The 72089-nt window shown below is 44.2% G+C and overlaps 1 long non-coding RNA gene across 1 annotated transcript; it reads right to left on the reverse strand.

Moving 5' to 3' along the window:
• Nucleotides 1-24833: 24833 nt before the first annotated feature.
• LOC309396458 lies at nt 24834-28169 on the reverse strand. The gene is made up of 3 exons (XR_014176119.1): nt 28068-28169; nt 27020-27343; nt 24834-25801 (listed from the first exon to the last, which is right to left on the reverse strand). It is a non-coding gene; the product is annotated as an uncharacterized lncRNA (long non-coding RNA).
• Between the last annotated feature and the right edge of the window lie 43920 nt (nt 28170-72089).

The following is a 72089-nucleotide window of genomic DNA, read 5'->3' on the forward strand; positions in this document are numbered from 1 at the left end:
AGCAGCCAAGCAGGTGAATTTGTTTGCAAAAGCAATAGGTGTACCACTGCAGGATCAGGCTGGGGTCAGATCATCCTGGAAGTCTATCTATGCTAAGGATCAGTATTGACTTGGTGGCACATATTCAAAAAAATATTTCCTCTTCTTTCCCTGGATTCTGCTTGGCTGGGTTAGTAATAATGCAACTTGTCATGGCGGCCGCAAAGCATTTTGCAAATTACTCAGAGGGAATTCCTCTAATTCAATTAGAAGCACCCGCACATCATCTCACCTTTGCATTCCTGCAGCAAGAGTTCAAGCAATTCTCAGGAAGCATGGTGCTCCATGCTCTTTTCCAGAGGAGAATGGGGCTTTTCTCCAAGGAGTTCCCCTCCCCTGTGACTTACAAGCGTGAAGAATCCACTGGCAAGGCGAGCACAGCTTCGGGATGATTAAAAGGTGGGTTATGAACAACAGGGACTGAAACGGTGTTAAATAATGATGTACCACATTAGGTTAATCTAATTTGTTCCCCTGCTACTAGGGCATGTACATGGTAATGAGCAATATCGCACGTGGTGCTGAACGGCTGCCACTGATAGAGAGCCGCTGAAACCTGCTTGTTCAGCCTTGCAAATTCGTACGCGAGGCCAGGCAGACCCCTGGCTGGGATTGCATAATGTGTCGACAAGGCTCAAATGGGGCGGAGAAACCTATGTTTCAGCATGTTGTGGGAACCGGGCATTGTCTTAAGCCACAGTGTGAGACAAAAATGAGAGAATGTCTCGAAGCCTGGGTTCAAGCCAAGCTAAAGTGGATGTTATCATTCATCAAATTATGGGAAGGAGACAATCCTCTTAAGCCAGCGGTGTCCAAACTTGAGAACTTTAAGACTTTTGGCTTCAACTTCCAGGATTCCCCATGCTGGCTGGGGGAATTCTGTGGGAGTTGACATCCACAAGTCTAATACCCAAGTTTGGACACCCCTGTCTTAAGCCACAATAGGGTGGTCTATTTCGACATGTTACATGAACCCAGCAATTGTACATTGTTACCTGAGTGCACGAGGTGTCCATCGTGTGAATCACGTGATTGATTATTATTGTTGATGGTGCTGGCCTTGGGCATGGCATTCTGAAGGACAGGACATCAACCCGAAGATGCTGGGAGACCTCCTACCTGTTCCACCATTCCTTCTATCAAAATGTCCTGCAGAAAGAGAATCTGGCACAGGCAGCCTTGAGAACTGTTCAAGGGACAAGTGGCGCCTGCTCATCTCCACTTATGAAAATGCAAATAAAGCAGGACGTCCCTACAGAAAGATGGTGAAGAATCTTACACTGAAATGACAGTATCAGAGAAAGAACTTGACCATCAGCCAAATAGGCTACATGGATCCGGAATGCTGTTCTAAATTAAGATTTGGACACCACCCCATTATGCATAATCTTTGCCAAAACTAGTACAGGTAGTCCTCGCTTAATGACCATTTGTTCAGAAATTGTTTGAAATTATGTCCGTGCAGTGCCCTGGGGGGACACTTGATTGCAATCTGAGCACTTGGCAACACATTTGCACTTTTAAAATTTAAGGCACTGACTGGATTATGTTCTGTTGCTTGTGTTTGCATTATATTGAATTCCAATATGACATGGTCATTCTCATCCAAAGTTCCAGCAACCTCAACTCACTTCTTCTTCATTAGTAAGAATTACCGGTAGGTCCAGTATAGCTTTTCCTCTAGTTCTCTCCTCTACTTTTTGGATGACAAAGTTGACAGCTAAGTTGGTTAGGAATCACCCACCTGCTGCAGAGTTTGCCTCCCAGTTGATATCAGGGTAGTTAAAAGTCTCCCATTACTATTGTGGTATATTTCCTGCATATATTAGTTAGCAAAAGGTTCATCCGTTTCTTCCTCTTGGTTGGGTGGCCTGTAGTCTATGCCTATAGCAATATCAACCACTTCTCCAAAGCATTTTTCTGAAGTCAGAAAAGGAGCAATGGATGGAAACTAATCAAGGAAAGAAGCAACCTAGAAGTAAGAATAAATTTCCTGACAGTGAGAACAATTAATTAATGGAAGGGCTTCTCTCCAGAAGTTGTCCGGGCTCTATCACTGGAGGTTTTAAAAAAGCGATTGGGCCAGGGGTGGGTTCCAGATTCCATTCCAACTGGTATGGTTGGAATGGCCCCGGCATCACTCACATGCACGCACGGCGCGCGCATGCATAGTACTTGCTTGCGACGCTTCCGCAAGCCTCCGTGATGCTCCAGCTGCTCGGCGGAACATTGCGCAGGCGCCATATGCGCCATGCACGTGTGTGGAAGCGCCAAAAGCTTAAAGCACAGGTAAGGAGCTCGGGCGGGCACATGGGCCCTCCGGAGCACCGTACCGGAACAGTACCCGGTCCTCCGTGCTGCCTCCGGAACACCCGTACCGGAGCGTACCGCTTGCAACCCACCACTGGATTGGACAGTCATTTATCCGAAATGGGTCTCTTGTTTGTGCAGGGGGTTAGACTAGAAGACCTCCAAGGTTCCTTCCAACTTTGTTATTCTGCACAGTTATTCTGTGTGTGGAGAGGAGCTGCTTGCCCCTCTTCCACAGGCAGTTCTTTGGCTCTGTCTGCTTAATAACCCACCTGGTCACTTAATGACCAGGATAAAGCCCAGTCCAGTCACGAGGTGATCTGCTTTACAATTGCCATGACTTACTACCATAATTCTGGGCTCAATTATGGTTCTACGGTGAGAGCTACCTGTACTTTTTCTTGCCTCAAAAAGTCTATCTTTTCCCTTATAAAGAAAACCATCAAATATTCCTCCTTTCCTGGAGAGAGAGGAAGTCTGGTCAGCTTTCCCTGAACCACAGTTTTTCCCCACAGGTGTCAATCCTTTATTGCTAACCTTTAGGGACTTCATGCACCACACTGGATGGCAAAGAGCTCTCTCAATCCCCATCTGTCCCTGCTCCAAGATGAGTTGTAAAATACTGGCTAGAGAGGCTCTTCACTGTCCTCTGTACCCTCTGATTCCTCTGATTCAAAGGGCTGAACAGATGGAGCATACGGTCAAGAGAGGAAGGAAACTGTTTAACTGCAAATAACTACCCCGTGGCTACGCCTTCTCACCCTGCTCAGATCCTCACCTGCAAGGGGAGGGTACATTGCAGAATCCAATTTTGACTAATCAGGATTTAAAATTGGGTTTCCAAAAAAATTGTGAAGCACAGCTCAGAATGATAATAATGACACAGGCAGATCATTCCAAAGTTTGCTTTTAATCTGCTTGAAAGGACCCATGAGGAGGGCTATTACTAAATAATATAGCTGTACGTTAAATGCTCCTTGGAACCTCTTTTTAATTTTGTTTTGAGTTCATTACAGGAATCCTCAACAGCCTTAACAGTTTCTAATTACCACAGTGACTAATACACATGCAGATTACAAGCCCGTGTTCCCAAAACAGGCTCTTCAAAATCCCAAACGCTGAGAGAATTTCATTCCAGCGTCATGCTTGGGAACCGGCTTCCTAATGTAACTCTGGGCTGCCATAACAGACAGATTGATGACAATTCAATAATGGATGATCCAGGTCCAGCCAAAAAATGAATCAGAATAAACTAAACTCAAGCTGCAGTCAGGAGGATAGAGACAAATCAGAGCTTTCCTGGATTAGGTGATTGATTTAACTGAAAAGACATTATAAAGAGAAGTTAAATTATTTCCACAAGGTCTTACCAAAAAAAATAAAAGAATGACACTGTGCTGGGGAGACGCAAAGGAAAAAATTATAGCCAGGAGAGGCAGAAGGAAGCTGAGATGGAAGGAGTGATCAGAAGCTAGTTCCTCTCGGAGTTTGCCCTGAGCCAACCAGCATCTACTTTGATCTGATCCGAAATCAGAAATGTACTGCAGACCTTGAGCCCACACAAGATTTTTATCTCTTATTGACCAACAAAAAGAAAACACTAATAACAGTAACTTATTTATTTTTCAACGAAAAGAAATGAAATTTGCAAGTACAGGGATTTCCAACCTTGGCTACTTTAAGACTTGTGGACTTTAACTCCCAGAATTCCCCAGCTAGCCTTGTTGCCTGGAGAATTCTAGGAGTCAAAGTCCACAAGTCTTAAATTTGCTAAGTTTGAAGACCTCTGCTGTAGGCATTTCTAAGCATATGAAGGCTGCCAAAAGTGATTGGAACTAGGATTATTATTCCATTATTATTGTTGTTGTTGTTATTGTGGGATTTTTTTCCCCATTTAGAAGTTATTGTAATTTTGTTGCTTTGGAAAATATTAAGACTTTCCAGACAGTGATCCCTCCAGTCAAATCTCAGACTGTAGATTCTCATGCAAAGGTATTCCTTGCAAATTAAAATGGTAAGAAGGCTTTATTGACCCTTGCTTTTCCTTAGCGGAGGATACCATTTGTGAAAAGAGCAGTGTTGATGTGCTTTTTGGCAGCAAAACATCTCCTACTATAAAATCTATGAAATGTGGAATGTTCTGGTTGTGAACAATTAAGGACTTTTCTGCACCACCGCCTTAAGATGCATGAGACTCCCACCCATCAACCAGCTGGAAATGAAGGCAGCTTTAGAAGACAGGCAGGGCAAAGGCCCACCAAATGGTAGGGCAGATTCCCTCAGACTTGATGCCTCCCTATTTGGGCATTTCCCAGAGGAACCTTTTGGACTAGAAAAGAAAACTGACAGAAGTCTTGTCAATTTCACCTCAATGAAAGAAGACACATGTCTGAACGTCGGTTGAAGGGACTGGCCCATCCAAGTGCAAATAATCAACCATCTGAGGAAAAGAATCTAAAACCAACGATCTTCCCAACACACACGCACACACACACATAGAGGGAGAGGGAGAAAGACTCCCGCCTGAGATCCAAGGGTCCCCTGCCCTTTTAGCCTCTTCTCCAAGCATTGGGCTAGGATGGGGATTAAGGTGGGAGGCAGTTTGGTCTGGTGTTGGAGGGAAGGGTGGCCTTGTTCCTGTTGCTCCCTGCCCAGAATCATTGTATGCTAAGGGCAGCCATATAAGTCCTATGAATCAAACCAAGCAGCGGTGTGAAAGAAGAGGGGTCAGAATGCAGCAGAACAGTCAAAATCAGAGTTTCCTCCATTGAACAAACAGTGCTAGTGAAAAGTTATCCAGTAGCTGGGAAGGAGAGAAGCCTTGATACCCCACAGAACCATCATCAAAAACATGGCGAGTGTACCACTTGGAGGGGGAAATCTTGGGCCTTCGTTCATGCAGATGGGCTTTCACATGTTTTGTGGTGCAGGGTACGATGTGCAGCTCCAGAAGGGGCCATATCATTTGCCGAGGACACTTCCTTTGTGTGAAATTCTACCTAGAATAGCTGTGAGTGGGCTCTTGTCTTCGGGCCTGAAGATTCTTCTTACTGTTCTTATTACCAGAGAAGGAAAAGAAGGAGCCACGAGCAGCAGCACCTCCTTGGCTGAAGAGACAGTTGTCACAAGGGGAGAGGAAGTGCAGGGGCACCCTAGAGCAGGAACAGCTCACCTTTTCCAGACTGAGTGCCCAAAGCACACATGCGCAAATGCATGCGAGTGCGCCCAAACCCATAAAATGTAAGGTGCATGTGGCCTGCACACATGCGCCCCGCCCCCACACATGAGTGTGCAGCCCCCCACACGCACCTCACCCTTGCGCCTGCATACACACCACACCACACATGCTCTGACCCCCCACGCATGCACACAGGGGGCCCTCGCCTGCGCCCCTCCCCCCGCATATGCACGCACAGACCCGAAGACCAGTTGGCTGGTGGGAGGCGCACACATGCGCGGCAGAGCTGCACTGGGGCAATGGCTTGTGTGCCCACAGAGAGAGCGCTGCATGCCATCTCTGGGACGTGTGTCATAGGTTTGCCATCACGGGGCTAGAGTTTTTTCTGCTGAGGAAATGGCTATGTGGTTATTTCTTCTTTTTCTTTTCCCTTCCTTTGGTTAAGTACATGCGAGCAGGAACGCCTGAGGAGTATGTGAGCTACTGGAATCTTTAGGCGGGAGTTAACAAACGGTGCAAACTGGCTGAATCCCACCACTGTATCCCTTCCTGTGGAAATTACCTTCTGCAGCTAATTTCTTGAGCGCCAGAAAGACTGAGATGCTGTCACATTTGGATCAGAGGTGGGTTCCTACCGGTTCGGACTGGTAGTGGTTTGCCAGCCTGGGTCAATGGAATTGGCAGCGACCCAGGCCTGCCATGCCTCCGAACCGTTTCCCCGGCCAGGGCATCATGGGAAACTGCGCAGGCATGCGAAGCATAAAATTGTGTGTGCAGCGAACCGGCAATAATGCCGGCAGCAACCCACCCCTGGTTTGGATGTTTGGATTTTTCCAACTCGCCCCCCCCCTTGTGGAAGCAGGTCTGGGCTTCTGCTAGAGAAAATGGCCCCATCTCTCTGTCACCGTCACTGTCATTACTGTCGTCGTCTCTCTTTCAGCCTGAATTCCTCCTCTGCTGATTGCGAAAAGCTTGGCTACAAGCGAGACTCCCACGAAGCCTTTCTGATGGAAAACTCAATTTGAATTGTCACAAAATAGGGAAGGCGGGATGGAGGCGAAAGGCATCAAGCAGCCTGCCATTCTCCCCTGACAAGGCAAGATTTCTTTTTCTTATTTATTTTAAATACTGGGGAGAGTTTATTTCATTGGTGCCCATAAGCTGTCATTTGCCACCAACCTGGTGATGCTTGATTGCACAATTGTCAAGCTGCGGTGAAGAGCTTCCTTCTGCACTTGCAACACACAATTGAAAATGGGAAGTGGATGCCCACCATGTCAGGAACGCTGGACAAAAGGGGAGAGTTTGTCCACAATTCCCCAGCCCCTGAGCTAGGGTAACTGTTAGATTGGGTAATGGATAGTCACACACAGGCTTAACGGTAACAACAGCTCTTTATTAAGTACAACAAGTGAGAACACACCAGCGAAGGTTGAGTCTGACAGCAGCCCTTTTATAGGGAGCCGTCAGACCCTTCGACCAATAGGATTAAACCTCTGTTCCCGCCGCAACAGAGGATCTTGGTGGAAACCAATGAAGTTAGAGCAAGTATCTAACAGTAACCCTCTGTTGTCCTTGGGATTCAGGATGTCACTCCTGCCCAGTCTAGGTTGACATCACCCCAGCTTCCATCATTTTCGCAGCCCTCTGCTGCAACCACCAAAAAGCCAATGCAGTCCTGGCTTCCTGCAGTGCCTCTGTTGGCGAAAATGGGCCCTATGCACCTCATTTTCACCATGGCCTCCTGCAGCCCTCTGCTGGCCGAAAGTGGGCCTGAAAAGGGCCAGCAGAGGGCTGCAGGAGGCCATGGAGGGTGAAAATTGGGCACATGGCAGCTGCTCACGCACCCCCTGCACCCCAATTTGGCTGGCAGGGGGCTGCAGGAGGCATCCGGGCCAGTGGTGGGTTCCAGGCGGTACGCCCTGGTACAGGCGTACCGGTGGCAGCTGGGAGCAACAGCCACCATACTGGAATGGTGTTTTGGAGGGCCCGCCCATGTTCCTTACCTGTATTTAAGCCAACTGGGCTATTTGCACATGTGTGCGCAGCGTGCGGCGCCTGCGCAACCTCTGCCAAGCAGCTGAAGCGTCGCAGGGTGGCGGGTGTGCATGCGTATGCAGCGCACGTGCCTGAGGTGGACACCCGGCCCCATCACAGAGTACCAGTTGCGATGGGACCTGGAACCCACCACTGATACGGGGCTCCCTCCAGTCCACGGAGAATTACAATGCTGATCCGGCCCTTGAAAAAACAGTTTGACACCTCTGCTCTAAAAGGATGCAGATGACCAGCTCCCTGCAAGGAGTATAAACCCTTCCATCCCCCACAATCCAGTTAGAGCTGAAGAAGCTTCTTGGATGAGAAGCGAAATATCTTCAAAAGAAAAAAGGAAGTCCAGTTGCCTCCTGAAAAAGCACCTTTGGGACGTATGAAGAACAGTTGCAGGAATTGGTAATGGATAAGCCTGGTCTAGTGAAAAGAAGGACCGGGGCAGCAGGATAGCAGAATTCCAGTATTTGAGGGCCACAAAGAGGAGGGGGGGGCTCAACCTATTATCCAAAGTACATGAAGGGAGGACAAAGAGCAACAGGTGAAAACCTATCAAAGAGAGGCCCTGTCTAGAACTAAGGGAGATTTCCTGACAGTGAGGACAATTAACCAGTGGAACAGAAAGTTGCGTCCAGAAGTTGTGGGTGCTCCATCACTGGAGACTTTTAAGAAGAAACTGGACAGCCACTTGTCTGGAATAGTATATGGTCTCCTGCTTGAGCAAGGGGTTGGACTAGAAGACCTCCAAGATCCCCTGCAGCTCCTATTCCTCTTCTGTTCTGTGACCTTTTAAAGTTCTTTAAGTCACTTTTCTTCCAGCTGTCAAATCTCCTTTTGTTCCCATATGCAGTTTTGGCTTGGACAATCCCTTTCTCCTTTATCTGGCCAAAGGGCCTCTATTCCCCTTGGCAACCATATTCTTTCTCTCTTGCATGTTAAAACGCCTCACTGATGTCAGGAACCATGTATTACATATATGCATTACTTGGGGACAAGAAAGCTTTTGCCGTAGCAATGAATCATGTTTTACAAGGAAAGATAATAATGAATACTGCACTTACAGAGGCAGTGCCTCCTGACAATATTATGTTTTAATAGCAAGAAAGACAAAGGAAGGCATCTGCAAAGAGCACCAGCAGCCTTCCGTGTCTGATGTAGATCCTGGGCATCTGCTACTCTCAGTGCACCGTCCCAAATAGATACCCATCCTCTGCATTGGGTAAACCCCTCCCCTTACAACCTGCTGTCTTCGTGCAAATTCCCCATCAAACCAGGGGCTGCCAGTGCAGATGGGTTTGTGTAACTCTGTGAAGCACCAAGTGCCGGTTTGCAAGCAAAGGCCTCTTGATGCAACCACAACCTGCTTAGATACGGAGAGGGAGAGGTCTGAACAGGTTGAAATTCTCATTAATTTTGACCCAGTTTTTCATAAATTGGGAAGGAGCATGTAGATAACAAATTCCAGGTCTTTCCAGAGGAAACAACAGATATTCTGCATTTTGCATCCGAACTTTATTTTGCTTCTCTGAAAACGATGAAGGTGGAGGGAGAGATGGCACACCTTAAATGTGGCAGGAATTTCATACTCCTTTTACAAATTGTTATACTTTAAGTAACATTAGAAGCCATCTTGACCTGGCTAGATTTGACCAGATTAAAATAAAATACATCTATATGGTTTGGCTCCACCTGGCTGTCTCTTCAAAAATCCACCCTTAAAAAAAAACCCTTCCCCTTTCCAGCTGTATGCAGCTGGAGCCTTGAATCTCTTTTGTAACCTTCACTTGGGCAAGACAGTCCTAAAATTGCATATTTTTTAAAAAATCTTGCAGCCTTTTTACATTAAAAGCTAAAAATTTCCCTGTCAGTTGTGTGTCGCTCTAGGTCCAGTGGTGGGATTCATTTTTTTTTTACCACTGATTCTGTGGGCGTGGCAGTGGAAGGATACTGCAAAACCTCCATTCTCTCCCGATTAGCTGGGACTCTGGAGGCAGAGAATAGATGAGGGTGGGGCCAGTCAGAGGTGGTATTCACCAGTTCTCCAAACTATTCAAAGTTTCCACTACTGGTTCTCCAGAACTGGTCAGAACCTGCTGAGTACCACCTTTGCCTAGGTCACAGTGCTCATCTCCATTTCTTGCCCAAGGGAGCCAGCATTGTCCAAAGACATTTCTGTGGTCATGTGGTCAGCATAACCATATACCAAAAATGCATAGAATGCTGTTACCTTCCCACCGAAGTGGTACCTATTAATCTACTCACATTTGCATGCTTTCAAACTGCTAGGTGGGCAGGAGGGGGGGGCAAAGAACAGGAGCCCACCTCATTTGAGCTTGGGTCTCAAACCTGGGCTGTCAGCTCTCCAGCTGTCGAGTTCAGCATCTTTAACCACTGAGCCATCGTGCCCCATTTTACACGAAGGATAACTAAATTAAACCAGAAACTTAAACTGAACCATAAATTTTATTTTGGCCCCCTTATCAATATTTTCCCAATAGCAATTAGTTTTATGGTCTGTATCATTTAGCAAATAACTAATAATCCAGTTCCTGACATGGACATCTCCCTCCTCCACTCCAAGAAGTCCTTTGCAATCAACGAAACTTTCTTCCATCTTTACAGATGTCTCCCCTTGAACAGTTTTTTATTTCTCTGTTCTTTATTTCTACTTGTAAATTTTTCCAAATGGCTCTAAACTGTGATGAGATTAGTAATGAATAGAATGAGGAAAAATCAATAAAGCATCCAGGCGAGGCCAGCCTAATGAGACTCAGCCGAGATGCCTCCACCTGACAGAGGGAGAAACCATCAGAGGGAGGGATCTGCGTTCAGCCCCCATGGTGGAAAATGGCTGAGATGAATCACAGTAAAAGCCAGAGAGACCCCAGGAATAGCAAGATTGAGGCCCGGCTGACGGGAAAAGAAAGCAGAGTCAGGGCACTTCTCCGAAGCCTGGCTGTCAAAGCTTTCTTTCTGAAATATTCAGGGATGGTGGTGTGCTTCACAGAAACTGGGTGGGCAATGTATATTGGCATTGATTTAGTTATTGCACTGATCTTTGGTCTTTTCATTTGAAAAGCATTCTAGCCTTCCCAGAGGCTTTCCCTCCTGTAAGAAAGGCTAGGCCTGACCCAAAGTCATGTGAACAGAATAACCGAGTTGGCTGGGATCTTGGAGGTCTTCTACTCCAACCGCCTGCTCAAACAGGAGACCCTGTACAATTTTGGATAAATGGTTGCCCAATCGCTTCTTAAGAGCCTCTGGTATTAGAGTACCCACAATTTCTGGAGGCAAGCAGTTCCACCGATTATTTTTTCTCACTGTCAGATTATTTCTCCTTAATTTTAGGTTGCTTCTCTCCTTGATTAGTTTCCATCCATTGCTTCTTGTCCTGCCCTTGGGTGCTTTGGAAAATAGGTTTCCAAAGGAAAACATGTTTCCTCTTCTTTGTGGCAGCTCCTCAAATATTGGAACACTTGCTATCCTGTGAAGCTATGCTATCTCATGAAGGAACTCACACCCAAACTCTTAATTCACCAAAACGGATAGCAACTGAAATACTTCTCCATGAGCCCTTTGACTTCATTTCTTCTTGCCTGATACAATATTCAAGACTCCAAAGCTCCTCAAGACAAGGAGAAGGGATACTTGGAAACCGCTTCTGGACTTTGTGCTTGGCATGGAAGATAAATCCTGAATCCTTGATTTTGGGCTGTGCTGATTAAATAGGTTTGTTGCTATAGAAATTGCTAATCTATGCAAAAGTAAAAAGTTGTACATTATTAGCTTATACTACTGCATTAAAGAGAGTTGGAAGTCAATGCTTTTTTTATTTTCCCTTTTACCCTACCCTTTTTCCTCTTTCCTCCCTTACTTTGCCATTATTTTCATTTTTGTTTGTATTTTATACTTCGATAAACTAATAAAAATGTGTTAATTAAAAAAAAACAGGAAAAGAGGGAAAACCAACTTGGCTGGGAGACCCAATGTGAAAACTAAAAGGAAACCAGAACAGGAAGTTATGTTTCCTGTGGAGCCACCTCATACCAGGGGTGAAATCCAGCAGGTTCTGACAAGTTCTACAGAACCGGTAGCATAAATTTTGAGTAGTTCAGAGAACCGGCAAATGCCACTTCTGGCTGGCCCCAGAGTAGGGTGGGAATGGAGATTTTGCAGTATCCTTCCCCTGCCACACCCACCAAGCCTCGCCCACAGAACCAGTAGTACAAAAAATTGAATTTCACCACTGCCTCATACCCCAACTTCTCTACAGAAAGTGCCAAAGCCCCAACTTTCACTCCAAGATGGCAAGCAACACAAAGGTTACTGGTTACTCAGGCTTATGCGCTGCTGCTTCAATCAGAACCAGCTCTGAGATCCTTCAGTGCAGTAAATTCAATAAATAAGTCAAAAATACAATTACACCATGTACCGATAACATAATGAGGAACTAAACTGGAAAAGACTCTATTATTTTTTCCCATATATTCTGTTGGGGGTTTATTTGAAAAGTTTTTTGTTTTTATTGTGCTGTTTTAAGGGTCTGTGAGAATGACAGGAGGAAGGGCCTTGGAAAGTGCCATGCAAAAGGAATCTCCTCCCAGGTTATTCCTTTGGGGAATCTGAGGAAGAGGCATGGGCCGCATCTCACGCTGAACCCTCCATTGTTTTCTGGAAGCACAGGAGGGGAGAAGTGCTTTGAGACTTGTAATCTTTCCATAAAAATCAAGGAGAGACCCAACCTAGAACTAAGGAGAAGCTTCCTGACAGTAACCAGTGGAACTAACTGAAGCTGCTGGGTGCTCCATCACTGGAAGCTTTCAAGAAGAGGTTAGAAAAGGATTGGTCTGAAATGGTCTAGGGCAGAAGTCTTCAAACTTGGCAACTTTTAAGACTTGTGGACTTCAACTCCCAGAATTCTCCAGCCAGCTGGTACACTGCTGGTATAAGGGTCTCCTACTTGGGCAGGGGGTTGGACTAGAAGACCTCCAATATTTTGTTATTCTGTCTCATTTTGACTGGGTCCTTTGACGTGCTGTGTTTCTGCTGTGCATGTCCCGCACTGGAGGGGGGGGTAGCCTTTCTTTAAAAGAAAAAGAGACCCCCCCCTCTCAGGCCAAGCCCCAACAAGAGGCAGCGGCTCCTGCAACCGTTGCACCAGAAAACACTTTCTTTCTTTTGTTGCCGGCCCTCCCAGTTCCCTTCCATTCCCTGATCTCAAGGGGAAATTGCACCTTTTCCCTCCGACTATTTAATTTTAGCACGGTTAGAGATTCATCTCTTTTCTCCATGCTGGGTCTTAGCTTTTGGGAGAAGAACGCTTCTCTGCGCCTTTTTTCCCCTTTCCCTTCTTTGATTAAAAAAGAAGAATCAATATTTAAAGGAAAGGGATTATATATTGAAGAGGCAGGCAGGCATTTGATGCTGTAGCTCCTTTCCTGGAACGGGGCCATGATTTTTTAATCTTTGGAGAATACAAAACCTGTAATAATAAGTGGATGGACAGGGGGATCAGTTTCAGACTGAAACTCCTTTCTCTGTTAATAAAAATCTAGTACTTCTGCCTCTTAGCCTGACCCTTACCAATTCCACTCAGTCCATCCTCTTAATGCCTTTTCCGGATCTTCTGACAAAAGCATTTTGCAAGACGGAGATGCAGTTGGTACCTCGTTATAAAAACCAGGGTAGGGCAGGGGAAGACAGAGGGGCTGGAGAAGCTGTATTGAGGGGGGCGGCAAGGAGGGGTGGGAAGGGGCGAAAGGAAGAAAAAGGAGGGAGGGAGAAAAAGCAAAGGGAAGGAGTGGCCTCTGTCATCAAGATGTCACCCACCACATAGATGGGCAGCTGAAAGGTCCCACATACAACAGCTTCTGAAAAAAGCCCTTTATATCCCTGCCTCTGCTTGTGCAAGGAGACAATAAGGGGTCTCCTCCAGTGGTGAAATTCATTTTTTTTAGTACCGGTTCTGTGGGCGTGGCTTGGTGGGCGTGGCAGGGGAAGGATACTGCAAAATCTCCATTCCCCTCCGCACTCTGGGGCCAGCCAGATGTGGCATTTGCTGGTTCTCTGAACTACCTAAAATTTCTGCTACCGGTTCTCCAGAACCTGTCAGAACCTGCTGGACTTCACCCCCGATCTGCTCTCTGAGCTTGGTTGTTTTCTTGCTGATGTTTCCTTACTCTACGCTTATGATGTTGCTTAGTTTGGGGAACCAGCGTGCCCACCTTCCCTGCCCTATTGTCCCCCATTTATTTGTACCCATTTCCTGTATTCTTATTCATGTTTATTTTTATTCCTGTTATCTTGTACTTGAGTGACAAACTAAATAAATAAAAATAAACCAACCAAGCTCAGAGAGCACTAAAGATCCCACAGTCCTCCCCCTCCCCCTCTGCCTCTCCACAACCCCCACTCTCTTCTAGCATTGATGACATTACCTGGTTGGGTAATGAAACATCTGCCAGAAAGCAACCAAGCTCAGAGAGCACCGGGGACCCCTCATGTCAGCCCTGAACTGCAAATGTTCTTTAAGGGAGATAATGCTTAGAAGTCATGAGTAGCAGCACACTGGAAATCTTTTCAAAATGTCAGCAAGCAAAGAGCACATAGTCATGAAAATACCACAAACAATCATGGAATATGTGGATGTCTATAAATATGGATGGATATAAAATGCCTGTTTCCATCCTACCTCCCCCCCCCAAAAAAAAAAAATAGCTAGAAGATTGTGGCTATGTTGTCCAGAAAGGACAATTAGTAACTCCTCCAAGGAGACATTACATTCTATTCCCAAGAGCCAGAATCAGACTTTGTGTGAGTGCTAATTAGAATAGAATAGAATAGAATATTTATTTCTTAGCCGCACCCTCTCCCGAAGGACTCGGGGCGGCATACAATAAAACATATAAAATACATATCTGGACAGGACATACATATAACAAAGACGTATATAAGACGTATACAAGGAGGAGGTAGGCTGATAGATAAAAAACAATTAAAAATCACAATATTTAAAAACCCCAATAAATAAATTCAATTAAATTACACTAATAAAAACCCGTCAGGAGCGATATAGTTAGATCATGGTTGAGCCAGGCCAGCTACTTGGAATAGGTGGGTCTTGAGCTTAACTCGGAAGGAGCGGAGGTCAGACGTAGTCCTAATATCCGGAGGGAGGTCATTCCACAGGGCTGGGCCCGCCACAGAGAAGGCTCTACTCCTAGGCGCCGCCCCTCGACACTGTCTGGTGGACGGCACCTGGAGGAGTCCCTCTCTGTGCGAGCGAATTGGTCGCAGGGATGTATGGGGCAGAATACGATCCCGCAAGTAACTAGGTCCTGAGCCATGGAGCGCTTTAAAGATAGTTATCAAAACCTTGAAACGCACCCGATAGACCACAGGAAGCCAGTGCAGCTCGCGCAGGAAAGGTGTCACATGGGAGTACCTAGTACTCCCCATAATTACCCGCGCGGCTGCGTTCTGGACCAACTGTAGCCTCCGGGTGCATTTCAAGGGAAGCCCCATGTAGAGAGTGTTACAGTAGTCCAGGCGAGACGTTGGTCTATTTGCTTTTGGCTAAGCCAAATCATGGTTAAGTTTGATGCATCCAAGCAGCTGCGCCTCTTCCTTTGTCTCCCTTGCCCTTCCCTTCCTGAAACAACATTCCATAGTGCAATGCTGAGAACGCACTGTAGAAACAATTCTCTTTGGGAGAGATTGTCTCAGTCTCTGAAGATGCTTCTTCTTCTTCTTCCTGAAAAGCTGCCCTGCCCACCAACCAGGAATCGCCATTCCCAAAGCAGGAGGAGACTTGGCCGTGTCCACCAGATTTGCCCCTGCACCCTTCACGTCACAAATCGACTGCTTTCCCACAGAAGAAGATTCTACAAGCAGCCCCTGCCCAAGGGGGGTGGGCAAAGGTTGCAGAGAACTGGGACTGGTGACCAGAGGGGAGGGGTATCATCCCCATTGGAAGCACATCCTGCTTTGGTGCAAATTGAGTTAAACTGCTTCCAACAACCAAGAGGCTGCTCCCAAGAGGAAGTCCCAATTATGCTGAGCAGCTATGAAATCCATTGACAAACTAAATCCCCTAATCTCTTTTTAAGAAGCATTGTAATGACTGGATTAGAGCTCTGCTCCTTTGCTATTCAGAATGGAGCGGCTAAAGCCAGAAAGCCAGAAAGAAAAGGAACCAACCCAACCTCTTAACCAGCTGCTCCTCTGACTTCCTGGCCCTGGTTTGTAATGGTGAATGTCCTCAACTACCCATTTTGGGGAGAAGCTCCTTTTCTATGCGCTCTATGGTCTGCAGGTGCATTAATTAAAATGCACTGAACTTGCTAAACTTTTCCCAGGTGCATCTCCAGGGGCCTGTCAGTTACAAACAGACATATAGGAAGGTTAATATGCTAGAAATTAAGGGCAAAATAGACAGAAAGGGAATATTTTTATTGGACTAAGTAGACCCTCCACAAAGCTTTGGAGACTCCAGCTCTTGATTAGGCTTGATTTTGAACAAAATAAGAGAACAGAATAAGGAAAAGATGCTGATACTCTAAAAAGAGTGCGGAGAACAGTCACCAAGAAGATTAGGCAACTGGAAGCTAAAACATACAAAGAACTGTGCAGGAATTGGGTATGTCTACTTTAATGAATAGAAGGGCCAGGGGTTACTTGATAGCACTGTTCCAATACTTAACAGAATAACAGAACTGGAAGGGATCTTGGAGGTCTTCTAATCCAACCCTCTCCTCAACCAGGAGACCCTATACCAGACAACTGATTGTCCAATCTCTTCTTAAAAGCCTCCAGTGATGGAGCATCCACAACTTCTGAAGGCAAACCATTCCACTGGTTAATTGTTCTGTCAGGAAATTTCTCCCTAGTTTTAGGCTGCTTCTCTTCTTGATTAGTTTCCATCCACTACTTCTTGTCCTGCCCTCAGGTGCTTTGGAGAATAGGTTGACCCCCCCCCTCTTCTTTATGGCAGGCTTTCAAATATTGGAACGCTGCTATCCTGTCACCTCTGGTCCTCCTTTTCACTAGACTAGACATACCTGTAACTGCTGTTTATGTGTTTTAGCCTCCACACTGGATCACGCGGTAAGACGCTGGGCCTGCACACCGCTGAGGTCGGCGACTTGATTCCCATGAGCAAATAAACCATGTAGGGACAAGAAAGAAGTCTCCCCTGGTTGCCTACTGGAATTCAGGCGTCCTGCAGGTACGGCAGCCACCCACCCTGGCCAACACGTACCATATGTTTTTTTTTAAAAGCCTCCAGACCCCTAATCATCTTTCTTGCTCTTTTCTGCACTCTTTCCAGAGTCTCAGCGTCTTGAGATGCTAAAATCTCAAGATGTTTGAGTGGCTGCAACAAAGAAGAGGAGGGTAACCTATTCTCCATCCAATCTAGAACTAAGAAGAAATTTCCTGAAAGAGCAATTAACCAGTGGAACGGCGTGTCTTCAGGAACTGTGGGTGCTCCATCACCCTTGGAGATTTTCAAGAAGACGTTGGAGAACCATTTGTCCGAAATGGTATAGAGTCTCCTGCTTGATCAGGGGGTTGGACTAGAAGACCTCCATGGTCTCTTCCAACTCTGTTATTCTGTTAAATAAGGAGAGGATATCCTTTGCTGTTGGAAATGTAAACAGGAGGAACCATCAAGGTTAAACTGCATATTTCTTGAGACAAAGGCCATTCCCCGGTTTCATTTTAAAAATATAAAATTAAAAATTCTTTTTCCAACGCCAGTGCAACTTGTAAGGAATATAGTAAAGATAAAGAAAGCTGGGATTTTTTTTCCTGATGTACAACTCGACAAAAACAGAAAGCCAACCACGCAGACTTACCCTCCCCCCCACCCACCCCACCCACAGCAGAAATTCCTCGGTTTGGAGTCTGGACTCACCTCCTCCGAACATTAAAAAATACTGTTGGTTGTTCTATTTATGGGACATGTTCACCTACAATATTTATTTATTAAGAAAATGAATGTGGTCACCCAACTCACTCACGGTGACTCTGGGCAGAAGTGAAAACCCAAATACAAAACCCAGTAAAGCTTCACCTCCCTTGCAACAACCATCAAACCAAATAAACACAACGGCATCATCAACCGGGAACCTGCTTGAAGGCTTGTTTAAAGTAAAGAGCTTCCAGATAAAGGAGAATGTTTGTAGCTCAGGGCTGAAATGAGGGTCCTGGGTTCTCTCTGAGCTTGCTTGTTTTCTTGCAGACATTTTATTATCCAAACCAGGTAGCATCATCAGGCCAATCAACTAGCACTGATGATGATCTTACCTAGTTTGGGTAATGAAACATCTGCAAGAAAACAAGCAAGCGCAGAGAGTTAGCAGAGTTTGCCAAGAAAAATGATCTTCTGGCCTCATCACCTCTTACCTCTTATGGAGTCAGGAGTTTGAATACCCCCCTTAGATAATTTTAAAAATCCTAATGTACCCTAGTTCTACACCGTGGGGGGCATTTTGAATTGATTCCTACTGGCAACTAGGGCAACAAATGAAAAATAATTATTCTATGATAGCATTTTCCAGCTGTCAGCAACCTGGTCATTGGAATGTCCTCTTTATCAAATGTGGTTTCCCAGTCAATCAAAATCAGAATAGAGCTGGAAGGGACCTTGGAGGTCTTCTAGTCCAACTCCCTGCTCAAGCAGGAGACCCTGTACCATTTCAGACAAGTGACTGTCTACTCTCTTCTTAAAAACCTCCAGTGATGGAGCTCCCACAATATCTAAAGGCAAGCTGTTAATTGTCCCCACTCTTAGGAAGCTTCTATAATACAATACAATACAATACAATACAATACAATAGTAGAGTTGGAAGGGACCTTGGAGGTCTTCTAGTCCAACCCCCTGCCTAGGCAGGAAACCCTATACCGTTTCAGACAGATGGCTATCCAACATCCTCTTAAAGACTTCCAGTGTTGGGGCACTTAATTCCAGATTGCTTCTCTCCTAGATAACTTTCCACCCATTGTTTTTTGTCATCTTCAAAAACTATTCCACACAAAGTACGAAAGTTGAATCATAGCAGCTGGACTAATTTTATCAGTTGTCACGATTCAACCTTCAGACAATTTTACCTGGATAAGTGAGACCTTTGTTGACATACCCCATAATAATCTGTGTAAGGAAATCTCATCAAGGTCTTCTTACCCAGTTAGTGACAGGGACTCCAACTGAACCTGACCAAAAGCTACTATCTAGCCCAGAGGTCTTCAAACTTGGCAACTTTAAGACTTGTGGACTTCAACTCCAGGTTGAAGTTGCCACGTTTGGGGACTCTGATCTAGCCAATGCCTCTATCTGCTGAGAAGCAGAAGCTGGGAGTCACACACCAGCTGTCAAGATGAATGCAATTTCATTTAGAGCTAACACCAACTAAAGTTTCCTGGAAGCCAAGATGTTTATTTTTCAACAGTAATATTTATTTGCCAGGTTTAATCTGAACATAGGCTGGAGGAAAGAACCAAGCTTGTGATTATTGACTGATGGATCTGTCCACTTGGACCATTGTTTCTTTCCTATGTCCAGATCGTAATCCTTACTGAAACGGATTCTCTGTAATTATGCAAGGGAACTGGGGGCTAAAACATATGAAGAATGGTTGCAGGAATTGTGTAGTCTAATTAAGAGAAAACTAGGGGAGACAGGATAGCAGTGCTCCAACATTTGAGGAGAAGAGGAGGTGAACCTATTTTCCAAAGCACCAGAAGGTTAGACAAGCAATGGATGGAAGCTAATAAGGAGGGAAGCAATCAGGAACTAAGGAGAAACTTCCTGACAGTGAGAACAATTAAGCAGTGGAATGGTTTCCCTCCAGAAGTTGTGGGAGCTCCATCACTGGTGGTTTTTAAGAAGAGACTGGACATCCGTTTATCTGGAATGGTATACGGTCTCCTGTTTGAGGAGGGGGTTGGAGTAGAAGACCTCTAGGACCTCCCTTCCAACTCTGAATTGACTCCTTTTACAAGCAGGCTCAGGATACAACTGCCCTTGAAACTGCCTGGATATTACCCAATCACCTTCCAAAAATTCTCAGCCCATGTCAGCCATTATCCTCTTTTTTTTCCTTCCACGCTGGATCCTGCATTCAGCAGGTGACGCAGCAATCCGTTTGTTTGTCATGGTAGCATGTGAGGGAGAGTCAATTGTTGCTGGGAAATTGGCCTTTGCAGGCAGTTTAGTTTTGCTTTGAGAAGTTTGGATGGATTTTGAGAAGGTCTACATTGCACTGAATTTCAGGAGCAAAGTAAAGTTGAATTGGCAGTGGTGGAGAGCAAGGGAGATCAACTGACAGTCTTCCAATGACACAGAGCCTGGGGGGATTTTGGTGGACTTTGAGGCATTTTCATTGGTATCAGGGAGTGGATCCCTAGTCATGTGATCTGTTCAAGGCTGGAATAGCATTGCTAGAACATCAAATTGCCATGAACTGCAAGCCTTTAGACATATATTCTTTCTAAATGGATTTTTTTCCCTCCAGATTTTTGGAGAGAATTAGTGATGTGGCCACTTGGTATTTATTTTTGTTTGTTACATGCCCTTTTTTTGGTTTATAGTATTTGGTTTGGTTTTTCTAAGTATTGTCTTACTTGAAGGTACCCCAAGGTCAGTTTTGAGTTAGGGGAGCAGTCTTGTCCATGGAGATTATAAATACAGAGACACACATTCTACCTCCCCCCCCCCCTTCCTCCCTTTCCTAATTCTCCTTTTTCACTGCAACCTGCAAAGTTGTCCTGAAAAACCCGAAACAAGCCCCAGGACAGTAAAGCAGTTTAGCCAAGGGCCATTTGCATTACACGCACAGAGAGAGAATATGTGTGTGTGGAGGTGCGTTTTGTGCAGCCTCCTTTCTAAGAGCCATTTTTCTTCCCAGAGGCACACTACACGGCAAAATTCAAAGAAGTGTGATTTTCAAAGGATACCTGCATTTTGATTGGTTCAAAAAATGCTCACAGATGAGAACTCAGTGCATCCCCCTCCCCACTCCTCCCCTCCCCCAGCTCACCTAAACTACTCCTGCCCTGCTTTTTCCCAGCCTTGGAGGAGAGCGGGTTTGGGGGCAACCCTCCTCCAGCGCAGTTTGGGCTCTTCCAAGAACCCCTGAATGGGGGGGGGGGGGAGAGAGAGACGCTGACTGCCTCCCCATAGTGAGCGACTCCTCCAGCAACTCCCCCTCCCCGCCCCCTCCCCTCCGCCCCTCTCGGCCCAGAGCAGCCACTTAGCTCGGCACGGAGAGCCGCGGGGCCGCTGGCAAGGTCGGGCGCATCTATTATTTTTAATGATGCTCAGCCGCGGCGCTGGAGGATGAATCAATGGCAAGTTCAAAAGCCCCCCTGCCCCCGCCCGGTAAGGAGGGCTGGGCCTCCCCTTCCCCAGGTAGACAGACGCCGCTCGGGGGCTGCGGGGCCGGAGCGCCGCCTGCGCTTGAAAGGGAGAGGCTGCCGCCTTGATGTTCCCGAAGCGTTTCTTCCCCTTCTCCGGCGAAAGCAGCCATTGATTGCGGGCTGCATCGCGGGGCAGGAAGCGAGACGGCAGTCGCCGGCTTCGCTGGCGGGGGAGCCGGCTTGAAAAGCCGCGGGGCTCATTTGATGCCTTTGAGTTAGGACTAGTTTTATGCGTCAGACGCAGCAACTCCGGCAGGCTTAATGGAGTCGGCCTCCGCCGCCGCAGCCTCTCCGTTTGGGCCCATTGATAGCGTTCCTTGCACAGATCAACGGCACCTTGAAGCACGCAGCATATCCAGGAGTCCCACGAGGGCCACTTTACGGAGGGGGACGTGGAAACCGCCTGGCTCGGTCACGGCGTCCTCCTTGGTGGAAGGCAGCGGTTGGGGCTTCGGACTTGATTTGCCACAGAGCCTCTGGCGGTTTTGCCTTCAAGCAGTGGAGGATGACAGCCAGAGGTCCATCCAGCCCTGCCCTCTTTTTGACTGAGAGGCAGCCAAGCTGAAGGGAGAAGTTCTAGGGGCAAAAAAAATCAAGAAACAAGGCGGTTCAAATGACTGCAGGTTTATTGCATGCTAACAGACTCCATTACAAGATCTGAACTACTAACGGTGAAATAGAATTGGAGGTAGAGAAGAGTCAATGGGATTCAAGGAGGGCTGGACTTAGATCTCTTGTGAGCAGGAAGCTGACTCCAGACTGATGACATGCTTGACCCCTCCCTTGGGCTCAGCATGGTCATGTCCTAGAGCAGTGGTGGGCAACCTTTTTTTTCAACTGAGCCAAATCTCGCCAAAACCACGATTGAAATTTATTTTGAGAGCCACATTTTTAAAACCGAAAATACATAGGATGGTACACTGTTTTTAGTTTCAATAAACTCTGGCATTTGAAGCACGCAAGTCTTAAAGCTGTCAAGTTACAAGATCCTTGCATCCCTAACCCTTTAGGAAAAAAACCCCAAGGGGTCTTCAAACCTGACAGCTTTAAGACTTGTGGACTTCAACTCCCAGAATTCCTCCTCCAGTCATGTTGGCTCAGGAACTCTGGCATTGAAGCATGCAAGTCTTAAAGCTGTCAAGTTGCAAGACCCTTGCACCCCTAACCCTTTAGAAAAAAAACCAGGGTCCTCAAACCTGACAGCTTGAAGACTTGTGGACTTCAACTCCCAGAATTCTGAGAATTGAAGTCCACCAAGGGCATCAATCATATTAGCCCAGGCAGGGATCTGCAAAATTGGCTCTTAAGACTGGTGGACTTCAACTCCCAGAATTCTGAGAATTGAAGTCCACCAGTCTTAAAACAGCCAACTTTGCAGACCTCTGTGTTAGCCCAAAGCCTGGCGCTGGGCGGGCCTTGCTCCCCCATTGGTGGAGCCCCAAGAAGCGAGGAGGGAGAAAAAGAGACGGAGGCCAAGGAGCTTCTCCCCCCCACCCACAAAAATCTTATCAGGGAGCTGGCGGGCAGTAGCAAATTAGCTGATCACGCAGCGTGATCGGCTAATTTGCTACTGACCGCCCAGCTCCCCGGTTAGATTTTTGCTGGGAGGAGGCGGGGGCAAAGCTCCTTAGCCTCCGTTTCTTTTTCTGCCTCCTCGCTTCTCGTCCCCGCCTGACTTCAGGATCCTCCCTAATCATTGTGGGTCGAAAAGAAAAAAGGGAAAGGGGCGCTTGTTTTGAAGTGCCCGAGAGGAGGGAGGGGAGCGGGCGCCCGGCACACAGAAGAGCCACATTAAAGTGTGTAAAGAGCCGCATGTGGCTCACGAGCCACGGCTTGCCGACCACTGTCCTAGAGGAAGCTTGTTCTGGTCACAATACAGAAAAGTTGCTGAGGCCCTAGAAAGAGTGGAGGGAAGAGCAACAATGGGGCCTGGAGGCTAAACCATACAATTAGATGACTTTACAAGCCAAGGTCCCTTCCAACTCTGTTAATCTGTTCAATTATTTTTTGAGGTAACTACCTATGTCCAGCTAATGAAGGGAAGGTTCAGGGGAGACAGGATAGCAGTCTTCCAGGACTTGAAGGGCTGTCATGGGAAGAGGGTATTGATTTAATGTCCAAAGCATCTGAGGGCAGGACAAGAAGCAAAGCCTGGAAGCTCGTCAAAGGGAGACCCAACCTGGAAATAAGGAGGAATTTCCTGACAGTGAGAACACTTAGACAACAGGATAGCTTGCCTCCTGTAGCTGTGGGTGCTCCACCACTGGAGGTTTTCAAGAAACGGTTGGACAACCATTTGTCCAGAGTGGAATAAAGATTTCTGCCTTGGGCAGGGGGTTGAACTAGAAGACCTCCAAGGTCCCTTCCAGCCCTAGGACTCTATGACTGGCACCCCAAAGGGCCAGTTGCATTGAGTTGCAGAGCCACAGAGCAGCTTCTTGGTGTCTGAACTGGGGAGCAGAAGGATGACAGAGAAGGTGGCTGGGAAGGGGTGGCTGCTTCTCCTGCTGCTTCCCCAGGAGACCTCTCAAACTCCGCCCTCCCTGGAAGGTGATAAAGGAAGCTCTGAATCTCGGCTTTCATAACCAACTGGCAGTTTTCCCACCTTCCATTTTTTTTCCAGCTAATTACCTCTAATTACCTCTCATCATAACAGACAGCATGTAACTAAATAATTAATTGGTAGAATAGAATGCAGAGGGAAAGAGCGCTACCCTCCCCCCCAAATCCGCACCCTCCCATCGCTTGCCTCGGATTAAATGGATTGCTCTTCTCGTGAACTTCGTTTCATTTGTTCCTTCCCTTTTCAGAGAAAAGAAAATGAGAGCGAAAACCCTGTGGCTATTTTCTCCAGCATGAAATAAAGGCAAGGAAAGTATTGTGAGCCTGTCAGGAATGGCCCTGCATTCTCAGCCCTTACCTAAAACAAGAGGAGAAGCTTCCGATCCATTTTTCAGGATTTTTTTTATTCCCATGCGGAGGAGGGGCTGCTGGGGGGAGGAGGCGGGTTGTGCCTTGTAAAAGCAGAGCACAAAACTTGAAATTACACTAAGGAGGCTTGACAGCATAACCAGATTTGGATCTGTCCTTAGATTCGGCTGACACCCCATCAAGCCCTGATGGCAGGGAGCAATTGCAGCCCCCACCCCAAGCCCACCAGGGGAAACCCATGGATTCCCTGGGTCTTCAGCTACCCCAACCTGCTTCTGCCTTTCATCCTTAATGATTCTGTGGGGGGAGAAGGTGGTGCTCCAGCTTTGCCCTGGGAGGAGAGTTTTGATTTATGCATATTTTATTTGCTACAGGTATTGACATTCTGACCTTCAGGACTTAAATCATTCCGAAGCAGCTTGCTGGAAGTAACAATCATGAATAGAGTCAATGAGTGAGTGGATGAATTGGAAAGAAGTTCATAGGTCATTTAGACCAACCATTACTTGGTCCTCTAAACCATCCCTGACAGTCCCTGTGTGGGGTTGTCGTTGTGCTTGCACACCCTGTCACTGGTTGACAACCCTTGCCATAAGAAATACCTGCTGACATTCAGTCTGAATCTACTTTCTTTTAACTCTGCGGTCTGATGTGGCTGTGGAAAAGACTAAAACAATTTTAGGGTGCATCAACAACAGGACAATTCACAAATCAGCCCTCACAGATTTCCAAGGCACAACATCGTTTTAACATTTTAGCCCTACAAATAAAATGGGTTGCAAAGCAAACCAACAGAGCATCAGGCATAAATGACCCTGTGGAAAGAAGAGATATTTATTACACTGAGCTGAAGCCTTGATTTTAGCCAAGGGGTTTTCCTACCTTGTGGGCTTCAGCTGTTCAGAAATCTTGCCTCAATCTCCCTTTCCGGGTGCCAGCCCTCTCTTGTTTTGAAAGGGCCATCATGAAACCAGGGCAGCAGGTTAAGCAGCCCAAGACCTGGACTCACCTGTCAGCCCAGCGTGCTCGGCATGATGTCCCCTTTGAAATGCCAGTTGCAGGAAGCAGCCCAGTCCAGTCATATAAATCCCAGTTTGTGGAACTCATTTATTTCTGCTCTGCTCAAAGGGTTATTTTCTTGGGGCCTCATTTTCTGGCATTGTAACTCCTTTCCCCCATCCTCTATTGCTGTTCTTCCGAGCAGAAGCAGCCCAGGTAATACAAGCCAAACTGCCCGATCATTTTTCAACAATCCATTTTCTTCACTTCCAGGGCTGAATTTGGCTCTGATGCTCAATATTATTCTCTGCCCCTTGGCTAAACAGAGCTCACCCAGCCACTTCTGCAGCTGCCCATCCGCTTGGCCCAATAGAAGTCAAAGGGTCCCCAGACGGCTGCAGGTAATTGAATTTGTGCTAACAAAAGCAACAGATGCAAAATCAATGAAAGATGACCAATGCAGGTGGTCCAGGCAGATGTTCTCTCAAATCTCCAGCAGGGCAGTGAAATCCTTCAAGCCGTTCTTTTCCCTGGAGGCTATTTAAAATTATAACTTACAGCATCTTAGGAATAAGGCTTGGCTTTTTTTTCATCTCGGGTGAGATTTAATGGCACCTCCATGCTGCCTTGAGGCATGTGCCTGTTTGCGTTTTTTTTTAATTGTGGCTGGCTGGCAGGGGACCTCGACACAACAGCCGACTGTCATACGGAAACCTCTAGGGAAGACTCTGATTAAAGTCCTTGCAATGAATGCAGATCAGCCTCTTCTCTTGGAAACCCAGGAGGGCGATTTCTCAGGGACCCTCAAAACCAACTACACCTCGTTCTGGGACACTTTCTCCAGTGCAGCCTGGCTCGCTTGCTTTGTTTCGCCCTCTGAGAAATGGGAGGACAGCAAAAGGAAATAAAAGGACAATGCTGTGTGAAGTCTGCCCTTGCACCACTTCAGCCCTGTTTCACCTTTTCTTTTAAAAAAAAAGTTTTATTTTTAGTCTCGTGCATACATTTACAAGTATACATTCTCATAGTTATTATTCTTATTATATTTTAACCCTTTTAAACATTCATTTTTCCATATAAAAAATTAAGCAATCTATAATCGAGATTGCTTTGCTTACCATCCCAATACACCTATTTTATTTTACTATCACCCTACTTTTCTTTCCTTTTCTCCCTCCCTCCCTTCTCTTCCTTCCTCTTTCCTCCTCTCCTTTCCCTTTCCTTCTTCCCCTTCCTCTCGCCTGCTCCTCTCTTCCTCTTTCTCTTCAGCCCTGTTTCACTTTGATGGCATCCTGCCATAAAAAGGGAGAAGGGGGGAGCAATGGGATATAGGGAGGGGGGTGGCAGGATGACAGAAACCAGAGGTGCCAGCCCCGGAACAAAGATTGAGAGATTCAAAGACGCAAGTTTGGGAATGGAATGTGGAATGCCCAGCCAAGGAGGCACCAAAACGTGGAGTTGTTACCAAAACACCTAATTTGAACTTTATTTGGACATCTCCAAGATGACCAAGGGGGGCAGAGGTCTTGGGAGAAAAGAAAATGACCAGGACTAAGCAGGAAATCCTCAGATCTGACTTTGCTATGCTGTAACCACTTGGCTTCAATAACAGCTATATCTTTCACTACAAATTAAGTCGAGAGTCTTTCTTTTCTAAACACTCAAGCTGGGACAGGTCTGACAGTGCTAGCTAGCCATTTCTGAGCAGGGGGTTGGATTAGAAGACCTCCAAGGTCTCTTCCAACTCTGCTATTATTCATTGGTCTGAACCGTGCTGTGCCTGTGAGAGAGGAAAGGATATATCATTTTGATATCGCATATCAAAGAGTCCTGGTGGCACAGTGGTTAGAATGCAGAATCATGGGCAAACTCTGACCACAGCCTGCAGTTTGATCCTGACAGGGCTCAGAATTGCCTCAGCCTTCCAACCTTCTGAGGTCGGTAAAATGCGGACCCACATTATGGGGGGCAATGCTTTCACTCTAAATCACCCACAGCACTATGGGGCAGCATATAAGTCTACGAGCTGCTATTGCTGCTATTGCTATATCATGCCATGCTGAGCGCGATCAGAGACGCAGCCCAGATGCCAACCTGCCAGTCGGCAGTTCTTGCAGCTGAAGAGATGGGACCTCCGGAGTCCAACCCTTGTGGACCCACATCGCCGGCTGACCTTCTGAAGCCACAAAAGGGCAGGGGAAGAGAGAAGAGCCTCGGCCTCCAGGAGACAGATGTCTTCCAGCAAATCTGGAACACTAATTTCCCCAGCATGGGCAGCCAAAAGTCAGTGTGAGGGCTACAGGAGATCATGTGCTAAGGGATTTGCCCCTCTAGAATCCCCAGAGAAAGCTGCACCGGTATCCCAGCTGCATCCGTAACCTTAACATCCATCTTCTCCCACGTCACAAATCCTTCTTTCTGAAAACAAAACAGAGGCATGAGTTCCTATCTCCAGCACTGCCCCCCCCCCTCCCCTGGACTTTCTTCCATAGCCAGTGACCCTTCGCTTATCTCGGGCTGTGATCAGCCACTTTCCCCTATCATTACAACAGAGCAAGACCCCCTGAGATCCAGCTAGGCCTGCCTCTGCCCACCGCAGCATTAAATGCTGTGCTAATTGCATTACATGGATGAGGGGGCAAGATTAGCTCTGCCCTAGGCTGGCATTAAAGAGTCACTACCCCTTGGGCCAGGAGAGCTCCCCAGGAGGGGCGATGGCGCAGATTCTCTCTCTCTCTTCACTCCTTTTGCCCAGATTCTGCGACGGGCTGTGTGCACTGAGCCAGGAAATTAAACAGCATTGTTGTGGAGCAATCAGAGCTGAGTTGATGAGTGACAGAAGAGAAAAACAAAAGGAAAGGAGGGAGCCGGATAGCATTTGCTTTGCATACCGGGGTCTTCCCTTCCTTTCAAGGCATCATTTAATAACGTATCTCAGATCAGCAAAAGAAAGAACTACAAGTGATGCCAGAAATTTCCCAGAAAATCCATTTTGTCACAGAATCCCTCGTTTAAGAGGCTTAAAAAGCTTCCAGCCTTTTGGACCGGAGATTGTTTTCATTTATTATTTATTTTATTATTACATTTCTGTGTCACCCATCTCACCTGAGTGGCTCTGGGCAGGAGATATTCCAACACTTGCCTGTTTTGCAGCTGGAGGCCGGGAGGAAATAGAGGTTGGAGTTGCAGAGAAGCCAAGGAACCTCCTGGATCCTGGAAACAGCCCCTGCATTTAATTTCCTCCCGGAAAGGTGAGAAGGATTCCAGTGAAAACCATTCGCTTTCACACATGCCCTTTGTATTCCAGTAATTCTGGTAACAGCTGCAGATTGTATTCTCAGGAAGGGCTTTTCTGTTGTGGGTATGCCATACATCCTGTACTTCTGGGTCTGTATTTCCAGTGGAAGGTCAACACCCAATGAGGGAAAGGTGGATTCTAAAAGTAAACCACTGGATCAAGGGTTGAAAGAACTTTGGAATCCCAGGTCATGGATTACATTGCCTAGAAGAAGGGCTTCTGACATACCTCACAAGGACCGAGAAGAACATGTTTAGAAAACACCTGGCTTGGTTCCTCCAAAGGATTTTCATCCAAGACTGGAGGTGGGAAGAGACTAATTTATAGGAGCAAACCCAAATGTCTATGAAGATTCTCAGTCATCCCAGGTCATGATTGCCCCAAAGGTGCTTTTTCATGAGGCAGCTGGACTTTCTTCTTTTTCTTTGAAGACATTTTGCTTCTCACCCAAGAAGCTTCTTCAGCTCTGACAGGATAGTGAGGAATGGAAGGATTGATATTCCTTGCAGACAGCTGGTCATTTGCATCCTGTTAGAGCAGTGCTTCTCAATTATTTTCTGTCATGCCCCCCCCTAGGAAGAAGAAAACATTTCGTGCCCCCCACGCGACTGTAAATAGTATCATTTGTCTATAAAATTGTTATAAGTACACCTCTGCATAACACTGTATCCTTATTAACGTATAAGAGAATAAAAAAAGAAAGAAATGTGGATCAATTTACAACAAAGAATAGCTTTATTAAATGTAGCAGAAAAGATTTAAAGGAGCACAGGATTTAAAGGAACACAATATTAAAAAAAACTTTAACCTGCAAAACAAAAATATATAAAATAATTTGAGCTGAGCCCCCCTTTACGGAGCCTCGCACCCCCCCTGGGGGGCCCGCCCCACTATTTGAGAAGCACTGTGTTAGAGGGTCATTGAGGCCACTTGGAGGTTCATCTGTGTCCTCAGGGTCACCCGAGTAGTGCAAATGGGTGTGGGGCTTTCTTTCATTCATTCATCCACAATTAAATTCTATGCTGTCCATCTCACTGGGTGGCTTGTAAGATAAAAGTGATAACAAGTATTAAAAGCAATTAAAATTAGAAAAATTGAGCAGAAAAGCTGAAAGCCAGGGGCAAGGGCAGCCTAGGGGTGGAGATCTTCTCTACCGGGTCACCCCCCACCCCAACGTAGCAGATCCTGGGTGAGCCAGGCCAAGCAGCCGTCAGGGTTTTAGACTTGAAAGGGATTTCAGTAAATGCTAAAAAGGAGTGGAAGAATCCCCGAGCCCTGCAGCACACCACAAAGGAGCGGTCATGGGCTGAACCTCTCATTCCCTATCAACGTTGATTGGGACTGGGCCTTGAAGAAAGGAGCCAAACTGGCCCCAGTTCACACAGCCAGCCCCAAAGGATTCCATGGTTGATGATATCAAAGGCTGCTGAGAGGTCAAAGAGATCAAGGATGGATGCACCACCAGAGATCATCTATAAGTGTGACCTATAACCACTGCCATGAGGTAGATGTTTCTCTGACACTTGATCGGTTGGGTTCATTCTTTGTCTTCCTCCAGCAGCATTCTAGCCATCTCTTGGCCTTTTCAGCACCTTCACCTCCTCCGTGACCTACAGGGAGTGTTGGGAGCGATGGGCCAAGAGAGGGCAGATGGGCACAGTTCTGTCCAGGACTCCAGCCCCCTTCTGATTCCTGGCTGAGGCCCGAGCCTCCACAGGACCCTGCAGCAAAAGCCCCCAGCATATCCCCCAGCTCCTCCAGGAACCCAGGCATGTCTGTCAGTTGCCGAGGGTCAACCATTTGAATAGGTCTGGCCTCTCTGCAGAGTGATTACATAGGCATTTTAATGCAACCCTTTTTAAATATGCACAGGTTCAACAAACCTAAATATATTTGTAGGAATAAGATATAAATCAAAACCAAAAGATTTGTTCACCCCTAGACATTACATCTTTCTCTAAGGGATTTCAACAGCCTGTGACTAACTAAACTGGATTCATAAGACCAAATATTTATGCAAAATAACATTCTAGATACCCTCTGGCGTGCTTAGCTTTGCTGATTTACATGGCCACTAAGATGATAAATCATATGAATTGCTGAGCTTAAGCTACGCTGGTTATTTTCATGGCATGTCTGAATCACCACATGAACTCTAATGTTCTGTGAACAGCTTACCCCAGTTATCTGGTTTTTGAGAATGCTAATCCTTCCATTTAACAAATTAGAGATCCCGTTAACAGTTTCACAGCTTCACCATAGCCAAGAACTCATGACTGATACCTTGTGAAAATCTGAGCTTAATTCCCAGATGCTTTCGTCTCGATATATAGTAAGGTAGAAGATAAAAAGTTTCCACTGTCTAGTTGTGTCCGACACTCGGGGGTGATGTTTAGCTCCATTTCTTAGCTGAGGACTGTCTGAAGATGCTTCTGTGGTCATCTGTCCAGCATGGCTATACACCAAAGGCGCAGGGAATGCTTACTTTCCCACCAAAGTGATACCGCTTTACCTGCTCTCATTTGCATGCTTTTGAACTGCTAGATGGGCAGGAGTTGGGGCAAGTAACGGAGCTCATCCCATTGCGCGACACCACTGAGCCATCAATCCCGTCAATGTATGGTACTTGGAAGTTACCAAATATTCCAATTAGCCATTTCAAAATGTCAATAAATAACTTAACTCAGTCAGAATAGGACTGATGGGATCTTGAGATCATTCAAAATCTCAGTTTCTTGACTTCATTTAGTTCCCATTCCCAACATGACAAAGAATCAGAATACAGAATAAGTTGGAAGAAACCTTGGAGTTCTTCTAGTCCAGCCCTGCTCAAGTAGGAGATCCTATTCCAGCGATGGCAAACCTTTTTTGGCTCATGTGCCATAAGTGGGGGGAGCGCAGGGGGGTCGTGTGTGGGCGTGCCGCACCCATAATGCAATGCACAACCCCCCCCAGTGTGCATGCGCACACTACAGGCACGACCCCCCATTTTTTGCATGCTTTTTTTACCCTCCCCAGGCTCCAGAGGCTTTATAGGAGCCTGGGGAGGGCGAAAACAGCCTCCCCCACCCCTCCCCGGAAGCCCTCCGGAGGCTTCAGGGACCTTCAGGATGCTTCCCTGAAGCCTCCGGAGCAGTCAAAATGAACCTCCAAGCAAACCGGAAGTCCGTTCCCGAACTTCTGATTTGCCCATACGGCTAGTTTTTTGCACTCCGGAGGCTTCAGGGAAGCTCATGAAGCCTCCAGAGGGCCTCTGGGGAGGTGGGGGGGGGGCTGTTTTCGCCCTCCGCAGGCTCCTATAAAGCCTCTGGAGCCTGGGGAGGGCGAAAAATGGCTTTTAAAAAGGGTGAACTCAGCTGGCCAGGTAGCTCATGCGCACTGCCCAGCTGACAGGGCAGCGCCTCGCGTGCCCTGACAAATGGCTCTGCGTGCCATAGGTTCGCCATCACTGTCCTATTCCATTCTGGACAAATGACTTCCAATCTCTTCTTGAAACCCTTCAGTGATGGAGCACCCACAACTTCTGAAGGCAGGTCTCTCTCTCTCTCTCTCATAGGAAATTTATCCTTAGGTCTAGATTAGATCTTTCCTTGATAATCTTCCATTTATGCTCTCGGGTGCTTTGGAGAATAGTGGATCTCCTCTACCTTGTCAGAACTCCTCAAATAGTGGAACACTGCCATCCTGTCACTCCCTCTTTGTATACTAGACGTATCTAGTTCCCTCGACCATTTATTGTATGGTTTTCACATAACACAGTTTAAAAACCTGTTTCATGCTGTCCACATTCTTTCTTTGAACTGGCTAACTTTGTGTCTAATTTGCAATGTGCTTTAGATGTAAGTTGCTCTCTGCTCTAGTTGGGTTTCCAAGCTGAAAACTGCATTCTAAACCTGTTTAGTATTGTTTGCCTTCTGGTGAATCTTCAGTAGAATTGAATCAGCAAGTAACAGCATTCAAAAGGGTCATTTAAGCCATCAACCCCAGACCAATGGAGAAATCCATGTTAAAAACATCCCAAGCCAATATACATCCAGTCTTTGCTTGATGTTGCCCAGGAGAGGGGAACCCCCTCATCAGGAATTAGCTCCCCAGGTGAATGCTGTCTCTCTTAAGAAGTTGTTTTCTAATGTCAATTTGGAATCTACTTGCCTGTAGTTTAAATCCATTATTCATGATCTTCTTCTGTGTGGTATCACTTGAAGTATTTGAAGCATCTTCACATTTTAACATGAAACCACTTGGATCTCTCAGTTTCTGCTAGAGGAAGAAGTTCATTTGTGAGCACAGTTAGAGTTTATCAGTGTCTTCATTAAACTGCAGTGCCTTTATTCAAGGTTGGAACTACAAACACAAACAATGTATAACTATTCCCATGATTACTAAAAGATTACTTCGGTTAGCACCATTTGTTTTTTAACAGCTAAATTGCGCTGCCAACTCATATTTAATTAATTCAATCCAAGGTATTTTCCACATGTTCTATTGGCAAGAGAAAAATACAGAACACAAATGACAGAATAACAGAGTTGCAAGGGACCTTGGAGGTCTTCTAGTCCAACCCCTTGTTAAAGCAGGAGACCCTGTACCATTTCAGACAAATGGCTGACTAATCTCTTTTTTAAAACCTCCAGTGATGGACCCCCACAACTTCTGAAAGCAAGCTGTTCCACTAGTTTAATTGTCCTCACTGTTGGGAAATTTCTCCTTAATTCTAGGTTGTTTCTCTGCTTGGTTAGTGTCCATCCATTGTCCTGCCTTCAGGTACTGTGGAAAATAAGTTGACTCCCTGTTCTTTGTAGCAGTCCCTCAAATATTCACACACAGATATCATGTCACCCTTAGTCCTTTTCTCTAGATTAGCCATGCCCAATTCCTGTAACCTTTCTTCATATGGTTTTTTCTCCAGGCCTTTAATCATCTTAACTGCTCTTCTCTGTATTTTTTCCAGAGTCTCAAAATCTTTTTTATAATATGGTAATGAAAACTGGATGCAGTATTCCAAGGGTGGCGTTATTAAGGCTTTATAAAGCCATCAGGTGAACTTGGTTCTATCCCCCTGTTAATGCAACCTAGGATTGCATTGTCTTTTTTGGCTGCTGCAGCACACAGCTGGCTCATGTTTATGTGATTGTCCACTTAGACTCCCTGATCCCTCTCACAGTTGCCCTCCATCCTAAACCTCTTTCTATTGCCTTTCTGTTTATCAAATTTCATTTTCTCATTCCTATTATTTCTGTTCTCCATGGTTATTTAAAGATTCAGATCAGAAAAAATTTCAAAATTTTTTACTACCAGTTCTGTGGGCGTGGCTTTGTGGACATGGCATGAGAAGGATACTGCAAAATCCCCATTCCCTCCCCACCCCATTAACCTGCTTTCCAGCTCCGTTCTCCTGTTCAGGGCAACAAGAGAAGATCAGCTGGGAGGCTGTGGGGGCGGGGCCAGCCTATTTGCCGGTTCTCTGAACTACTCAAAATTTCCACTACCGGTTCTCCAGAACCTGTCAGAACTGGCTGACTACCACCTCTGATTCAGATATATCTGTGCATTTGATAAGCCTTATTTTTCTCCAAGTGTTGAAAACTATAGGATCAGGATTGAGTGTTATAGAAAAGCAGGTCCAGAAAGGAAATGGGAAGGAAATAGACTTTCCTTGATTGGATCCATTGGATCTGTAGTTCATTGAATAGCTAAATTTGTTTTAAGCATCACTTTGCTTAGCTTGATTTGCAGGGTATGAAAAATATTCAGTTTGTGATTAGCATTTTCACTTGCATCCAATGAATAGCTCACTTACTGCAATCAAATCTTAAGGTTGCTAAATCAAAGGTTAATTTGAAAGTTTATCACTTTGGAAACCTGTGAGTAGTTTTGATATATTAAATTTTAACATCACCAAGCCAATATACTGAATAGTTTAGAAGTTTTATCCATTTTGAAATCCCATGAATGATTTTGTTAACTATGAAGCACACATTAATGAAGAAAAGTACACATTTAATCTGGCCTCATGGGACTCTTACTACATCGTCCATTTTGGAACAGAAACAGAAACAGCTTGTGCAGGCTAAGGATTGTATCTTTTTTTGTAATTATTGTTATTATTTCAAAATATATCCCATAGGAAATTTATGTGCTTTGTTACAGAAGAAGAAAAAACGGGAGAATATACTTCAGTGAGAATCACATAACATTAAAAAGAAAAGGGGAAAGGAAAGAAGAAAATTGCCTGGATATCATAAGCAACCTCTCAAGTCTCTTGCTGTTGGTCCTCTTGGCTGTGGCTGATAGGCAATGAAGTCTTGAGAGCCCCAGGTTGCCTATCCCTGCTTCCAGATGTCCATAAACTGATTGTTGTTCCTTGTTCATGTCAGGTAAAGGGGATTATGAACATGAGCCACTTGAAAAGGCAGGAAGATGGAAGCTAGGAATTACAAATGGTAAAATGGAAATATGTTCCAATAAAGGATAATATTTGTAGCTCGGGGTAGAGAGGAGAGGTCCTTGATGCTCTCTGAGCATGGTAGTTTTGAATGCAGACATTTCTATCCAACTAGGTAACATCATCAGTTCTAATAAGGAGTGGGATTTGCTCTCAATTTACATTCTAATGGCATGCCCTGTCAATGTTGGTAGGAGGGGTCTTGAAGATTCCTCAGCTGGACTGTTTGCTATTAATTTGTCAGTTTCTTCATTGGAGTATTGTTTGCTTCTTGACTGATGGTCTGCTCTTAATCTTGGAGTTAATCTATGCTCATCATCTAGCACTGATCATGCTACCTAACTGGGTCAGGAAATGTCTGAATAAAAACTACCACACTCAGATATATGTATAGCGTATGGCCTCTTCTATTAGCATTTCTGGTGGGCTGCACTGGTAGACCGCAGGCCTTAGGGCTCTTGGGAAAATCAACTGAAGAACTGTTAACAATTACAAAGCTGCTCCATTTAATCAAGCACAACACAATTTAAATATTTGAATTCCACATAAGTATTGACAGAAGAGCAGGTGTGCAAATCAACTCCCTTCTAGAAGAAGCCTGCTTACCGCTGGCAAATGTTGTTAGCTTTCCAATTCCCATTAACTTAGGCAACAGGACCAGTAGCCGGGGATAATGGAATTGTCTTAACACCTGGAATATCAGTTGTCATCTCCCCCTCCTTTTAAGCTGGGTTTATTGATGCTGTTCCAATGAAGGAATTGATTGAAGTTCAGAAGAGTCTTTGAAGCCGCCATTGGCCCAAGTATTTAGGGAGCTTTCTTTGTCCTTGCTTTTCTCTGCCTCCTCCCCCCCCCCACACACACACACCATGTCCCCCCTCCCTCCGCAGGACTGATTGGCTCAGAAAGCCCTTAAGGAGAAAGCAAGGGCTGCTGATTGCTGCCTGGGCTGCTGAAAACCAGAGCAATACTGCCCCCTGCTGGTCACTTGAGCCAATTAGCTAGCCTGGTTGCGTTGGCTGTAATTAGCCCTTGAGTCTTCCATTGGCAGCGCCGTCTTCCCCAAGGAGCCCGGAGAGCTTTGGGCTGCCGCTGATCACAGAGCATTCCCAGCTCTCCGCATATATTTTCCTTTGTTTGCTACTTGCTGCCGCTACAACAGTCAAAAGATTTATTGGGGTGCAAGCAATTCACTTCAAATCCTTTGACTCTGAGCTGGAACAGCCTCTATTCCCTCCTGGCCCAGGAAATGCAGAACCGCCAAACTCAACCCTCTGTCTTGCCCAGTTCCCCTGGTCCCCCTCCCCCCCTCCCTTGAGTGATTGTACCAGTGGTGGATTCCTATCCATTCAGACTGGTTCAATTGAACCAGTAGTACTTTGCTGGAACCGGCAGCAACCCAGACCTGCCATGCTCCCGGACCGGTTCTCCTGGCGGCGCCCTAGGCACTGCCATCTTGTTTTTTGCTTCTGCACATGCACAGAGCAATTTTTATTGCAGTGCACATATGCATGCACGGTGCGCCCACAAGCAAATCAGCATTAGTCCCTGCCAGAACTCACCCCTAGGCTGCATCCTCACCCCCTTCCTACCTGAAGCTCAGAAAGCCAGTTCTTGCTGACAGAACCTGGCAACAGGGACCCTCTGAGGAGTTTCCTTGCTTGTAGCCCAGAGCAATGCTGGTGCCTTAGAGCAGATCATCCTGGGGGCAGAAATGTCCCTCTCAAAATGATGGACAGCAAGTCAAGAGAGAAGGGCTGCGTTGACCACTCCATTTGGTCACCTTGCTTCCAGCCAGATTTTTGAAGTATCGTTGGTTAAAGACCTTAACCCAGAGGTCTTCAAACTTGGCAACTTGTGGACTTCAACTCCTAGAATGAGAATTCTGGGAGTTGAAGTCCACAAGTCTTAAAGTTGCCAAGTTTGAAGACCTCTGATCTAAGTGGAGAGATTGCAGAGGAAGGGATTACGAGAGAGTAAATTATGCTAGCTGGAGAATTCTGGGAGTTGAAGTCTACAAGTCTCAAAAGTTGCCAAGTTTGAAGACCTCTGATCTAAGTGGAGAGATTACAGAGGAAGGGATTACGAGAGAGTAAATTATGCTGGCTTGGAGAATTCTGGGAGTTGAAGTCCACATGTCTTAAAGTTGCCAAGTTTGAAGACCTCTGGGTTAACCAGCCTGCATGGCAGTAAAGAAAATGTAAGCAAGTTATTTGGGGCACCCTGCTGGATCAGGCTCTGCTTCCAAATTATCCTGAAGATAAAAGTAACAGAATTAGCCCTGATTTCTCCCCAGCTGTGGGTGATGAGCACCTCCTCTGAGGATCCAATAGGAGATGATGGTTTTGTTACTTCTGGGAGGGTCCAAACCATCCTTACCCAGACGACGGGTGAGTTAGCCATCAGTTAATAAATATTATGGAAAGGGATGTGAGACTTCAGTGACCCCTCCTTCAAAAGTGGGCTGGCCGCCTCTTAGTGTCCATCGGGCGACACATTTGAAAAGCTTTTATTTTTGCAGTGGGATGTCTTAGCAGCGATATCTCTAGGCAGAGTGGAGAGAATTTGCAGCCTTAAAAAATAACAGCGGCAGCTTGGAGGTGGGTTAAAGCTATAAAAAGATTTCACCCAGATGTTTTATCCCTCTTGATTTTTCAAATACAAAAAAAGTGTATTGTGACACAATTGCAAAGGGCGGGGGTCCCAAAATGGGATTGAGGTGCCCACAGCCCACAAGCTGTGGGTTGCTGTCCCCTCTGCTAAGGATATCAGGCCCTCTGAAGAGCAGCTTGCCACCAACACACCAGGAGGAAGATCTCACAATAACCAAGTATCAGCTGCTGAAGCCTTTTAATTCCCCCAGCGATTAATATTCAGTGGATTAAAATCAGGATGTCTACTTAATTAACAGGAATGTCAAGCTCACTTATGAGTTATTAACACCTCCCCTTGTGATTGACATATTAATATGTAGAAAATCAATTAGAGCTAGCGCATTCTCTCTCTCTCACACACACACACACACACACAACTTCTTTTCTACTCAAGGAAAAAAGAAAGTACTGCAGGTTTTTAATGGTGTTCGCAAGGACTCTGTTGCCCTGGAGATCCATGGATGTGCCTGTGGTTGCATTTAGGGGGAGAGCAATAGGGAAGAAGCAAATGACCTTCAGCCCTTTACGTACCACTGAGATGGAGGCGTGGTTTAAAAGGAAGTGGCTTTTTCAAACCAAACATGCCTGCCTTCTACCATTTCTTCAACTTAGTAAAGTTCAGAATGGGCCCTTTTGTGGTACCTGTTAAGTCATTTAGAAACTGGAAGATTGTGACTGCTAATCCCGCCTTGGGCACAGAGCCAGCTAAGTGATCTTGGGCCAGTCATTCTCCCTCATCCCTAAGAAACAGGCAATGGCAAGCTACTTGTGGAAAAGCTTATCAAGAAAACTGTTAGATACTAGCTTCAGTTACAGGGGTTTCTACCAAGGTCCTCTGTTCCGGCAGAAACAGAGGTTTAATCTCATTGGTCAAAGGGTCTGACAGCTCTCTATAAAAGGGCTGCTGTCAGATGCAACCTTTGTTGGATTGTACATACTTCTTCTGTTACAATAAAGAGCTGTGGTTGCCTTTAGCCTTGTTTGCCTTTCCATTACCCAATCTAACACTGGCGACAAAGGTGGGATTGGAAGGCAACTAGGCGAACCAAAAGGAGCGTAGCAATCCAACAAGTAAATCCAGCCTGGAGCTCAACGCGGCTTCAAGCAGCCATTTTTGAGGGGCAAACTCAAAATACCCTCAGAACACAAAATGGCCATGCACGCCCCACTGACTCCGTATGACCTAGTCACTGAATACTGGGACTTGTATATGCTGAGGTTCAACTGCTTCCTCGAAGCCAACAACTTCATGGGCCTTTCTGAAGGCTGCAAGAAGAACATGTTCCTCAGTTACTGTGGACGGTAAGTGTTCAAAACTGCCAAAGACCTGTCAGAGCCGGCGCCGCTACAATCAGTCGCTTGGTCCATGATCCAGCAGACGCTGAGGACCCACTACACTCCCAAGCCATCTAAGCAGGTTCGCCGGCACGAATTTAATATTCGCAACCAGAAGAAAGGCGAATCAACCAACGAGTACTCGCCAAATCTAACCTCACTCTACAAATTGCCTTGGACGAAGCCAGGGCATCAGAATCGGCCATCAAATCAACAAAATCCTGCAGCGCCAAAGCACTCCACAAGACGCGTGAAAGCACACAAACGTACATTGCGAGGCTGCAGAGGCTGAGAGCTCAGAAGGCAAAGAAGATGACAGCTGCTGCATGCACTGAAGCAATTTTTAAGGAGCTAGAGGATGTGTTCGGCACCAGTCTGGGCAATTTGGACCCCAACATGGCCCCAATGAGGCTAAAACCAAGGAGAGTACCTTTTGCTCTACACCCCAAAATTGAACTGGAAATTGACAAGCTCGTAGGCCAGGGAATCCTACAGCCAGTTGATCACGCACGCTGGGAGACCCCTATAGTGACACCTGTCAAATCTGACGGGTCTGTCCACATCTGCGCGGACTACAAATGCACAATCAATAAAGCGCTACAACAAAGCGCTTACCCTGTACCCATTGTACAGTATCTACTACATTATTTAGGCCGCGGCAAAGTATTCGCTAAATTGGACATGGCGCAGGCATACCAACAATTGTCTGTAGATGGTGCTACGGCAGAGGCCCAAACCATTGTGACGCACGGGTGCATTCAAATGTCACCGCCTGCAATTTGGAGTTAATATCGCCCCTGGACTGTTCCAAAGTGTCATGGAACGGCTTTTGCAGGGGATTACAGGAGTCGTCCCCTATTTTGATGACATCTTGGTATTGGCTGCAAATGAGGCGCAACTTTTCAAATGTTTACGAACTGTTTTGGCTAGAATTAGAGACAAGGCCTCCGCCTCAAAAAAGAAAAATGCCAAATTAACGTGCCAAGAGTTGAATTCTTAGGGTACCTAATCGACAGCTCTGGGATTCACTGGACTACGAGAAAAATTAAAGCAATTCAGGACGCCCCTTCACCTCACAATCAAACCGAGCTACAGGCGTTCCTCGGGCTCCTTAATTTCTATAGCGTCTTTCTTAAACAGAAAGCCACCATTGCTGAGCCCTTACATCGTCTCCTGGCGAAGAACGTGAAGTGGTCCTGGGGCAGAGCTGAGGCTGGGGCATTTGCCACGGTAAAAAGACTTCTCTGAGCAGACACGTTACTGGTGCAGTACAGCCAGACCCTGCCACTGCTGCTGATCTGCAATGCTTCCCCATTTGGCATCGGAGCTGTCCTCAGCCACTGCATGCCCAACAGAACCAAGGCTCTCATAGCCTTTTACTCTAGGACCTTGTCCACTGCCAAGAGGAACTACAGCCAGCTGGACCGTGAGGCTTTGGCTGCAGTGGCCGGAGTAAAAAGGTTTGATGAGTACCTGTACAGCCGTGATTTCGAACTAATTATGGACCATAAACCACTACTGGGCTTACTGGCTGGGAACTGACCTACTCCAGTGTCATTATCACTGCAGATGACCAGATGGACCATCTTCCTAGCTGCCTACTCCTACCGTCTCATCCACTGACAAGGCTCCATTTTGGGGCACGCCGACGCTTTGAGACGCTAACCGCTGCCTGAACTTCTTGCTGACTCTACCCCCAAGATGCCAGTCCTCCTCAATGACTGCCTTGAGACTGGGCCTGTCTTGTCCAGTGATGTTGCCAGCCACTCTGCAAAGGACTCCACCATCAAACAAATTTTGAACTGGGTGTGGCGGGGGTGACCCAAGGGGCCTGCAGGGTCTGATTTCAAAATGTACTTTTGCAAGTGTGATGAATTACCTGTTGTAAATGGCTGTTTGCTGTGGGGGGACTGGGTTGTTGTTTCATCCAAACTGCACATTGCAGTATTAGAGGCTTTACACATACGGCATCCTGGAATTGTCAGGATGAAGTCTTTGGCTAGGAGTTACATGTGGTGGCCTAACATGGACAGGGAGATCGAAGAATGGGTGGCTACCTGCACACCATGCCAGGAGTCCAGACCAGCTCCCCCAGAGGGGCCCGCTAAGGAGTGGGAGCGGCCTCAAGCACCATAGTCTAGGGTGCACATTGATTTTGCTGGCCCAGTTCATGGCCAGATATTCCTCGTAGTTGTGGATGCCTACTCAAAATGGCTAGAGGTAGTCCTGATGACCTCCACAATGGCAGAAGCATACTACAGAGACTTTTCTCCACGCACGGCCTGCCCGACATCCTGGTTTCTGACAACGGGCCCCAATTCACAGCCATGCAATTCGAGACCTTCCTAGCAGCACAGGGAATCAGACATGACCTGGTCGCGCCATTCCATCCAGCCTCCAATGGTCAGGCAGAGAGAATGGTGAGATCTGCAGAAGAGACCCTATCCAGGATGGGCCCAGGAGATTGGCAAACATGGGTTGACTACTATTTGCTAATTCAGCACATCACACCCAGTGCCACTACAGGGAGAAGCCTCTCCGAGCTTCTCATGGGTCGCCGGCTAAGGTCCCACTTAGACTGGCTACACCCAAACTATTCTGCTGCATCGCCCCCTGACTCCACGCGGAGCCATTTGTCAGGGCACGTTCAGCTGAGTTCACCTTTTTAAAAGCTATTTTTTGCCTTCCCCAGGCTCCAGAGGCTTTATAGGAGCCTGGGGAGGGCGAAAAGAGCCTCCCACCCCCTGGAGGCTTCAGGGACCGTCCGGAGGTTTCCCTGATGCCTTCAGAGCGCTTAAACCGACCCTCCGAGCAACCCAGTTTGCTCGGAGGGTGGTTTTAAGTGTTCCGAAGGCTTCAGGGAAGCCTCTGGACGGTCCCTGAAGCCTCCAGAGAGCCTCGGGGGAGCGGGGGGGCTCTTTTTGCCTTCCCCAGGCTCCTATAAAGCCTCTGGAGCCTGGGGAGGGCGAAAAAAGCATCTAAAAAGGGGGGGCGCATTGTGCACGCATGCGCACTGGGGCACCGTGCGTTGCATTATGGGTGCAGCACACCCGCACACGACCCCCCCCACGCTTCCCCCACTTCTGGCACGCGAGCCAAAAAAGGTTCGCCATCGCTGTTGTAGGGGATTCAGTATATGCCCACAACTACCGTGGGGGAGCTCTGTGGATTCCTGCCACAGGCATCACCGGACCTTGCTCTTATCTTGTAGAGCTCGAGGATCAGAATTGGAGAAGGCACATTGACCAACTCCGTGGCAGCCTCTCCAACTCCACTCTTAGGCAACCAGAGGTAACTCCTGCACAAGTTAGCCAAAGCCCTACCCAAAAGGAGCAACAAGTCACTCCTTCCACAGGCAGCTCAAGCCGGAGGGTACTGGGGAACTTATCTGGTTGTGTTGCATGCCCTCAGCGAGTTTCGAGCGAACCGGCTCTAGAAGTTCCAGCCGCGGCCTGTGAAAGGTTCCAGGAGCTTCCACCAAGCAGAGCTGTGGAGCAAACAGGTCCGTCCGACCTGTCTGAAGAACACCCTCCGACTGAACTGTGCAGGTCAGGCAGAGGTACCAAAAAGCCCACCTACCTGCATGACTACATGACCAGTAGGATTGTTCCATCTAAGAGGGGAGGGGTATTACATAGACTTTAGTTACAGGGGTTTCCACCAATGTTCCCTCTAATTTTTTTTCAGTGTGAGCAGAAAAGTATAGTATTTGAGTGGCACGTTTTCATGCCTGAGCACCTGAATTTTGCAGCAAATTTAAACTAAGCAAAATTTTATTTCAAAGCATTGGATGAAATCATGGTTAAGAGGGTACCTTAGATTCAGTGGCAAAGTCAACAAATTATTACTCCTAAATATAAAATTAGATTGGCATAAAGAAGTCAAAGATATACAGCAGGGCAGGATAATCAGGGAGCAGGCAAAATTAACCAAGAGTTAATGCAATATTATATAGATTTTTTTTCTTCATAATTGCTTTAGCGTTCAGATTAAATCAAGTCAATCTTTATTACAGTCATAGACTAGCATAGGGGAATAAGGCACAGTCATTAAAAAGAAACATAACATGATATAAAAAGTTGCTACACACACAAACACACACAATATAAACATGTAAATCTAAAGGGACTTGTAAAAAACTAAAAAGATATAAATGATATGCATATGAGAGACATAACATATGTAAAAGGTGAGACTCTAAAAGGAGAAAGAGCAGTAGAAGGGTATAGGGTAGGGGTGACAAACTCAAGGCCCCTGGAAATACTAAAGGACCAATCCGTGGTCCCCCTGCCAGCCAAGACACAGGCCCCCACGCAGCCTGTTTTTGGTGTCCCCGGCCTTCAGCAGCACTCTGCCTACCAAGCACGGGGTGTGTGGCCCCCCACGTGGCCCATTTTCAGCCTCCCGCTGCACTCTGCCGGGCAAAAACAGGCCACACAGAGTGCTGCTGGAGCCCGGAGAGGCCAAAAACAGACTGGCCTTTTTTTCAGCTGGGAGAGTGCTGCAGGAAGCCATGGAGGCCATTTAGCCCGAAAACGGGGTGCAAAGCGAGTCGCATGCAGGGGGGCCACACTCCATTTTGGCCGGCAGGTGCTGCAAGAGGCATCCATCCCATCTCCCCCTGCCTTCCACCACCCCACCCCCCCGCCCATGGAGGAGAACTACAGTGCTGATGTATCCATTGAAGAAATCCAGTTTGACACCCCTGGTAAAGGACAACATAAAAAGCTAATTTAAAAAAGTATATCTAGTAGGTTACAGAACACTCTATTACAGCAAACTATCTGCACACTGAATGCAGCTTAGTATGTTAACCCCAGGCATTAATGCTCCTTAATGCACATTCATTCTTCCCTTTGCTCAATTGGTAAAAAAGCTCCTAATAGGTAAACTCTCTTTTGCTTCAGTGACAAAGTCCTCATAGCTTTAATAATAAACAACTTGAGGACGGGGACTGGTGGTGGTCTCCTCCCCATAGCAGAGGTCAGACCCATATTTTAGACCTTAAGAGAGCTGACTTCAGCACACTGAGAGATTAGAAAGGATTCCATGGATGAGAATCCTGAAAGGGAAAACAGTTCAGGATACATGGGAAACTTTTAAAACCGAAATACTAACGATCCAAACTCAAACAATTCCACAGAGAAAGAAAAAGAAAAAACCTGCTAGCTCCTCTTCTGGTATTTGAGAAACAGCCCCAGGGAAGGGGGTGTGCTGCCCCAGCAGTTATATAGCTAGTGTAGGAATTAGAGACTGCCTTATGGGAAATGTAGTTCCATGACACGTGAACACATCTCTGTTTATGATTGGTCACTGGGGCATCTTGCCCACATGCAAAGTTTATAGCTTTGAATGCCTTTGTGAACCAGAATAGTAGTGTTTCATATCTCCGCTCAGCATGGGAGTGAAATCATCATCTTTTTACACCACGTGATGGGACAGATCATGGAAAGTCAGAAGTATCTTAACATTGAACTGTAAGTTTTGCTATTAAGAATGCCTGATAATCAACTTCATCTGAAAGAGATTCCTAAGCGTGGAGTTAACTGCATGCCCCCAGCAAGCCTATAACGCCCGAGGCAGAACAGTAAAAAGATGATGTTATTTGACCTCCCGTCAAGTAAAAAAGACATTGAAGTTGAATCCCAAACTCTGTTTGCATTCTAACTGAGAACAGCTGCCGGGATTCCCCCCCACCCCCTCTTGGAGAAAAAAGAAGCATCCCGTTTCAGTGAGAAAGGCTGATTAACTCTCCTGAGACGAAGGACTTTGTTGTGAATAAGAAAATGTGTTAAAAGGGGGCCAATAGTTGCATGAGAAAAGCAGCCTCTGCAACCTGGCCGGCCCAATATGCTCTGAAAAGCCTGTTTTTGTTTGTGGAAGAATGCTTACAGGCTGGACTCTTGCTTCTCCTCTGATATACTGAGAAAGCAGATCCTGCAGAATTAGAAAAGCATGTTTCCTCTCTCCTTGTTCGAAAACAAGATTGACTTTGTTTCCGTCTAATTGAGCTCCAGGGGAGGAGACCCAGGAATCGCATGATAAAGCAACAAACCCCCCCCTTCCCAATCTATCCAGTCTGATCTGATGTTGTTGAAGCCAAACGCACGTGGCTTGTAGGCAAGAAGCAACCTAACAAAGAAAGAGAAACCTGTTGCAGTAAATCAAAGCAAATTCCAATCCTTCCTCCTTAAGTGGTTGTAAAAGCCTCATGGAAAGGTCTCCATGGAAGTGGAATTTGAATAAGAGGTCAGCTAGCCCAGATCCGACTTCCCAAGTCCTTTGAACTTTATTGATGAGTCGTCTTGGCAACTAGGGGCAATAAAGAGGCCCAACCATCCCAGCATCAGCTTGCTTTGTGTGTGCAAAGCCATTGGGCAGTCAAAGGCAGATGCAGTTCAGCTGAAGAGATTAAAGTTGTGTTCTTGCTGATTTGTTATTATTGTTTATGAATCATTGGCGCAACCCCTTTAGAAGGTACCAAGCTAGCCAGGTCCAAGACCAGTTCCAAGTTCGGGTAAAGACCCTTAGGAATTCCAAACTGGAGAGTCAGCTTGACAAACTTCAGCAAGGAAAATACCATTACCAATCACTCTAAACATTAGTCACAAGCAGCGCCCTCTAGTGGCTCCTCTACAAACTGCACCAGCATCTCCAAGCCTTGCAATGCACTCTAGTGGCCGACATGTGAACTGCACCTGCATCTCCAAAGCCTTGCAACGCACCCTAGTAGCCGACAAGTGAACTGCTCCTGCATCTACAAAGCCTTGCAATGCACCCTAGTCGCCGACACGTGAACTGCACCTGTATCTCCAAAGTTTTGCAACGCACCCTAGTGGCCAACAAGTGAATTGAACTCAAAGAATTCATAACACATTCAAGAAATTTCCTGAGCTAGTCCTAGTTATAGAATCTTCTCCAGCCATGGCAGAAGGGTCAGACATGCCGAACCCCATGCCTGAACCCAACACAGACTCAGTATTGGTTGTCCAAAGCTCAGAATTGGGTGTCCAACTATCAGAAAAGGCAGAGGCACCTCAGATTGCCTATGACCTAGGGCAGCATAGAAAGCCTACGCAGATTAAGCGGTCAAACCTCTTGGAGGAATGGGATAGACTTTATCAAAAGCATTAGAGTCGCTGAAAGAAGTTGCAGCATCTCTGCGACAAACTCAAAGACGATCTACCACCCAAACACCTCTGTTACTTGGACGAGGACCTGGACAAAATCTTCATGCAATGGACACTGTATGGACTAAATGATGATGAAGAACTTCAGAAGGAGATGCTGCACCTTCAGACATTAAACAGAGAATGTAAAAGACAGTTTCGACGTAGCAAAGACCTTATTCAAACCAGTCTGAAGAGGGAGGCCGCCCCGGACTAGAAGGCTGAGTCTGAAATGTCTCACCTTTCCCATGCAACATCTCAGCAGTCACATGCGGTTTCCTCTCAGCCTTTTAAGATAGCATCCCCACCTAGTCTCAAGGACACACTGGGAGCGAAGGCCATGTTTGAGGTGTCTCAACATTCGCGGGCATCATCTCAGCAGTCACACACAACTTTGTCCCACGTCTCCAAAAATGCCTCATCTTTCTGACCAAAATCAACTCGATCTCGAAGTGGGTAGCAGTGTCTCGCAGCAATCTTCCCGTTACAGCCAAAGGTCACGGGCATCTATGGTTGCAAAAGCACAAATGGAAGAGGAGATGGCCAAGGTAGATCTAGAAACAGCAAAGAAAGAGTGGCTGCTGAAGGAAGAGATGGCAACCGCGCAGGCAGAGATGGCAGCTGCGGAAGCCAAAGCTCAGGTTCAACTGGAATATCTCCAGCACAAGCAGGAAGTGAAAGAAAGACTAATACGGGCCAAAGTTGTACAGGCGGAGGCTAATGGTACCTTCCTCGACTTCGATCCTATAGAGTTAGAAGAAGAAAACCCAGGCACACGTGTCAAAGCTTACATAGATGGCCAACGTGCGATACAACAGGGACAATCACCAAACCCACAAGCTAATGAGACAGATCATGTCATTCAAGTTGCATCACTCTACCCGTCCCTTGGAATTGGAGAGCCTAACCCAACAAACTCAGACATACGAGGCAATCACAGTAATTCTTCAGTGACAGCAAATAATCCTCAAACAGCAAGAACACGAATAGCCGCAAGTAGAAACTTCAGTGTTGAGGCAAAAGAATTCCAGCCAATACTTCAAGGCAACTTGAACATGAATGAACAGAGAAATAAACATGATCAACCTGCAGAGCAGCAATGAAAACAACCTTTGTCTGTGCCATGGCAAGATGAAATTACACAGAACCTTTCTGTAGAGAAATACCAGTTGTCCTTGGCCACCATGCCTACTCCTATGGACCGCACCTGTTTGAACCAACAGAAGGCCACTGGTCCTGATCCCACCAAAGCTGTGGGGCACACCTCACCGTCTCCCCCGGCATACAACCCTGGGGCAGATTGGCAACCTTGCCAGAGGAAGGTGAACTTGTCATCTAGAGGGATAAAGAAGTTCTCTGACAAGCCAGGCCAAGAATATCGGGTATGGAGGCAGATCTTCCAATGTGCTATCCGTGCTGAGAAGATAGAGCCTGAGGATGAGATTGTAAATATGAAGGCTTGGCTAGGCCCAAAGTCTGCGCAAATAGTTACAGGAATCTACCACACGTATCTGAAGGATCCAGTCAAAGCCTATGAACAAGCTTGGAAAATACTCGATCAACGGTTTGGCTCGTCCACGCTCATGGAGTCCTCACTCTTGAAACAGGTCGTTGAGTACCCCAATATCAGTCCAAATGATCCTAAGGAGTTATGGGAGTTTTCTACCCTTCTCTTGGAACTACGGGCTGCTCAAGAAGACCCCAAAACCAAGGGATTGACATGCCTTGACAAGTACAGCATACAGAACATTATCATCAGAAAACTATCAAGATGGTTCAATGATCGATGGGCCGATCTGTGTGAAACTTACAGGAAGAACAATCAAGACAATGATCCTCCCTTTACTACACTCGAAGAATTTGTTGCTGATCAGGTAGAGCGATGCACCGACCCTCGAAACCAAGGTTGTTGGGATGACTACCCACTAATCACCAAAAGGGCTGCCCATAATGCTGCTACGATCAAGAGCCCAATGCAGACCACGAGGGAAAAAACCTTTTTGTCTGTACACAAAACAGGAATCTCCAACTCCCCAGGAACAACTCAAATGTGCGACCATCAAGTCCATCAATTGGAGGAGGAGCCAACGTCACAATGATACGGATGTGTGGTCTCAATGCTCTGAGACCGCAGCTGATACTTTTGCCGCTGGGTGATCCAATCTAAACCGTCCTGCAGAGACGGTGAACAGGAAGAATACATCTTGCTGATCTCAGGGACATCGCAAAGTCCCTGATCAATGCAAGAGAAGTTCTTCAAGCCAGCAACAAAAAATCCAGCCAAGGCTGATGAAGTCAGGGCAGCTCCAAAACGGAAGGATATGGAAAAGAAAGTGTTTCCAGCTGGTGAGGAATTTTTACCGTTTTAAAAGAGACTACCTATAAAAAACTTAAAATTAATTTAAATTGGAGAATAGAAGAAATAAGCGGCGGAATTAAGCTTTGAATGGTTTTGGACAGTGGGTTATCTTACTTTTTAAATGCTATATTCATGGATGGAATTTATGCAAGCCCTTTAAAACGAATGGATTAAGTTTTCTTCTGTTTTTTTCTTTTATTATTCTTTATAACCTATGGATTAAAATTCTCCTCTTTCATTAATGTGGGTGTTTTTCTAACTCATTCAAGAATCGGACCTTTTTTTAACTTATAATACAAAAAACATACAAAAAGAAACAAAGAAAATTGTAACAATAACACTGCTATTCGGAGGCTGGAGGTTTGTGTATTGGAAATGAAACACTTTTACTTTCCTTACTGATTATCCTGGCTTGGCACTCCAAGGTCTCACTGCTTGTTTATAGAGAGTGAAAAGAAGAAAAGCATACAGATGTCCCTTTGAAGTATATCTTTAACTAGAGAAAAGTGAAAACAAAACTTTATTGTGAATTTATGTTCAATCTTGTAAAAACCTTCCAAGCCAGAGCTGCAGTGTTTGTTAGCTGGAGATAATGGCACAACTTTAGCAGCAGAAAGAAACTTTAAGCCTGCAAAAGATATTCTTAGAAATTCAGAAATTATCAAACACATTTGAGAGGACGAAGAAGTTGGAAGACTTAGAGCATCTAACAGTAAAATATGATGAAGAAGTTGGAGATGTTTATCAAGTGGAAAAAGTGGAGGTTAGAATCCTAAAAACAGAAGAGGAAAATGACCATAAAGAAATTAAATCTGCTGATATTTATGGTGATTGGTTTGTGTCTGGAAATGGAAAGAGTGGAATACTGAAGGAGGAATTAAATGGATGGCAAGACATAGAAGAAGAAAAAACAAAATAATTTATGAATTTAAGGAGAGAAATTTTATTAGCAACATCATTGATAACACTACTGACAATTAAAGATAAGCTGGTTAAGGAAACAGAAGAAGGGCATTGAAATTACATGAGAGATTTTATAAGCAATGAGTTGCTAAGAGGAGTCCATACAAATTTGATGAAGGAGATGATTAGAGGACTGATACCACAAATGGCAGAAGACATGAGACTGTTTTGCTACTGTAAAGATACAGGTTGATAGATGGAAGTGTATAATTTAAAACTAGTTAAACTTAGTGAAATTTAGTGACAATAGATATAGTCAAATAAATAATTGATAATGATAATAATGTGTACACATGTAGTGTTATGATAAGTAATAATTGGATATGGATATTGAATGATACCCATGAAAGGAAGATTAGAAATCTTTTTGATTATATATAAAGGTTAATAAAAAAGAACTAAGATTCAGTTAAGTCTTGATTATTAGGGGGGGAGTTATGATTCAGGATATAGTCAAATAAAGGAGGGATAATGATAACAATGTATACTGTATATATGTATGGGTACAACATAAGGAAACTGGATGTAAATTGTAAACTGATTTGGAAAGGAGGATTAGAAAATTTTGTTACTAAATATTATGGATGTTTAGCTAGAATAGGACATAAGGATTCAGTGTTATTGGAGGATTTTAGAAATAGTAAATGAAATGCCAGTATTTGGTTATGTGTTAAATCTTGGTATATTTTATGATGAAGGATGTCTAAACAATTATAGTCAAATGAAAATTGAGGTATGATGATGGTAACATGTATAAATATTTGAGTTAAAATACTTGAGTTAATATGAATTATGGTTGATGACTGTGGAAGAGATGCACGAAAGTCTTTTGTAACCAACTGCAGTAACCAGATTTCTGCAGTATGTAAAGAAGGAAGATTCTTTATGTTGTGTTTGTTTTGAAAAAATTTAAAAAATATATTTTTAAAAAAAAGGACAGTTCCAATTAAACTCCCAACAACAAAGACCCATTCTGTCCATTCCATGAGTCTTCCCACCCGTTGAACAAGTGTAGAGAATTTGGAAAGAAGCACATGGAGGAAAGGAAAGCTCTAATTAGGAAGTACAAAGTCTGCTATAAGTGTTGTGATTCTACAGAACACATAGCCAAAACATGTACAGCCAAGGTGCAATGTCATCTTTGCAAGAGTGTCAGACACCCAGGCACCCTACAACCCAATTCTGAGATGACACAGTGTCTGACTGTTGGCCCTTCTCCAAACAAGGAGACTCCACACGATGCCGAAGTGCACCCAGAAGTGACCACAGATGTAAGTGTCAGATGCACCTCAGTATGTGGTGGTTCTCCGTCACCTCGCACATGCCACCAAATCTGCCTAGCCAAAGTCTATCCTGCTACACACCCAGAAGAAGCTGTGAAGATGTATGTAATTCTAGACATGCAACATCTTTAAGAAGATGTTGGATAGCTATTTGTCTGAAACGGTATAGGGTTTCCTGCCTAGGCAGGGGGTTGGACTAGAAGACCTCCAAGGTCCCTTCCATTTCTACTATTGTATTATAGTATACCAGAAGATTGCAGTCAGATTGCGACACTAGAGTTAGCAAATACCATACCCCACATCAGACATATGGCTAATGACTTTACCACCCTGGATCATGAAGCCGAAATCATGCTCTTGCTGGGAGCAGATGCCTCTGCAGCCTTTGTTCCAGAGCAAGTGGTTGAGGGCCCAATGGATGCCCCATTCGCTCAGAAGACAAGACTCGGTTGGGTCATCTTCAGAACATTGTGTGTCGATCACTGCAGGTCTCAACCCAGGCAAATTTCTTCACAACTTCCACTCTCAGTAATGGGAGAACATCCCACTTGAAACCATGCCAAGAACATTTCATGACCTCATCGATCAGGCCAGTTTTAGGAGCAACAGTGTTCCAGACCAGCAAAGAAGACGATGACTTGGCCTTGTCGATAGAGGACAGAGAATTTCTGAGGCTCATGGACAAGAATTCCAACAGGATGCTACCAAGAGTTGGGTGGCCCCACTACCTTTTCGAGTACCAAGGCAACGGCTTCCAAACAACCATGAGCAAGCTCACTCTCGCCTCTTCAGTTTGGGACGACTCATGAACAGGAAGCCTGCGATGAAAGCTCATTTAGTAGAGTTCATGGACAAGATGGTCCAGAACGGACACGCAAAACTTGCCCCACCTCTGAGAAATGGTGAAGAATGCTGGTACCTGCCATTCTTTGGAGTGTACCACCCACAGAAGACAGGTCAGATCCGAGTAGTCTTCGATGCCAGCACACAATTCCAAGGCCTCTCTCTGAACAAAGTCCTGCTCATAGGGCCTGACCTCACCAACAGTCTGCTTGGCATGCTCATCCGCTTCAGGAAGGAAGCCATAGACATCATGGCTGACATCCAGCAGATGTTCTACTCATTCCTCGTCAAGGAAAACCAATGGAACTACTTACGTTTCCTGTGGTTCAGCAACGAACAACACGGACAGCAGATAACGGAGTACAGAACGCGAGTGCACGTTTTTGGAAATGGCTCTTTCACAGCTATTGCCAACTATGGCCAGCAGCACACTGCTCGTGTGGGTGAGGTCCAATATGGTGCAGATGCCAGACAGTTTGTGGAATGGGACTTCTGTGTTGACAATGGCCTAAAATCCGTGCCCACCCCAGCTGAGGCCATGGACCTATTGAAAAGAACACGCCAGATGCTAGGTTCTTCCAATCTTAAGCTGCATAAAATTGCATCCAACAGTGAGGAAGTGCTAGCAGCCTTCAATCCTGAAGACCATGCTAAGGGATTGCAGGAACTTGACTTCGGCACAGATACCCCCTTTATCCAACGCAGTCTCGGTCTTTGTTGGGACTTGAAGAAGGGCATCTTCACCTTCAAATCCCCAGCTCAGAAGACTGCTTTCACAAGAAGAGGAGTCTTGTCAACAGTGAACAGCCTGTTTGATCCCCTAGGGTTTACTGTATCTGTAACGATCCAGGGGAGGCTCCTACTGTGCACGCTCTCCCAAAACACCAAAGATTGGGATGAGCCACTTCCGCCAGAGCAGAAGCAAGAGTGGGAGACATGGCGAGACTCCTTGAGTTGTCTACAAAGTGCTCAGGTACAGCGCATGTACGTTCCCATCTCGCCCACAGCTGCAAGGAAGAAAGAACTACATATCTTCTCAAATGCGTCAACAAAGGCAATAGCAGCCATAGGATACATCAAGGTCTACAGTGGGGAGAATGACGTTCACGTCGGTTTCGTCATGGGAAAGGTGAAACTAGCACCACAACAAGATCACATCGTGCCAAGATTGGAACTCTGCTGTGCCGTGCTGGCTGTAGAGCTTGCAGACCTGATAACAAAGGCGATGGACCTTGAGATGCAAGCCACCACCTTCTATACAGACAGTAAGGTGGTGCTAGGCTACATCCACAATCGAAGCAGGCGCTTCTATGTCTACGTCAGTAATAGAGTAAACAGGATCAGAAAATCCTCAAACCCAGAGCAATGGCAGTATGTTCCAACTGATCAGAACCCAGCAGACCATGCCACGCTCTCTATTCTTGCATCTCAGTTGGCAGAATTGACCTGGTGGAAGGGCCCAGAGTTCCTGGTTTGCCCAGACACCCCAATGTCACAGAGATTAGAAGAATATGACCTTCAAGACCCACTGCATGCCCCGAGCAAGCCTACAATGCCCGAGGCAGAACAGAGTTCTGCCTCGGGCATACTTATTCTTTAAAGTACCTGAGGGCAGGACAAGAAATAATGGGTGGAAGCTCGTTAAAGAGAATTCCAATCTGAAACTAAGTGTCAGGTTTCCTAAAAATGCCCTAACTGATTTATGAGTATTGAGCCAAGTTTCAATACAAAACTAGTTATTTATTAGGAGCACCATTAGGCAAGGCCTTTTTGCCGTCAGATCTGAGCTTTGTTTGAGTTATAGCTTAACTTTACCCCTGTTCCTTCCCTCCCCTCAGTCTGTGTCATAAATCACATTCCCCAATGAGGTGCACCCCTCCCAAGCCTACTGCAGTAATCTGAGATCTGACTCCAGCCAAAAGTATGTGTGGAATGCGCTCCCCCCCCCCCTTCACTCACTATGGCAACTTTAGGAGTTGACACTAAGAAGAAATTTCCTGATGATAAGAACCATTAATCAATGGAACAGCTTGCCTCCTGGGGTTGTGGGTGCTCCATCGCTGGAGATCTTCAAGAAAAATCATTTGTCCAGAGGATGCAATAAGGTCTCCTGCCTTGGCTTGGACTAGAAGACATCCAAGATCCCTTCCGGCCTTATGGTTCCATGATTCCCAAAGAGGAAGGAAGGAGGATTGCACTTAAATTCTGCTGTTGCTGCAGTGCCAGGAGGGAGAGGAGAGCCATGCCAGGCTGCTATGTGTTTGGGAAGAGCTGCCAGGCTTTAGCAGCTGTGAACTCAAGCCGTGTCTAAGGGAAGAGTATAACTAGCAAATCAACTGCTCAGCTAATATACCTGGATGGCCAGATGGAGACCAGTGACTTAGAACCTGGCAAATGTTTTGTTTGGCCCAATTTTTCAAGGGGATAGAGAAAGTTTTCAGCGCAGTGACACAGCAATTCTGTTTCAACAGAGGTTTGGAGCTGCCCTGTGTGTGCAACTATAGAGTAAGGCTATTGAGATCTATAAATATTACAATAGCTTCAAGAGGAAAGGAGGGGGAGTAAGAATCAATAAACTATGGAACTCAACAAATGTGCTACAGAACATCTAATAGTATCCTGGCTCAACACAGGCTTGGGATAAACACATGTCCATCATCCATAAAAATTAAAAAAAATAAAAATAAAAATCAAATAAACTCAGAGGGCAGATTCCATGGGCCACTAGGTTTTTTTCTGCCAGAGGGCTCAGCTCTGTCCTGCTGCCCAGAAGTGTGGTCAGAAAAGGTCAAGATGACAGCTGCAAATGTGCATCACATTCTGTCCATTTTTTAAAATATTTGACACACATCTACCTCCATCTTGACTTACAGAGCTCTGTCTCTGCCTCCAGGGCTTCCCTCTTCCATCTCCTTTCTTCCTTTGAAGAAAGGCTCACAGTCTTACACTTCCTCAAAGACCCAGACACAGTTTCTGACTTTCAGAGGTGCAGGATATCTGCACAGGTTGCTTCAGGGGGTCATTTTTATCTACTGAGCGACTTCCTTGTTTGATTCCCTTCCTAATGAAGATCTTCTTCCTCTGCTGGTTTTGTTTATGATGTCTTCTTTATTTGACTGGCTAAATTTTCATCCTTTCATGTATGGATTGGAGTCACCTAGCACTCTCACTGTTGAGGATATTAAGTGCTGTTACATATTAAATGAGCATAAATCAGATTTAAAAATAATTGTTAAAATAGGACCGCTTGCTGTTCCAATCTTTTGCATTTTTCTTCCAGGTTTGCTGCAAGTTTGTGTTTTCTACAAATATAATCCAGGTCATTTTCATTCAGGCAGAAACACATGCATGCTACAAGCATTGTATACCCCTCCTCATTCACTTTTATTCCTTCAGACACCATCGGTAGGAGGCTTTTATTTCTTCCCGTGTCTTCTCAAACTCTCTAGTGATTAAGTTACAAACTGTAGATTTAGAATAAACTCTTTTGAACTTGTTTCAAAAACTCCTCTGTGCTCAGTGAATCCACTTAAACCTGGGAACCTGGCTTCCTTGTATTCTTCTGGCAATGCAAATTCAGCAGGAAGCAGTCACTCCCATCACCCAGGATGGGTAACAATCAGACGGTCCTTTTCACCCATCACAAGTGAGCACACAATACCTTAGAACTCATTGCTTCTTTGACCTTCTAGTCTATTCTTCAAGATAACTACAGTTGTAAATGTTGCTTGTTTACTGACATTAACAAATATATATTTGAATTTCTCCAAGAAGCAGAAAAGCATCACCTGTATGTTTCATGCAACAGTGATGGAATAATGACCCAAAAGAGCTCTTAGTGTTGGTATCAAAAGAAGCCCCAGATGTTCAGCTTGGATTTTCATGGCTTTTCTCATTACTCCATTTGACAATCAGTAATAAATGATGTGACCATTCTCCTGAGCAAGATTCCTGAAAGTAAAGTCTTAGACCCTGCATAGAAGGACATGACATCGGAAGGAGGCTGGGAATGAGGAAGACTATGTAGGGTACGGGTGGCTAGGGCTTCTTCCTCATTTAGGGAGCAAAGACAGGGTACTACCTAAACAGCTGCAATGATTCACTCAACTATGTGTAAGCAAGGTAATAAAATGGGGCAAAACTCACTTTAAAATGTTTCATTTAGCAACATACATTTTGGGCTCACATCTTGTCATAATTATTCTGCATAGTATTGAAACAAGCATGATTGATACCTCTTCTATATCAATATCAATCAATACAGCCCAATCAATTTCAAATTACAACTTAATACTTTATTAATCTTCCTGGAAATAGTATTTTAATGTATCTATATTGAATTATAATGAATTATCAAATAAATTTTGAGAAGCAGCGATTCTTTACATGAAATGCCGGAATGATTAGTCTCCCAATCCTTGCGTGGGATACTTATAAAGGTCCTACATAGCTGTAAAATAAACTTTATGCCTCAAACTAAATTCAAAACTAAATTGAAAATTGTTTGACATAAATGGCCTAAAATTGACTCCAATCTACATTGGAGGAACCAACAACAAACTAAATCCTCAGTTCCTTCCTTGCATCTGTCTTTACCCCAAAGGAAAAAATAGTCCAACTTACCAAAAGCAGCATTTTGAGAGATAGAATAGGGTTGCAGGTCAAAATAAGCAAAAAAAAAAATTGGTAGGAGAATACCTATATACTTTGGACAAGTTAAGATCTCCAGGACCAGGTGATTTCTGTCCAAAGCTACTGAAGGAGCTGCCAATGTAATCTTGGAACCACTGAATGAAACCTTTCAAAGCTCCTGGAGCACAGGGGAAACATCAGAGAACTGGAAATGAGGTGATTGTGGTTTCAATCTACAAAGGGGGGGGGGGGAGGAATGGATCAGGAAATAATAGGGCAATCAGCTTGATATCAATATCTAGGGGACTTCCGGTGGCACTGTAGGCATTGAAGGACGCTCCTTTGGGAACGCCAGCCCCGTGATCGAGTTAAGCTGCTAGAACAGCGTAAATCAGCTGTCTAGCGGCTTAAAAACTCTCCCCTCAGGAAAAGAGGGGGAGGTGAGCAGCCGGGCAAGGGTAGAGCTCCCCTAGACCCCCAGGAGCAATTCTGGGGCTCGAAGGGTGAGAGCCACCCAGTAGCCCAACAGATCTCCTCGTCCGGGACGCTTCTGCTCTAGCAGAAACAAAACGTTATGACCATCCCTGCAATCAACGTTTCAATCTACATTTGAATCTGGATCTGTTTTTTTAACAAACCCATGCTGGCTTCTGGTATTCACCTTGTTAATTTCTAGGTGCTCATAAATCATCTGCTTGATTAAGTTTTCCAGGATTTTCCTAGATATTTTTTTTATTAAAGAATTTAATGGTTTTTACAAATATTTCCCCTTCCCCTTCCCTCCCTCCACCCCAACCCTACCCGTCCTCCAACCCTCCCTCCCCCCCAACCTCCCAGAGCAAAATACAGGCTATAAACATTTAACAATCATACACTAACATAGGCTAACTAACTATAGCATCCTACCTCCTCTTGTACTTTAACTCCCCTTTTATTAAACTAACTTTAGATAAATTGTAACATTCCTTGTTCATTCACAAGCTAATTGGAATTTCTTAGTCCGATATTTATTTTGAATATAGTCAATCCATCTTCTCCATTTCAACTTGTATTTCTCATCTGAATAGTCCTTCAGATATGCTGAGATTTTGGCCATCTCTGCTAAGTTTACTACTTTTAACATCCATTCTTGAATAGTAGGCAGTTCTTCCTTCTTCCAGTACTGCGCCACCAACAATCTTGCTGCCATTTTTAGATTCAGAATCAAGTTAGTCTCTATAACTGTACAGCCTGTAATTATACCTAACAAGAACAGCTGGGGAGTGAACTTTATCCTCTTTTTAAGAATATTTTAAATAATCCACCATATTTTTATCCAAAATGCTTTAACTTTTTTACAAGTCCAACATACATGATAATACAGAGCGTCAACACAATTCACATCTCCAACATTTAGATTGTAAATTCGGATACATACAAGCTAACTTTTTAGGATCTAAATGCCATCTATAGAACATCTTATAAAAATTGTCTCTCAAGTTTTGAGCTTGCTATTATTATTACATATAAGATAGAATAAAGGGGTAAAAAAGTTCATTTCCAGGTTTTTTTATCCAACCATTGATAAAACAACTCCCATACTTTATAGAATTGCTCATCCTCTAGTTCTCTAATTTCAAATGTAAGTTTACTCATTTCAGCACAATCCATTATCTTCTGAACAATTTCTTCCTCTGTTGGTACTTTCTCATTTTTCCAATGTTTAGCAAATACAATTCTAGCAGCTGTTAAGACATTTATAATCAAATATTTCAAGTCTTTATTATATATTTCTGGTACTATTCCCAATAGAAAAAGTTCTGGTTTCAAGTCTATATGTTTATGTATCATTTTCTCCAACCACATGTGTATTTTAGTCCAGTATCTTTTAGCTTCAGGACAGGTCCACCACATGTGGTAGAATGTGCCGGGCGTATGTTGACATTTCCAGCATTTTTCAGACTTATTCTTCGACATTCTTGCTATTCTCGATGGGGATAAGTGCCACCTATAAAACATCTTATACAAGTTTTCTTTATATGCAACTGACATTGTCATTTTGTAATTTTGAGTCCACAATTTTTGCCATTTTTCTAAGTCAATCCCGTGTCCAAAATTGTTTCCCCAAGCTAGCATAGATCCTTTCACTTGTTCTTCATATAGTTTCACCTCTAGTAGATAATCATAAAAAAATTTAATTACTTTTTCATCATTGCCTGTTAAAATTTTATCTAATTCGGTCGGTTTATTATAAAAGCCCTCATTTTTTCTATCTTCATTGTATCTAGAATGTATTTGCACATATGAATACCAATTGAGTTCAAAACCTTCTTCTTTCAATTCTTGTATAGATTTAAGTTCACCCTCAGTATTCAATAATTCAGCATATCTAACTGTTTCTTCCCTTTTATATACTATTGGATATGAAAAAGCTTCCTATAGAATTCCACAGGAAGGCCATCCGGTCCCGGGGCCTTCCCATTATTTTGTCTTTTAAGGGCCTCGGTTAATTCCATCATTGTTATTTTATCTTCAAGTATAGTTCTAGTATCATTTGGTATTTGGGGGAGTTTGGCGTTTTGTAAATATTGTTTCACTTCTTCCTCTTTTATGTTCTCTTGTTCATACAACTTGGCATAGTAATCTTGTATAATTTTCTTTTTTTCCATATTTCCATAATGCAATTGTCCTTGCTCGTCTCTTAGTTGTAGTATTTTCTTGATCTCTCTTTCTTTTCTCAGTTTATATGCCAGCCATCTGCCTGGTTTGTTTGCATTTTCAAAATAGTTCTGTTTAGCGCCTCTGATTTTTTGAGCCAAGTCCTCCTTTTCGGGTAGGTCCAGTTTGTGTTTTATTGTGTCCATCTTTATTTTAATCTCTTTCTTTTGCGGAAATTTCTGTAGTTCTTTTTCCAGTGTGGTATAATCTTTTTCTAAATCCTTAGACACTTGTCTTTTCTTTAGGTTTCTCTTTCTTGTATAGTCTATTATCAAACCTCTAGAAAAGGCCTTCATTGTATCCCAGAGATTCTGTAGGGACGTGTCTTCTTTTTTGTTTTCTTTAAAGAAAAAGGTCAATTCTTTTTCCATTTTCTTTACAAATTCTTTCTCTTTCAATATCCTGTTATTTAGTGTCCATCTAGATCTTATTTTTTGTTGTCTCCAGCCTATTGCCATTGGATTGTGATCTGCCCAAGTGTTTGACTCAATCTCGACGTCTAGTATGCTGCTGGATATGCCCGTAGAGGCCCAAATCATGTCAATTCTAGAAAGCGATGAGTGTCTGTTTGAATAGAAGGTGTATTGTTTTTTTGTGGGGTTCCTTTCTCTCCAAACGTCTTTTAGGTTTATTTCATCCATCATCCTGAAGAAGGACTTTGGGAGTGTTTTTCTATTTAATTTTGTTGTTTTGTGGGTTTTATAGTCCAAGTTCTGATCTACAATACCATTAAAATCTCCCATCATGCAAATGTCAACATAGTCTAAATCAGAAATTTTCTTGTGGATTTTTTTATAAAAGTCATCTTGTTTTTCATTAGGTGCGTAAATTCCAATTAGCAGTATTTTCCTAGCATTGTCCATTATCTCCACCATTAAAATCCTTCCATCTTCATCTGTAAAGATTTGTTTCACAGGGATTTTATCTTTAATGTAAAAAGTCACACCTCTTTGTTTACAATCCGCTAATGAAGTAAAAAATTTTCCCAGCTTTGGTTGTACTAATAGATGACTATTTCTTTGCTGGATATGTACTTCTTGTAGGCAGATTATATCTAATTTCAATTTTCCTAATTTATGAAATATTTTGTTTCGTTTATATGGCGAATTAAGTCCATTTATATTAATAGAAAGTAATTTTATTCCTTCCATCCTTATGTTTTATATATAGGATTTATAGCTCTAGTTGATCTTGGTTCCCGTTGTGCTCTGCTCTCTACACCCCCAACAGCACCTTCTTCAATGTCAATTCCACCTACAGCACCCTCTGTCCTCTCAATTCCGGTTATGGGTAGATCTAGCAGTTCCATCGATGGCTCTTCATTTCCAGGCTTCTCTGCCTTTCCTCTCAGATGTTCTGTATAGAAGGCTTCTGCCTTCTCAATTGTATCAATTCTGTATCTCTGTCCTTTCCATACAAACATGAGGCCTTCCGGAATCAACCATCTATAATTAACTCCTATTTTAAGTAGAACTGTGGTCAAAAATTGGTATTTTCTTCTCTTCTCTCTCACCCTTCTTGGTATTTGCTTTAGAATTGCAATCTCCTTGCCTTTATATTCCAGTTTTTTATCTCTTGTATTTTGCAGAATTTGTAGTTTTAGTGCTTTTTTCGTAAATCTTACATGGACCTCCCTTGGGAGTGAGTTCCTCGTTGCATATCTTGTATTAACTCGAAATGTCTCGTCTATCCCGTCCATTATCTTCTCCTCAGGTATCCCTGATATTTCTGTGAGAATTTCAGATATTATTTGTGGCAAATTTTCACCCTTTTCTTCTACTATATTTTGAAACCTCAGAAAATATTCAGAGCGCTCCATCTCCAATCCAATTATTACACTGCTTTCTATTTCCACTTCACTCAATCTGGAATCAAACTCTTCGTCCCTCTTCTCTCTCTGCTTCTCTCTTTCAGCAATTTTTTGCATAACATCTTCTTGTTTTTTGACCCACTGTTGTATATCTTTTATATTTCTCTCTGCTTCGTCTGTTTTTTTTTTCTATCTTCTCCATCTTCGTTTCCACATTGTCCAACTTCTTTACAAGTGTATCAAATTTTTCATCAGAGCTTGTTTGAAGTTTCTGTATTGCTTGCATAATTGAATCTAATGATATAGTCTTCTCTTTTTCCTGTTGAATCATAGATTGTATTGATCTTTGTCCTCCTGCCGGTGACGAGGCAGGGGTTGTTGTTGTAGAGCCCACTGGTGTTGGCTTTCTACTCATCTTGCTATTTTATTCTCTCTTCTTCTTCTTCTTTGTTTTGTGGTTCAATCCAATTGCAATTAACACTGGTAAAGAAAGAAGGTAGGAAGAAGAGAAGAGAAAGGGAGGAGGAAAAAGGGGAAAAGAGTGTATAGTAGTTAGATAGGGGTAATATGGGGAGAGAGCAAGATTTAATAAAGGATATAAAGAAGAGGTAAAAGGAGGAGAGGGGCAAAAAGAGGAAGTGAGAGAAGGGAAAAGAAAGAAGACAATCCGTATAAGAAAAATAGGGGTAAATAAAGGGAATGGGAAGAGAGAGAGAAAAAATTGTATTTCTATTATTTCAAAAAAGGAAAAAAAATGGAAAGAGAAAAAATTACGGACCAAGAGGAGAAAAAATAAAAAAAAATTAAAAAAAGAAAAAATTATTCAGCGCTTCCAGGCTCCAGGACTTCAGAAAAAAAAAAGACAAACAGCACACACACCAACCAGGAAAAAGAAACAATCATCACATCCCCAGTAAAATAGTATAGACACTTGATGTAATTTCCAAAGTCACTCCAGTTTTCTCTTATAAGTCTTCCAAGATAAGTTTCCAGACCTTACAGCTCCACAAGAAACAGCCTGCTATAAACAGCTGTGTTTCTTGCTTATCAGGTCTCGACCTTGGATAGAAGTTTTTTCTCAAAATAGTCCCAGCAGTAGGAATTGGCAACAATGTTTCAAAGTCCGCTAGATGGCAGTGTTGAAATAGCAGTGTTAAAATGTATCCAGTCCCTAGCCCCTCGAAGCGCTGCCTTTAGCGAAAGAGAAAGTTAAACTCAGCGAAAAAAGAAAAAAGGTCTTTTAGGCATTAAAAGGGATAAAGTAAAAATAAAAATAAAAGGCTCTAGTAAAGTCACTTTTTTAAGAAAAGGAAGGAAAAATTAAAAATAAAGAAAAGGCTTCAACCGCAATTGTAACAACAGTAATGAGAGTCCCGTCTGGCTTCCAGTAAATAAAAAGGGAAGAACAAAAAGCCCAAATGGTTTCAATTAACTCTATTCAAACCCGCCGCTAAGTCTTCGGTTATTTTCCAATTTCCTTTAATCTTCCAAATTAAGGGTGTCCTCTGCATAGTTTAAACAAAAAAAAATACTTTTTTCAAGTAGTCTCACCAAAACAAGGCATGTTTCTCTTTCTCTCCTCTCTCTCTCCTGCTCTTGCTTTACGGAGCCGTCAGCCGCTTCGGCAGCCTGGGGGCTGGCTCCTGATCGCAGGCAAAAAGGGGTTTCCCCAGGGTTTCCAGAGACTTTGCGAGTGTCTCTGGGTCCCCCGGAATTTCCCCTTACCACCCACTGTCTCTCCGGGACAGCTTGGGTCCAATGGACCGTCCAAACGATCAGAATTCAACGGGTCATTCTGGAGTAACCAGAAGACCCATAGTAACGCAGCGACGCGTGGCTCCTCCTCTATACTTAATGTTGGGGAAAAAAATCATTTTTTCTTTTTTCTCTTTTTATATGTGTTAAGCTTTATCTATGAAATAGACTACCTACTTATACGATATAAGAACAATAAGGTATTCAATATATAAGATTTAAATTTAAATTGATTTAAATTGTTAGGTATGATTGTAGTTGATAACTATCTTATAATATAAAATGGAATAAGGATGATGTAATGAATAATGGATATAAATATAGACTGAAATACTTAATGACTACATGGATTGACAAATAACAATGGAGAATTATATTTGGAATTGTGGATGATTGGAAATTCTATGGCTAATGGAAAGTAGAAATGTCTTATATGAAGTAATGAGTTTTTTTTTTCTTCTTTTTTGATTTAATGCTTATTCTTATTTTTTTAGAGAATGGTGATATAATTTTATAAAGACTTATTGTTACCTAGTAGATAATTATGGATGTAAAGAAACAAGGGTTGTCATAAAAGAAAGAATACTAATGATAATTTGAACACACAATGCTCAATGAAATACTTAACTATGTTTAATGGATAATCAGTGACTTTATTCGTAATTGTAAAAACCACTGCACAAAAACTTGTAACCAAACGACATGTTTGATGAAATTGGGTTTTTTTTTCTTTTCTCCTCCCTGCTCTTGTTCTGTATGTGTTGTCTTGTCTTCCTTAAAGAAAAATAAAAAAAATTTAAAAAAAAAAGTTTTGAGCTTGCGTAAATTTTACATTTCTTACCCAGTGATGTTACATAAGCAAGTAAGCCCTTAAATGCATCCAATATATCCTCTCTTATCTGTTGATTGCGGGTTTGGATTAAATCCTTGATTTCAGAGATTTCATCAGACACATCTTTAAAAGCAGTTGTGATCTTTCTTTCCAAAACAGCGGCTTGTTCCTTTAAAGTCCGCTGGGGGTAATAAAGACTGCAATTTATGTGTCTGGGCTGGGGAACTTCCAGCACTCTTAGAAACACTTAATTTTGTTTGTTTTGAAGCCATTTCCAAATATTCAAATCACACTTTTCAACAGCCAAATTATTGAGTCCAAAAAGTCCACCTAATCCCCAGATTTGTTAAATTATATAGCTTGTTAGTAAACCAATGCTGTTTTCTTTCATCTTGAGCTCTTGGATCTTTTAACCATGTTAACAGGCACTTAACAAATACTATCCTTCCTTTTAGGTTTCACTTTCACCATGCCCTTTGTTATTCAGGTGCCATCTTCCCTTTTGTTCCCCTTAATCTTCATAGAAGGAAGTATTACTACATCAGAGTTAAAGTTTGTACTTGCAAGTGACTTCCGGTTTGCTCAGAGGGTCGTTTTAAACGCATCAGGGAAGCCTCTGGACCATCCCTGAAGCCTTTGGAATGCTTAAAATGACCCTCCGAGCAAACTGGAGGGTCATTTTAAGCATTCCAAAGGCTTCAGGGAAGCCTCCGGACGGTCCCTGAAGCCTCTGGAGGGCCTCCGGGGGGCAGGGGAGGCTCTTTTCGCCCTCCCCAGGCTCCTATAAAGCCTCTGGAGCCTGGGGAGGGTGAAAAAGCATGTAAAAATGGGGGGGGTCACGCCCGTTGTGTGCACATGCGCACTGGGGGGTCGCGCATTGCATTATGGGTGTGGCACGCCCGCACACGACCCCCCTGCGCTTCACTGGGGTCACAATAGGGGTCTCCCAACGTGCATGGTCGACTGGCTCTAGGATTCCCTGGCTCACAAGCTTATCAATTTCCCTAACGATTTTAGGGTGGAGAGCGAAAGGTACTCTCCTGGGTTTTAGCCTGGTAGGCACTATGTTGGGGTCCAAGCTAAAATAGATTGGCGTCCCCACATACTTACCGAGACCGGAGCCGAAGACGTCCTCGAACTCCTTAAAGATGGCCTCAGCGCCGCCGTCTTTCACGGAGTTGATTCTGGTCACTTCCAACCCCAGGGCTTGAAACCAATCGAGCCCCAGGAGGCTTGGCAGTGGTGCGCTGGCCACGGTCACGGGAAGCTTGGCACAGATGTCCTTGAAGTGCACCCGGAAAGTGCCTTGGTCCACAATGGGGTATTGGTTCCCCTGGTAGTCACGCAAGCTGATGTCTGGGGTGCGAAGGTGCTGTTTTTTCAGGCTCAGGATAGCTTGCTTCAGGGTCGACCATGAGATGATCGTCAGTGACGATCCAGTGTCGATTTCTAGCTCACAGGGAGCGTCCTCAATGAGGACTGTGACCTTCAGCTTTTTTGGCCACCGAGTGCGGACTTGCCCTATCGTGGTTTGATAGGTTATCTTTGGTTCTCTCTCTGGGCGCCCTTGTGGTTTCTGCCAGGCCCCTGGGTTGGGCCTCTGTTGGCGGTTTGGAGTGGTTTTTGGCTGCCAAGTGGTGGCGGGAATTCGCTCCGGCACACTTTGGCAATGTGCCCCTTCTTATTGCAATGCTGACATGTCGTGTCTCGGAAACGACAGGTAGACCGGGCATAGTCTCCTCCGCAGCTAGCGCAAGGCGGCAAATGTGAGTTGAATTTTTGCGCCGGTTTCATGCGGCTACTGCGCATGCAGTAGCTGTCATCTTCTTCGCTGTCAGAGGGCTCTTGTTCTGCGGCCTCGTGATGGACGTGCCTTTGCTTCTGCGCAGTTTGTGGCACATTATTTTGACGCTGTAAGGCTTCCATAGACTTGTCTGCTGATTTGGACGCCCTGGCCTCATCAAGTGCGATCTGCAGAGACATATTTGATCTGGCTAGCAAACGTCTCTGCAGATTAATGTTCCGCATGCCGCAGATCATGTGGTCCAATATTAGGTCGTCCAGGTCACGGAACTCGCAACAAGTTGCCGCCTTTCGCCATGCCACTACATATTGGTTGATGGGTTCTCCCTCCTTTTGATTTCTTATGTTGAATTCATGGCGGCGAACGTGCCTTGATGGTTTGGGCACATAGTGGGTCTTCAGGGTGTGTTGTAACACCGCCCAAGGAACCGCTTGGAGCGGAGTTAGCTCCGATAAGTCCTTTGCGGTTTCGAAGACCTCTCTGCCACAGTACCCCAGAAAGAGGTTCTTTTTTCGGGTATCTGGGACACCCATGAGGTCGTTTGCCTCGAGGAAGCATTCAAATCGTAACATGTACGATTCCCAGTGTTCAGCCACCGGGTCATACGGAGTTGGCGGTGCGTGCATGGCCATTCTTGGTTGAGGCAATTTGAGTTTGCCGCTCAAAATGGTAGCTCGATGCCGCGCCGAAACTCCGGGCTGGGTCTACTTGCTGGATGTCTCGTTGTTTGTTCTTCGTCTATCTGCCTCTCAATCCCACCTTCGTCGCCAGTGTTAGATCGGGCAATGAGAAGGCAGACACAGGCTTAATGCAACAACAGTTTTTTATTATAGAGAAACAAGTATGTACAATCCAGCAACTGTTTGGTCTGACAGCCGCCCTTTTATAGGGAGCTGTCAGACCTCTTAGCCAATAGGATTAAACCTCTATTCCTGCCAGAACAGAGGACCAGAGTGGAAACTCTGGTAGCTAGTATTAATATCTAACAGTTTCCATCCACTGCTTCTTGTCCTGCCTTTGTGTGCTTTGGAGAATAGGTTGACTCCATCTTCTCTGGGTCAGCCCTTTAGATATTGGAAGATTGTCAACATGTCACCCCTAGCCCTTCTCTTTGTTATATGATTATACTTACCTAGTTCCCACAATGTTCACGGTATGGTTTAGCCTCCAGACCAGTATTTTGATCTCTCTGCTTCATTTTCATTATGGTGGCTTCAGTTTAGTCTCACATTCTGAAATATACCATTCTTAATTGGATGGCAAATAAAGCCAACCACAGTTTCAGATGGTGGGGAGTGCTTTATGGATTCTCCTGGGCTTCTGATGTTCTCAGTTGTCTGAACCTGTTTTGGTGGCCTACAGTAACTCCTCAGGACAGGGCCTCCCTTGATGACCTCAGCCTTTTTTGCTAGACAGGCAAAGTTTAGCCCAGTAATTCCCCACCCACATCCTTCACTTCTGTTCTTTGCTTCTGCCTAGGCTCCTGAAAATGTGACCTCAAAAATATTTTGTGAGTCCATCTTTAGACATAGAGATGTTAAAATAATCCATAACTCCAAACAAAGCATGCTTAAGCTTTAAAAGAATATTTCTAAAAGCAGTAACGAAACTCTTCAGGGAGTTAACTCTTGATTTCCTATAAAATATTGCCTGCTTTATTTACAGACACAAGTACTGCTTAATATCAGCCCAGTGGCTCTAGAAAACAGTTGCCGGTGAGTCTTGAAGAGCTTTGCAAATCCACCCCTGTGCTTTTCAAGGCTGCCAAAGAATAACAGTCAGGTGCTGCTGCAAGAGACTGTTTCTGCCAGAGCAAGCCTGTCATAGAAATGGCTCCTGAAGTTCAAGCTGCTAAATGGAAAGTATGAATTGCCTTCTTAAGACCTGTCACCTGGAAGTAATTCAGGTAATGACAGCATAGCCTACAATTGACCTTAATGAGCATCTGGCGGTGGAATTAAGCTGTCCCACACTGAGGCAGGAGCTGTGGAGAAGGAGGGAGCCCCAGCCCCAGCAATTATGGAAAGCAGCTTCCCAGGAAGCCGGCCGTCTTGGTAGCAAGTAAATAGCCCTGATTGTGCCTGATTTTCAGTCCAGACTGAGCCAGTCCTCCAAATTGGCTGACTCGATGCTGACTGATGCTGCTGCACTGTGACAGCAAGAAAAGAGAAAGGCCGGAGCCCGGAGGGAAGAAACGGTTGTGAGATTGTGCATTTTGGTGACCAATCCCTTCTGTTAAACAGTGGGAGTGGCTCCCAGGGCCTCCCTGCATTGGCCCTACCAGCCATTCACTTCCAGGTAAGGGAAGGAAAAACATTGCTCTCCCCCCGCTTCCTGTTCTGAGGGAGGGCATTTCCTACTGGACCTTTGCCTTGGAGAACTATTTGGAAAAAGATTTTGGGTTTCCAAAGGCTGAAAGGGGCTAACGGTTATTGCTAGAGCTAATAACAATGGTTCAGCATCTCCGAACCATAATCAAGAACACTTGAGATTATTTTCTCACCATTTAAATAATCAAATACACAAATGTCAACACAACACTGATATAGGCTTACCAACTGAAGAGTGAGTTCTAAAAGAAAGAATACTGTAAATCTTTAATAAAATAACCTCTTCTTTGTGACAGAATTTATTATAATATAATACGTTAAACATGTATTTATTGTCTTTCAGAGCAAGGCAAATCTTGGGACAAATCCTCTGAAATTAATTGGCATTCAGCTACTCCTTCCAACTCATTGATATCAAAGGTACTTCTTAATCATTTCTGCTGAATTCAACCATAAACCTCAATAACAAAGTTGATGAGAAAGAACTGGACTACAAGGATCCAAACCACTAGAACAGAGGACACTTTAGCCAATTTTCCTCTTTAATGGCAAAATGTGCTGTAATTTAATCCTAAATCAATTCACAGGGTATGGAACAGTCAGCAGAGGGGACATCTCCCAGGGCAGCAGGAGTGACAGCTTTGGGTCTTGCTCTGGTCCCAGCATCACATGGTTGCCCCATCCCAGGTGCTTAGATTGGCCAGAGCCCCAGTGACTCAGCAGAGGGGATCTTGGCGCACTGCCTGCTGGGGTGTTGGAACTTTGCACCACCATTCCACAGCAGAAAGTAGACTGAACAGAAGGCCACTTAATTCATCTTGTCACAGGCTTGGAGGGAATTAATTGGAATTGTTCCTGGAGAACAATAGGATTGGTGATAAGCATCCCTAACATCCAGCTACAAATTTGAAGAGTTCTCCTTCTAACTTCTATAAATCAACTGAATGTTGATGAGCATTGGGCCCAAGACAGAGCTTTGAAGAATCCCACTACATGCTTCTTTCCACATAAGTGCAGTTCCATTAAGGCAGGGGTGTCCAAACTTGGCAACTTTAAGACTTGTGGACTTCAACTCCCAGAATTCCCCAGGGCTGGGGAATTCTGGGAGTTGAAGTCCACAAGTCTTAAAGTTGCCAAGTTTGGACACCCCTGCATTAAGGACTACACAATGTTTGGTCAGCCAATTTCAAATCCACCTAGTAGTGCTACTATCTCTTCTACATTTTTGCATCTTACCAAGAAGTAAACTCTGTACTGTACCAGGTTTTGTTTCTGTAACTTTGATATAGAAAAAGAAATGTGGATGGTAACACTCTGTCTGCCTCTATCTCTGAACAAAGGATTACATCCCACCTCACTGTTATTCAAGAAAAAGACTGTGAGTCATCAAATAAGTGACTACAAAAGTTACTACAAAAGGAGAGTGGAAAGCAGTGTAGAGCACAGAACATAGAATAACAGGATTGGAAAGGCCTTTGGGGGTCTTCTAGTCCCAACCCTTGTTTGAGCAGGAGACCCTGTACCATTTCAGATAAATGGTTGTCAATGTTTTTTATTGAAAAATTCCAGTGAAGGAGCAAACACAACTTCTGGAGGCAACCCATTCCACTGACTAATTGTTTTCACTGTTAGGAAATTTCTCCTAAATTCTAGGTTGGATCTCTCTTTAATAATCTTCTACTTGTTACTCCTTATCCTCCCTCAAGTGCTTTGGAGAATAGGTCCACCCCCTCTTCTCTGTGACAGCCCCTCAAGTGCCCTTCTCTTCTCTTTGTTAGAAAGCGTTCCCACAACATTCATCAAATGGTTTTGCCTTCAGACACCTTATAATCTCTTATGCTCTTCTCTAAAACCTTTCTAGAGCCCCAACATCTTTTTCATATCATGGTAACCAGGCCTCTATGCAGTATTCTAAGTGTGGTCTTATCGGTACAATATATCATGATATTAACACTTCACATGATCTTGATTTAGGACTGCATTGGCTTTTTTGGCAATACATAAGGGGTGTTTCACTAGAATATCTAGATCCCTCTCACAGTCACTATGGTTGATCCAGGTAGCACCTATTCTATACCTGTGCATTTGGTTTTTTTCACCTAAGCGTGAGACCTTACTTTTGCCACTACTGAATTGCACTTTATTGGAATTCTCCAATTCTCAAATCAGTCAAGATCTTTCTGAATGTTGAGTCTATTTTCTAAAGTGTTGGCAATTCCCCCAGATTGATGTCATCTGCAAATTCAATTAGTTCCCCTTCCATCTTCTCATCTAGATCGGTTATGAAGATGTTGAAGAGTACTGGGACCAGGACAGAACCCTGGGGTAACCAACTGCATACTTTCCTCCATGTAGATGTAGTTCCATTGAGGACAACCTGTTGAGTGAGGTTGATCAGCCAGTTGTGAATCTATCTGGTCTTGATATTCTCTAGCCCACATTTTTCTATCTTACCAAGAAGTAGGTTTTGGTCTACTTTGTCAAATGTCTTAGAGAAATCTGAGTAAATCATTGTCACACTATGTCCACTTCTCTGACTCATATTGGATTAGTACAAAGTTGAAATAATGCAATGGTGTGATTTCTTACCGTTTTTGAAAATTGTAGGTTAAAAGAGTGCAGAAGTCCAGAATTCAATATAGAAAAAAATTGTGGCCATGGGGAAGAACTATTTTTTTAGTAAACTGGGCATTTGTTTTCTATTCTGTTGGAGGGGGATATGAAGTATGTTTCGTGGGGAATGAAACCTTCTGATAAAGATGGGACATGATTGGATGAAAAGAACCTTTGATCTGCCTCTGCCCTGTTGTACTTAAGCGTCATCTGAATATTAGCCACAAGAGGGAGGAAAAGACTAACTTGTTGCTGAAGGTTGTAGAAGTTTGGGATAGAATAAATAAAGAATAAAGAATTGCAATTAAGATTTTGTGATATCGCTGAGGAGTTTGGAGAAAATATAAGGGGTAAGATGGTTCGAGCTTGGGAAGGTCCTAAGAGATAAGCTGGCTCATTTTGTGCACAGAATAGAGACCAAGTTTTGGATTGCCATTTTAAGAATTTTTTAAAATATATTGAATGATCCTGAGAAAATTGAGTGAACATTTTAAAAAGTTGTTTCCAACTATTGTAACATTTTACAACCAGATTGTGATTTTTTTTATTGCCTAGAGGGTAAGCTTTAATTGCCCTGAACTGCTTTAATTGCCCTGAACCGCAATTATTCTACTTTCTTTTGTGGGTTACAAATAGTCAGAAATTGCCATTATTATCATTTTTGCAGTATTTTTAAATGACTAATACTTTTAAATGTTTTATGGATTTTTGTGTACTATCCTGTATTATCTTTTTAGTATGTATGCATGTATGTATAATCTTTTTTACACTAACAACAAGCTGACATTTTCTTTTTACTCTCAGCTGAGATACTATTTTTTTTCTTTTAATCTGAGATTTTGTTTTACTTTGCAAATTTTATTCATGTTATTTGCAATACATGTGAGGATTGCAAACTACATCAAGAGGGCAAAATCAAGATTAGCTACAGGAGGGGGGGGAGAGAACTTGAACTCATAGAAACCCTATGCAGGGTTTACAATGAGACAAACTAGCATCACACCCCTTATATGTAAAATCTCTGCTTAAACCTAAGATAGTAATATTAAATGAATATGGTAGATTTGTAGCAATAAAAATGGACTTGAATAGAATAAAGATAATGTTAGTTGTAATTTATGTAACAAATTGAGACAAATCAAAATTTCTTAACTACTTTATAGACCAGTTAACATCTTTTACTTATGAAAATCGGTGTCTGCTTCGTGATTGGAATGGGTAACTTTGTCAACTCTTGACAGAACTTCAAAGAAAAGAATAAAACCCTTACAAATTAAACTACCACAATCTTTGAGCTGATGGATTATTCAATTGGCTGACTCTTAGAAGCACAATAATGGATTCCCAAGAGACTACACCTTTTTTTCCAAAAATATATAAATCTTTTTCAAGTACCCTGTTTCCCCTAAAATAAGCCCTCCCCAAAAATATTACAACACAGCAGGAGCCATGAGGTAACCACACTCACCACCTCCTGAACCTCAAAAATAAAAAGACCCCCCCAAAATAAGGCCAAGGGCTTATTTTGGGGGGTCAAAAGAAAATAAGACCCTGTCTTGTATGGTATAGATATGATATGGATCTCCAAGAACTTTGGTAATAAAATTTCAAAAGTGTGTATCTTGCCCCAAAGTTTTTCAGATCATAATCCAGTTCTTCTGATGCTGAGAAGAAGGAACTCACAGTTCAGATAAAGACTGAATTAGATTATTTTGCAGAAAGAGGTTTTAAAAGATAAGCAAAATGAATATTTTATGAATAATTTGGATAAAGGCAGAGACCTATCATTTAGAAAAGAAGAAAACTCGAGAAAAGGTGCAAAAGATATTGATTGAACTTAAAAAGAAAGAATCTGATTTACAGAGGACACCAACAGACTCTAAAATTTTACACCAAATTAAATTATTAAGCCAACATTTAATTATGTGAAACAAAAAACATTTTGTGTTTGCAAATAAGGAAAATGGCTGGTATATTGAGTAAAGAAAGAGAAACAACAATGGTTGGTAAAATCCAGAAGAGCAAGACAATATTAACAGATAACGACTCTATTAAAAATTCATTCTATAATTTCTACTCAAATTTGTACAAGAAAAAGGATGAAAAAAGTAAATGAATATTTTTAAAACAACTACTGAAGCTTTTATAGGTGCAAAAACAACTTATAATGAATTGCAGAATTACTTTTAAAATATCAGTTCTTTAAATACCATTAAAAAGATGAAAACAGGTGGGGGCCGAGGCCCAGATAGATTTTCAAAACAAAATTATAAATGTTTTGAAAACCAACTGCTACAACCATTGAAAGAGGTAAAATGCTGCAATTATGGAAGGATGCTAAT

This window comes from Natrix helvetica (assembly GCF_964273705.1).
Source record: "Natrix helvetica genome assembly, chromosome: 9".
Taxonomy (NCBI): domain Eukaryota; kingdom Metazoa; phylum Chordata; class Lepidosauria; order Squamata; family Natricidae; genus Natrix; species Natrix helvetica.